Here is a 72,089-nt window from a genome sequence, read left to right on the forward strand (position 1 = left end):
TGAAAATGACAAATGAAAATTCTTCTTATATTCAGCCCTTCCCTGTTAATTTTGCATGAGGACTAACTGATAACAGACGGACTTCGTCCAAATAATCATTTTGTTAAGTTTGCCTAGTTGAGCCCTCAGTTCACACCCTCATGGCAAAACTTGCCATGTTTGTAACTTTACCTGAAAACATAAATCGTGTTATGAATACTCTTTTATTTTTATGTTGTATGCTGTAGTTATTTACCCCCTGAAGCGAATAGTTATTGATGAGTGTAGATACCTTTGCTTTTGTACTTTTATAAGTCATTGTAGTAAAAGAGTAAACGTTGTTACCCCTTGCTGCCTTATTGTTAAAATGGACTGTAATTATACTTTTTAACAAGCACATATAGCCTATCTATACGCCATCAGTAAGGGAAACAAATATTATCATCTATACTTTTCTTGCTGTTATTTGTCTTAAAGTAGCAATGCATAACTGAACGGTTTACCTGCTAACTGCACAATAAAATCAGTGAAAATACTTAACGCTGAAGGAAAAATAGGGAACATCTTCTATTTGATGGAAACAGTAAATTTGCGTTACTTTGACAACAGTAGCTAAAGGATGATACCAAATATGTCAAAGTACATGTTCTGTATTACTATTTCTAACACGGAACCTGTGACCAGATCTCAATTTCTTGTAACAAACTGTTTTTAAGAATGTCGAAAATAATGAGGTTTCTTGCCATTGTTAATTTCAGCCATTTTAGCTCACAAGAGTTAGATTTTTGTTTTACATTTTGACATAGTTTACTATCGGATGGGATTTGTTTGAATCGTTCAGAATGTCTTAATAAACGCAACACAAACAAAATATAGATGGTTTAAAAGCTTGTCACAGACTTAGTGGATCAAACAGTAGTATACACAAGTTTGTTTACCAATGCAAATTTTAAAACAACATTTTAGATGCATTAAAATTTGCATTGAAAACTGTTATTCCTTTTCAGCTCAACTGAAAGGTGAACTACTGTCATTGCCCGCTGTTTGTCGTCTGTCGGTGTGTTTCTCAACATTTTCCGTGTGACCTCAATACAGGTCACATTTTGTATCCAATCTTCATCAAAATTGTTCACAATGTTTATATATTGATTTTCTAGGTCAATTGTTAATCTGGGTTATCTGGTGTCATAAACTAGGTCACTAGTTCAAATCAAAGAAAAACAAAGAGAACACTAGATGCTGTATTTTCAACTGGAACAACTTAAAAATTTATGAAAAAAATTTGTCTGGATAATCTTTAGGTCGAGTTTGAATCTGGGTCATAAGGGGTAAAAAATAGGTCAAATCAAAGAAAAATATTTTTTCAGATGGGACAACTTGTAACTTTATCATAGGTCATATATGTAGGTCAAAGTTGAAACTTGGTCTTTTGGTGTTAAAAAGTCCTTAAATTTGAACCCTTCTGGAGAACATTTCTGGTTCTGCACATGAACTACTCATACATGCTGGAAAATTTTTAGTACTGCCTACAAAGAGCTCATAAAGTTTATCTTCTATTTACCTACATACGGTTTTCTTAGATTTTTAGTAATGTTTACTTTAAGTCTGATCTAAACTTTGTCATGCAATCATCAATGAGGAATCAGAATGTTTCAAAAGAGGTCTTCTGTTTATGTTCTTTTATCATCTTTTTTTCCGTTTGATTTATGACCTAATCTAACAATAAGAAACGCAAACTCGAGATCGGTCTAGAATTAATTGAGGTAAATACTGATCAATTTCTATAAAGATCATATGGAAAATAAAGCAACAGGAGCGACCGAGTCTAGAAATTATCTTATCCTCTGGAATGGGAGAATATAAATATATCTAAATTATCTTATTAATGGTTCATAATTACAGGTTTTCATGCTAATTCATCATTTTATCTTTGATATTTTAACTAGCAGTTAAACATAAAAAAGCCTATACTTCGGAAAACCATGAACATCAATGTTTATTCATTTAAAAAGTATATATGTTATTGTCTAATGTTCAATCATCTGGATTAGTTTCATATTCCTTAAAATCGTAAACGTATATGTGAAAGTCTTTACGATTACCAGGTGTGATACGAAACCCTGTTGCAATACAGATATGATAAAAACATAAGCTACATTTTTAAATGCGAGGTAGGCATCAAAAGACTTATGTTTGGAACACTATACTTTCACTGATGTTATCATAGCAACCAAATGTTTGATTTTAGTTAAAAAAAGGAGCAAGGACTGATTTAATAGGGCAAGTAGCTTCCAATTTATCTGACATATATATTAATATCAAATTTAACAATACTTGTCAATGAATAACGTCTAAACTAATTTAAGTGAGTGAAACAATGTTGGGTATGAAAATTCAACATTTAATTTTTCATATGCACCCAATAATACTTCATACAACTAAAATGTTTTAATAGCATTACTAGGCATATGTACGTCTGGCCTTTAGAATGTAAGCCAACTCCTGGAAAGCATCGCTACCAATTTGCTAATGTATTGCGTATAGTTCTTGGCAAATTTCAATATCCTACAAGTCAAAATTAACACCATAATCAGTAGAACCTGATAGTTCTAGTATATTAATCAACATTTTTGTCTTCCAGTACAAGTGTCTACATGTTTCTGTGGTTGCACATTGTGTAAATTCCAGTGAATACAATGCGATCAAGTTTCGCTTGAAGAACATCCCTTACACAAAATTGCAAGCATGATCTGCATGAATAGGGTTTGACATATCAATCGTCCACGACCTCTCAAATCCTTCAACGTATTCATCCACCAATTTGTTCCTAGTTGCTTTAAATATCCCACCGACGTTCAATACGCTGATTTGCGGTGCTTTTACCGTACATCAAGCCATGGAATCAGTATGATCGCTCCTGAAGAACGGCTGAAGAATACTTATTTTGGAATTTTCTGTTCCACGGTACGCACGCATAATTCTTGGAATTTACCTATGACTTGCTATTGTGTCAAGGTAATGCTTTGCTATCAATTTTGGATTATTATTAGTACGTCCAACTTCTAACCACATGACTCTTCTACTGTATCCATCAATCACTCCGTGGATACACAGACCAAAGGTGTTAATTTGTCATAACCATCGGTATGCCACACATAGTTGAGGCCTTGAACAAGGTACTTTCTGCGCTTTCATTAAACACCCTCTGGCAACACCATGGCATCATGTTTTTTCACTTTGAAATGATAATATTGTTGCAGACGTTTTCACATACCGTGTTATCACAAGCCGTCTCCGCTAAACTGTAATTCTTTTCTACTGTACTTATACGATTTCTTGTGGAATATGCATGTCACAGTGACGCCCTTAAATATTACAATGAAGTATCCTATTTAACTGACGAAGACCAAGACGTACGTTTTGCCGACAAAAGAGAAGAAAGACAATTTCTGCGTACTTGAAGTCAGCATGAAAGTACTGGGTAATCATTTCTACCCTGGTGCTTCCGTTTCCAGATTGCAATGGGGATGACCCAACTGTTGATACAGGGGTCACTTTAAATAAAACGAGAAGGCAAACATCATGTCTATGTTTACGATCTTAAAAAAATAGAAATAAATGTAATATAGCGTTATAAAAACAAAGGGCTGGGCTATAAATTTGTGATATTGTTATTCCACCACCAGCAACTAAACATTATCGTTAGACAAACCTAACCCCTTGACTAGCAGGGGTTTCTGTCAGTTTTAACGCTTCAGCCAGAACAAAATATACATGTATTGATACACTTTCTCAACCGCTGCTTTTGACACCATGTAATCACTAAAATGTAAAGCTGCACTGTATCTGGCTTGCGTCTTTGATAAAACTAACATATCATAATCGTTTCAACTGTAACATAAGTAAGTAGCATCTATAATAGTTATAACAATCGAGATACGAGGGGAAGTCAGAAAATATCCGGACTTTTGACTCGTTCTCGAAAACCATTCAAGATTTTAAAAAAATCTTTCTACTCTTTTTCAAAATATTCTCCACCTACGTCTACGCACTTTTGCCATCTTCGTGGGAGCTTTTGTATTCCCGCTGTGAACCATGACGTAGACCTATGTTTTAGGTTCTGTGTGACAGCAGATATCAAAGCCGCCCTGGTCTTATATTTCTTTCCAGCAAGCATTTTTTTCAGTTCTGGAAACAAATAAAAGTCAGGGGCGAAGTCTGGGCTATAAGGAGGGTGTGACAACAATTGCTATTTGTAAGAGTTGATAACCTCCACTGTAGCTGCGGCGGTATGGGAAGGGGCGTTATCGTGAAGAAGGATGACATTTTTCTGTGCTAACCTGGGACGCATTTGCTTCAGCTTTTCTCTGAGATTTTTCAGAATTACTTCAGAATAGTACTTAGCGGTGACAGTTTGACCTTTTGGCATGAAATGAGTAAGTATCATTCCTCGTGAATCCCAAAAGGCAACAAGCATGACAGCTTAAACTTTTTAGGAGGTGGGGAACCAACTCGTTTCCACTGCTTTGACTGAGCTTTTGTCTCAGGTTCGGAATAATGAACCCACATCTCATCTCCAGTGATAATGCGGTTCAAAACTTACCTCCTTCACGATTAAAACGACTTAAATGTTCTTTTGCATTGGGTACTCTGGTTGCCTTTTGATCTGCGGACAGCTGCCTAGGCACCCACCTGGCACTTACCTTGCTCATGCCTAGGTGTTTGTGTAAAATCTTGTGTGCCGATGCCTTTCCGATGCTAAACTTGTTGGCTACCTCCTTCAAAGTTACTCGACGATTTTTGTTGACAAAAGCTTTAACATTTGCTACCATTGTTGGGGTCACCGCCTCAGCTGGCCGCCCAGTCCTAGGCCTGTCACAAATACTTGTTCTGCCTTCACGAAACTGAGAAACCCAGTTGTAGAAGGTTGAACGTAATACACATTATCAGAAAATCTTTTTTAAGCCTCTGAAAGATGTGGCAGGGCTTTTCACCTTCTGCAACCAGAAACTTTATTACAGAGCATTGTTCCTCTAACAAAGAGTCCATGATAGACGAAACACCTATCATATATCAGAGGGCAAAATACTGTGTATACACAACTATCATTGAAAATAAACTGACCACGTTATTGGCGAATGTATGCAGTTTTCACCAAATTTATAATATGTGTATATTGCTCCACGTGGAAAGAGAGGAGCATAAAAAGTCCGGATATTTTCTGACCGTCCCTCGTATAATATTTTGCGGTATGTTTACTGTATATATAAAAAATGGCAATTACCTGTAAAGAGCTACATCGAATTTGCCAGTTTTTCTCCGTGTAACAACCTTTTGCAAGACACCGTTGAAATCAAATACCCGAGTCTTATGTATTCTACTCTTGGATATTAAGAATTAAATTTTGAATATTAAGAATTAAATAATAAGTTTTAAGTTTTAGATATCAATTTTAAATGTCCCTCCAGGGCTTCCATAGATAAGAGATCGAATGTCTCACAATTAGATCAGTTTTGTTTCGGATATTTAAATATGTACATACTTGAACAGTGGCATTATCTGTATCAGGGTTATCTAGGTTGCCAAGGGTATTAAGATTATGGTTGAAATTGTTAAGACTTTGAAATAGCTTTTTTCTATATATATCAAAATTTGGGGATTCAAAAAATAGTGGAAATCAGTTTTCATTTTTCTGCACTCACATAACGGTGTAGGAGATACATGTATGTGGTAGTTTAAGTAGCTGCATTTTGTGCGTAATCTTGCGTGTAGTATTTGAAGTAACCATAAAACAATCAAAAATGACTAAGGTTAGATTGCTTGTTATAGCGTAGATAACATTCTAACATTGAACATGTTGGCAAATTTAATATTGTTAGGGGTAAATGTTATCATAGCTAAACTACCGACAAATATTAAAAAAAACACTCAATCGTAGATTCGTACAAATTGTCTTATTCATGGTACAAAGATATGTATATTCTATCAAGGAAGTGACTTTAACATACAGTAGAATCCCTACAAGGGACCACCTCAGAATTAAGACCACCCCGCTATTGAGACCAGTTTTCAAAAGAACAGAATTTTCTGTTCTTTATGTCAATGGTTACATGATCCAGAATTAAGACCAACTCGCTTATCCACATGTAATACCACAAAATTCAGTCCCAATTCTTTGTTTTGTTCTTTATTAGACCTCACTATTGAGAGCACTGATATTAAAATCAACACCTACCTAGATCTTAAATTTGTTGTTATGGTGTTATTATCTGCTTTAATGCCCCTATATGCATGGCACTTGATTTCACAAGGTGTCAAAAACTGTTGTTATTGGGTTATTGTATGAAACAATGTGAGAAAGATGATTTTAGAGTGGTTTAAATTTGCTTTAAGCGAAGAAATAATGTCATATATGATTTGTGAATCATACAATAATCAATATTGAAATTAGAACAAAGAGAATTTGATATTAAATTTCTTCAGAAATGTATATGCTTCCCATCAGATGTAACATTATAACAAACTTTTATATGCTATTTGCAGGTTAAGATACATATTGTTTGTTAAGACAAAATGACTAAAATAGACCATAAGCAATTATAAGAATATCCACAATTAAGACCACCCCCGCAATTAAGACCACTTTGGCCCAGTCCCGATGGTGGTCTTAATTGAGGGTTTTTACTGTATCACATTACATTGTGAATCGATTAAAAATCTAACATAAAGAACACACTGTAAAGGTATCTTTCGTTCGATTTGTCTAACACGTACACTAAAGTTTTAAAGCTGTCTACAATTTCTTTGTTGAGTTATTTACTTCTCAAAAGGTTAAATCGTCTTCTCTCTTTTAATTCAGTCAAAACATTCGGTATGAATATCTTCTGATTATTGAGTATAATAAGGAAATATTGAATTCAAATAAAATCAAACATTATGGATCCAATAACCACTAACTGACAAGTTACATCGTAAATCAGAAACGTTTAAATAATTAAAATGTACTACACGTACATTCATTTTTGTGATAGTATAAGGCATAGATAATGCCTGTGAATGCCTGTAAATTTGATTGGTGAGTTTAATAAACACACAAAGCTGATAAGAGGAAGAAATAAATGATTATAGTTGATACGTCTGTATTATCATGAAGTTCAATCAAATATCATTTAGTTTGAATATAAAGTATTCATAAATATATACATGTATATATATTGTATCACAATGCTGAAAAATCAAATCAACATGCTTATTGGAGTAATTAAGATGATATAAACGGAATATACATGTATGTAAGTAAATGCAAGTTTGTCGCCAAAATGCAGTTTCAAATCGAAGAAGTAAGTTACAGCATTGGAAGATTCTTTGACTTATACCAAAATAAACTCCCTGTGGTAGTTATGGTAACACAGGGTTTTTATGGAGAAATTATCGAGGACACCTTCGATCGAGAACAGGTGTGTTTTATTACTTTGTTTTAATTTTTATCCTTTAATTTATCTTTTTATCTTTTTATGTATCTTACGTTCTCGATTACTCGTTTTGAATCCGCATATTAGAAGAAAAATGGATTTTTTGATGGCAATACTATTATCCCCCGCCGAAAAGCGACGGGGGATATAGAAATAGTCTTCGTCCGTCCTTCCGTCCGTCCGTCCTTCCATCCGACATTTTTGTCCGGAGCATATCTCAAAAAGTATTTGAGGTATCAACTTGAAACTTCATAGGTAAATAGACCTCATTGAGAACTAGTGCAGTGCACAAGAATAATAACTCTACCCTGCATAATTTTTGAGTTATTGCCCCTTGTTATTTTTCAAAATTAATGTTTGTCCAGAGCATAACTCAAAACGTCTTTGAGATATCAACATGAAACTTCATAGGTGCATATATCTCACTCAGGAGGTGTGCAGTGAATAAGAATAATAACTCTACCTTTCATAATTTTTTAACTATTGCCCTTTGTTTGTTTTTTTTTTCATACTTAATTTTTCACCTGAGTGGAGCATAACTAAAAAAGTGTTTGAGATGTCAACATGAAATGTCATAGGTGGATTGATCTTATTGAGGAGGAATGCTGTGCGCAAGAATGATAACTCTTCCCTATATAATTTTTGAGTTATGGCCCTTTGTTCTTTTTCATACTATTTTTTTCAGGAGCTTATCCCAAAAAGTATTTGAAGTATCAACTTGAAATTCATAGGGGGATGGATCTCAATGAGGAGGAGTGCAGTGCACAAGAATGATAACTACCCTGCATAATTTTTGAGTTATTGCCCTTTGTTAAATTTCAAAATTAATTTTTGTCCAGAGCATTACTCAAAAGGCCGTTGAGATATCAACATGAAACTTCATAGGTGCATAGATCTCACTCAGGAGGTGTGCAGTGCACAAGAATGATAACTCTACCTTTCATAATTTTTTGAGTTATTGCCCTTTGTTATTCTTCATACTTAATTTTTTACCTGAGTGGCGGGGCGTCCGTGGCCGACTGGTTGAGGTCGTTGACTTCAAATCACTTGCTCCTCACCGCTGTGGGTTCGAATCCCGAAAGGGACTTTGGATTCTTTCATTTGAGGAAGCTATCCAGCTAGCTTACGGAACGTCGGTGGTTCTACTCAGGTGCTCGTTCGTGCCTGAAATATGCAGGGAAGGGCACCTGAGGTCTTCCTCTACCAGTAAAGCTGGAACGTCGCGATATGACCTATACTGTGTCGATGTGAAGTTAAACCCACAACAAACAAAAAAAACAAACCTGAGTGGAGCATAACTCAAAAGTGTTTGAGATGTCAACATGAAATGTCATAGGTGGATAGATCTTATTGAGGAGGAATGCTGTGCGCAAGAATGATAACTCTTCCCTATATAATTTTTGAGTTATTGCTTTTTGTTCTTTTTCATACTATTTTGTCGGGAGCTTATCTCAAAAGTATTTGAAGTATCAACTTAAAACTTCATTGGTGGATAGATTTTACTGAGGAGGGGTGCAGCACACAAGAATGATAACCTGCCCTGCATTATTTTTCAGTTATTGCCCTTTGTTATTTTCAGCCATCAGTATTCACATATGTTTCAAATCTGTAATCACTTCAGCCATCAGTTTTCATTACCAAAAGACCTCTTAAAATTGAATTATCCTGCTCTACTACATATACATTCACATATTCGGCGGGGGATGGCCATGTTGACATGGCTCTTGTTACTAGTTATAAAGACTGAATACTACTTAAGTCGATGCTAAAAAAAATCAGATTTATTACTTTATTCAGTGTCCATCATGACAAATCTCAATGGTATAAATATTGTCATGTTTTGGACATTTCATTCTAGTGATTTCAGTGTTAAGAAAAGAAAACTGCTTTAGTCTATGCATGTTGCAAATCTCGTAGTGTCATAAATAAACAGATTAAGTGAACACTCTGTCATATTCGTACTATGTGTACCATTCTTATACTAAAATATATCTTTTTATAATAACAACACGTTCAACAATGTGCTTTTTGAAGTCACAAAGTAACGATTACACAAATTAATAAACGCATAACACCGTGATTACAAGCAAGTTTATACTTATGAATGTAAAACAAAACAAAAAAACAGATGCGTGTTATTGAAAGCAAGCTATGTAAAATCATGAATATATTTTTAAGAAATGCACATTTCTATACCACGACTAACACAAAAAAGAGGAATTGCTCCTTATTTGCCATATAATTCCTGTCATTGACGGCATGACAGTCGTGTACTTTTTTGTCATTAGATATGACAATTTTATATGACATTTATCTTTTTTAAATTCATAACAAAGAAGTATGTTAGAAATCATATATAAATAAAAATTAAAGTGCATAAAGATAAAACTTTTTAAGTTTAACATTAAAGTAAAAATAAAATATATCAGATAAAGATTAAACATAGTCATAAGTTTCTAATGTTTCACATCATTGTGGGTTTCTATGATTTCCTGTTTTATTATAACATCCCGTCAGCTTTTTACCCGTGTGTCCAGTCCTTTTTGGTTTCCTGCTTAGCCCCCTCCCTTGCCGGTTGTCTTTTATTTAAGATGCATTCATTGAATGCCTCGCTTCCTTGTTGATCTATTTTATTCAAATTTTGTATTGTTTATATTAGGTAATGTTGATAAACGCGGTATCTAGACAGGAGCGTGTGGTTGCAGAATGCACATGGCAGGGTATGCAAAAATTGTTGAGTATCCCCGATGACTACACTGAAAAATTATGCGTGATTAAAAATGGGATAGGTAAAATATCAGTTTTGAAAAATAATATTTAAGTAAGATAAAGATTATGAAGACAATTTTGCTATATTGAAAATATTTATTTCGTCCTGAATACGAAAATTTCTACAGGCAACACATATTTTAATAATAAAATAATTGACTGATGGCTAAATATATTTGTTTTGTTTTTTAATGATACTATATTATGCTGTATTAAATATCTAATAAAGCATGCTGCCGTAAGCTTGCAGTTGTTATGTATTTTTGTAACACAAGGGTTAATTGTCGAATTTTATTTTGTATAAGGACGATTTCTGACTACTTATTGCCATATGATAAAAATGATATAATGTCTTTTACATATACCGTAGTATCACCTTAAAAGTGGTCTGGAATTCTAAATTTTTATCTTACTTACCAAATGCTTATGATTTATTTCATAATACCTTCAAATACTCTTTTGATAATATTTTTTTATAAAATAAACATGTATGATTGCATTTACATTTTAAATTGGAACATGCATCTTTTTTTTTAAGCTGGAGCAGAGTCTTCACTTTACAACATACTACGATCTAACAGCTTGCCATTATGGGTACAGTTCCCAGCTGACCGTGTGCTTACAGTTTGTAACAAGAGCATCAATACAAACCGTGTTCCTGCCTGGAAACTAACAAAACGTTTTGACGAAGTCTATTTACTTGCAAACACTATCATAGACGGTAGGAGTTTAACGTATTGAATATATGAATGTGTATGCATTTAGGTACAAATGTAGAAACAATGTTGAAGGGATACACAGGCAAAAGTTTCATTTCTTTCATTCATTGTTCTGTAAATGACCTCAAACTGAATTCACGAGGCAGTCACAGGAACAAAACTTTAAAAAATAATAAAATGGTTGTTTCCTAACTTGACCATCGTAGGTAAGATTTCATAATAGTTGTTACAGTGAACTCTGGAAAGGTAAAATAACATGTCAAATGAATTACTTACTAGTATACTTGTTTCGATCATACAATATCCACAATATCTGTTATTGTAACTTCCAGGTCTGTTCACGTCATGTGACTTGTTTTAATACTACTCGGTGATGCTGTCGACGCCTAAATTTTTTTCAACATATATGGATATATTTAAGCTTCAAACCAAAAATATATAGAAATACATAAATTCATGCTGGGACTTTACAAAATATCATTTTAGCGTGGGTGGTTTGAGTATATAATATCATTTTAAATTTTTTTTATTATCAATTTGCCTGAGTATCCCCTTAAGTATCTTATTGAAATGTTGTAACAGATTGCAATATTCTGACAAGGATGTTTCTATATCTTGCTAGTTGATGGATTTTCAAGATTGATTACAACATAATCGCTAAATCATATATACAATCAAAGGGCATATATGTAAAAATAAACTTAAGTTTCACTGATGAAATATTCATGATTATTTTAATATACGTTTTGTCTCTTATAACTTTTTGTTATTTTCTGTACTAGACGAAAAACTAATAAGACAGTTTTTGTTTACAGGATGAAACTGCCTTAGTCTTACCCATATATTTTCCGACAATATTGACAGAGTGAAAAGCAATTTCATTCGAGAATTAGATCAAATGTAACAAAAGTGCAAATATTTACACGACATTTTACTTCGTTTTTTATCATTACCGTATCTGATTACAAAGAGTAACTAAATTGTATATTGCAGGTCAAGTTTGTACAGATGTGACTCATGTACCTTTATACCTGTCAAAACTTAGACTCTCGTTGGTAACTGGGCTCAAAGGTCAATCTTTTGATAGATGGAGGGTGTACTTCGACAATTTGCTTTACAAATGCTCATCTATTGAATATGATCAGCATTTTGGAAATCCTAGTCCGTATTACAACTTAAAAACATACTTTTTTAAATTCACTTCAAAACTTTTCTATCAGAGTCACAGTTAACATTATGTAATGCAATTAACAGTGTATAAACATATTGAAAATTTGCAGTCAAATGAAAGGTGTGATAACGGACAACAAAACCAATCTGTTTAATTTACAAGAACGTAATTTTATTTACTTTAATTTAACCAAGTATGCCAACAATTTTATGAAATACTTATTTTATTCGCTGCAATAATTTGTAAATTATAGATATGTTATTAAAAGCGTTCAAAGACGAGGTTGATCTGTGTAGATCGGAAAGACGAGTATTTTTGTATTTTTTTTCTGTGTGATGTCTCTACATTTTTAAAAGTGCATTGTTTTCCTTGATGTAGAAATATGTTGTAGTCCTTCTGCAAACATCAGATAGTTTTACTATCCTTCTCATTTCATCGTTTTCTTTTTATTGTTAGATATTGCGGAATATGACCCGTCAACTATACATTTCACTACGAAGATGTCATACTCTGAACCTAAATCGTATTCAAGCATCATAAGCTTAGTTGAAGGGCAACCTTTAAAATCCCGTCCACATCTTTATGTTCCACTAGGAAGTGATCGAAAGCAAGATAAAGATACCAAATTTTCCACTAAAGCAAGACCTTTACCACCTTTACCGGAGGATGTACCTACATTTAATCCGAAGATAAAAAGAGATTTGGATACAACAGAATTATCCGAAAAAGTGAGCAATATGTACATTACACCTACATACAAAATACAGTCAGATTTAAACAAATCGTCTTATTTTGATGTTCCGCAAAAATCGTCTCTCGAACCACTTTATGATCGGAGAGAAGAAAAAGACGAAATTAAATCGGCCGTTGGCAAGGCACCAACGCCTGGACCAAAATTTGGTTTTCCTCAATCTGCTCAATTCACACATATTCCAACACCAGATTATCCTGATGAAAAACGAAGTGGTAGCGCACAGCATTTGTCCAGTCAGAAAACGGAGATTTATCCAAAATATAACAACGATATTCCTAGAGCAACATTAACACCAACAATTGTCAGTCACGAAACATATCCACAGGAACCACCTCAAGTTCCCACATCAGAACGAGCTAACAGAACATTGAAATACGGACATTCTAAGAATGCAGTTATGAATGTTGAAAGTCTTTCTATTCATGATGTTACTGAATATTTGAAAATTCTGAACCTCGGTCAATATGCTGAGACGTTTAGAAACAATATGATTGATGGTATGATACTGATAGGTCTCACTGAGAAAATGTTACGAGAAGACTTTGGCATGAATGGAGTAGAGGCCTTTAGACTTTTGAAGTTTGCAAGAGAAGGATATATACCCACTTGAAAAATATAAAACGAATACAATACAAGATTTGCAGTCAAATAAAAAAAGTGTATGTCAGACCCAGATTGGCAAATTTATTAAACTTGGTTTCCAAATACTGCGAAACAATTTGGAATAAAAGTTTGATTTAAAAGCCCGGATATTACCTGCGGAATCGAAAACTTCACAAAAATCTAACGTAGACAAACATACATGTATACAATTGAGCAAGGTAAAAATATGAACATCAAACCTTGTCAATAATAATAGTAGCTATTATTTCACATCGAATTATCTCTCTTTGCTTTAAGCTTTAACACTTTAAAATGAAAACTAGAATTAAATTCATTTATTAGTTAACAGATAATCTGAATTTTAGTTAATGTGAATGTTTCTTATCTACATAGAGGTAGCAGGAACTAGTCTAAAACAAGATAAAATGTAGATCTTAATAATTTTGAGCAATTGAATTTTATGAGAACAGTCAAAAATATAAAGGCAATGATGCTCGAAATATGTTTGCTTTATTTACGTTCATAGTTGTCCTGAAAATTATTTTTTTAGTTTAATAATAGCGAACGCCAACTTAAGTTCAGAGAAATTTATTACATACTTTAGTGTTATTTTTATCAATATGGAAAAAAGGTAATTGAGCCATCAAAGAATGTTTAGACTGCTACAAATACATCGTTAACACTTATTTTAGAGCAATTATTTTTATTTTACGCGTTCTTAAATTGAATCAGAATATCATTTTTATCATGATAATATATCTTTTGTTTTTTTCCAACTTTAAAGAAGTTTGATTACATTATGTCATCTATATGTTTTCTATGTTGTCTGGATTATAGGAATACAAATTACGCATATATGTGATGTATGTGTACGTCATTTTTCAAGTGACTTATATTTTGTTTCATTTTTTCTGTAAAAAAAGTATTTCATTTATCGTAAACATTTTACAAACGCATGTTGTTGTTTTTCATGAACAACGTGAAATAAATGAATACTGCTGACACCGAAGAAAATATAATTGCGACTAATAAATATAGTGACTTTATTTTTTTATTGGTTTTTTTTAGACATCAAACTAATCTCTAAAGCATATTACATGCAAATTGTTAATAAAGACCAAAACAAGTGAATGTCACTATATAGCAATTGATTCATACATATAAAATCTAATGTTTGTTGGAGTATTTGGACAAAACTTAACTGTGGAAAAGGGAATGTTGCTGCAATAACCTTTAATGTAGCATTTAAATTTCTTAGATGGAAATTGCGCTTGAACCAATCATCGTGTAAAAACGATGTTTATATTGGCAGCAGGTCGATCCGGCAGCATTTTCATGAAGAATATTCAAAGAAAGTTTTCACTGAAAAGTTTTTTGTTTTTCCCTCTATTGCAGTTCCATTAAATTTATTGCAATTACGAGCACAGTTGCACGCATAAAGAAAAGGTGAATAAAATCATTTATGAAATCAAACGGCCTAAAAATATGAAGTTTGAAAATCTTAGATCTACTGAGACACTTAAAACGGATCCACATGAAAAGGAGAAAATAGTATATACTTACAATACAATTAAAAGTCAATAATACGGTGCGGTTTGTAGCCCTATTTGAGTAAAAAGCGCCTCAACGTTTTTCATATTTTAAGCAGCACGCCTCCAGATCTATTCATGTTAATTTTCATGAAAATTTTAAAAATGTATTTGAATGTGTAATATTGTGAAGTTACCAAAAGGAAGCAATTTACACATTATCAATGGCACTTACAATAGATAAATACAGAATCCCTAAAGAAAGCCCAAAACGGCAAAATTGAAAATGTTGCAGGCTCGGTTTGATTGAGCCTGCTCATGGACGGTACTGGAAAATGCAAGTTACCGTCCACGCCCCCTAGCACCGGCTTAAGCAGAATTCAACATTTATACGTGAAATAGTAAAATTTTGAATTTATAAACATCCGCAGATGTGTTCATATGGCGGTTATCATGGAACCTTCAATGTGACACAGAAGTGCCATTCCATGATAAGCGGCTTATGGTCCCCATGTAATAAAAAGCGTGTGCCCTAAACGAGAAAACAATGGGCGGAACTAAATATAATGGAATTTTGAAAGGGGATCAGAGGTTATGAAGCCTGCGTATCACAGATAAGACGTCAAAAGACAAATTTAAAAAGCAGGCAACATATCCTAAGGGTGATTCAACATTATTCAAGAAGGAATATTGGAACCACCCAACTAGAAAATGCCGAAAGTTGCAACTAAAAATACCACAAGCACAACAATAATGTCGTGCTGAACGATCTTCAAGGATCGAAAATATAACATCATTGATTAAATGTACGGGGAGACTTTTTACAGCCGCCACACGGCACAAATAACACGGATGTGATCATATAATAGATAAATACTGAATCCCTAAAGAAAGCCCAAAACGGCAAAATTGAAAATGTTGCAGGCTCGGTTTGATTGAGCCTGTTCATGGACGGTACTGGAAAATGCAAGTTACCGTCCACGCCCCCTAGCACCGGCTTAAGCAGAATTCAACATTTATACGTGAAATAGTAAAATTTTGAATTTATAAACATCCGCAGATGTGTTCATACGGCGGTTATCATGGAACCTTCAATGTGACACAGAAGTGACATTCCATGATAAGCGAACCACGTAAATTACCAAAAAGTGGTCAAACTATGCATCAATAGCCTTTACCGCGTTAGTAACGCAGAAGAATTTTAGTAATAAATACTGAAAAATCAGTCATTAATCGCCCATTATATGTAAAATATTACATGAAACTTGAAACCTTTTACTTTTCCTTACATCTTAGTTCATTTTTCTCAAATTTGATTGTATTAAGATATTTTGATTCATCTGGCGGCATGTAGTTTTAACTCCTTTTTCACATTGAAAATCATTTTTAAAATAAACTGGAATGAGCAAATGATCTTGAATCTAGTTATCACATAAGAAAGTTCAGACCTATCAAATAAAATTAAACTCTCGGAAAATATTTCCAGCCTCGCTATGTTTAAAACCTCAGTTTGATGTGTAGATATATGTATATATATTTTTGCTGTGTTTTCCTTGGTAGTGCTTCAAGTGCATTTAATAACAACCTGCATTACCATATTCTTATCATGTATATATTCGTTTTTTTTTCTTTTTATTGAAAGAATAAACAGTTACATTTTTGTGTTTCTATGATTCACAATAGATTACATTGTTATATATATAATTCCATAATTTACGATGTCAACACTTCAGACCTTACAAGAGCTTGTCTACTAACAAAAGCGTAGAACCATATTAATGTCCCCATTTCAGTTATCTAAATATTTATATCTGACCAAGGAAGTACATAACTCACCATTTATTCACATTGATTTCAATTCTTATATCTGTAAGTGGTATGAAGTTATGGTCACCTTGTCTTCTATCCCATTGCGGATATTATGTAAACTATGAAATGCTCACACAAACATTCATAGGTTCGAAACACGATCATTTATAAAAATTATTTGACAATGTAGACTTCTTTAAAATAAAAATAAAAGTCGATTTAGTAGATTTTAAATAAAAAGTTTTAAAAAGTCAGATTTTGTTAAAAACAAAACATTTTTGTTTAAAATACCACTAGCTAACAAGTTTAAGTTAAAATCGGAAGCACATACGTATAAGATCTATTTTTAACAAATTTGAGAAGAAAGTGTATAACATAGATAAAACTTGCAAATATTTTCATCTCTGCGTAACAGAAAAAAACATGATTATATATTAAACATCAATATTGAAATAATGTCGATTGAATTTGGAAGGTATTTTTACCAATATATCGATATTGTATCACAATGTTAATTTGAGTAATTGAAATAGAATAAATGGAATATATGTAAATATCACACGCCGAAATGCAGTTTCAAACCGAAGATGTAAGTTATAGCATTGGAAGATTCTTTGACTTATACCAAAATAAACTTCCTGTGGTTGTTATGGTAACACAAGGTTTCTTTGGAAACATTATAGAGGACACTTTCGATCGAGAACAGGTATCAATAGTAAATTTATTTCTTTTCTTTTTCATCCTTTCCTTTAATTTCCCTTCTGGTTTACTCTCTGCGAAATAATAGAATAAAACTATTATTATTTGAAACAAGTATATAAACAGGTATATGTTACAATTAACAATATATACAAAATATTAAAATAATATTAAAAACAGGATAAGACTTGATAACAAAGTTTTGCAAAATTTATTCTCCCAAAGGGATTATTAATGGCAATAAATATAAAAGAATTAATACTGCTAAACTTGCTAGAGTCACATGGATGTTATTACTCTCTTTGTCCCTCTTGAAAAGTCCCAATAAAACGTGACACACTTTACTTCTTGAGTTATTTGTTTTGTTTGGTTTCACTTCGAACAACACATTTTAGGCGCCGAAACATGAAAGATAATTTTACCTTATCCCCGGGGGTTACAAACTTAAAGCCACACCTTAGATTAAAACTACTTCACCTATCCTGCTTGGACCTAATCGATGCATAGACTCAACAAATTCGAACACATTTAATCAGCTCTTAGGATCACACAAAGATAAACGATGGCTTTAATTCTGATGCTTTAACCCTAAAAGGCAACCCGCCAGACTTCCGTTTCTGTTTCTTTCCCCTCTAAAAATTTAAGTTATTTTTGTTATATTTTACTCCTTAAAACACATTACTCCTTAAAAACATAGCCTCTTCAAACATAGCCTCAGGATATTTACTCTCTATAAATATAACCGCATTGCACAGCTCTCTGTGAATATAGCCTAATGACAGTATTCTATAAACTAAGCCTCATAACATTATTCTCTATAGAAAAATAACCACATTACAGAACTCTCTTTAAATCTAGCCTCATAACATCACACTCTATAAACATAGCCTCAATAAATTACCCTCTTGAAACATAGCCTCATTAAATTTCTCTCTATAAAAATAACCACATAACATTACTATCTATAAACATAGCCTAAGGACATTACTCCCTATAAACATAACCTCGTTTCATTACTCTCAATAAACATAGCCTCATTACATTACTCTCTATATACATAGCATTAAAACATTTCTCTTTAAACATAGACTTATTACAGTGCTCTCTATAAAAATAGCCCAACTACATTATTCCCTATAAACATAACTACATTACATTACTCCCTATAAACAAATCCACATTATATACCTCTCATCCGAATTTATAATTATTTCGTTTACAACAGGTGATGATTATCAATGGAATATCAAGACAGAAGCGTGTATTGGCCAAGTGGGTGGTGCAGGGTATACCAAAATTGTTAAGTATTCCCGAAGACTACACTGAAAAAATGTGCAGGATTAAAAGTGGGATAGGTAACAACAAATTACTTTAGTTAATTTAAGTGATGATTGGGAATACAATTCTTTAATGCTTTTTTTCAAATATATTACTCTTTGCTGTAGTATTTATCAATTCTTTTAATATAGTAAGTTCCTAAATCGTGCGGAAGTGTCCAAATTTACCAATGTAATTATTCATGTGTTAATTTAAGTAAATACCTAGATCCGATTAAATTATCTATATGTATGCAAGTGTTAAAGTTGCTAAATCTCTATGTTAAACGCGTATACTGAACATGTTTAAATACTGTGCATTCCCGGAACTATACTGTATTTGCTATATAACGCTTTTAAGTGTTGTTAATGTATCGTAAGTTAAGTTAATGAATTAATGAGTGCCTTGGAGTGTGACTGTATTTTGTGTTTAATGTAGTTTGTGTTTCTAAGTGCCGTAATTTCCTTGTGATTTGTTTAAACGTGTGATTTGTAAATACGTATATCTGATGAAACAGTGCGTGTGAGATGAACAATTAAATTGGTTAAATATTACGTTGATTAATAAACTCAGTAAAGTAAGAGATATAGCTCTATGGAACAGCTCTGTGAATCTAAGTGTTTAAGAACGCTAATTATTATACTTAAGTTTACAGTGATATTAACTGACAATTTATATTAGATCTACGTAATACATGTAATGTTATATTTTGCTAAATGTTAGTTACTTGAATCTTCTTGTCTTGTATGTATTACTCTATGTGGTTAAACAGTTAAAGTTAATAAAAGTTGTTTAAGTGTTCATACGCCTCAATTGTAATTTAACCCCCAGACGAACTCGTGTGGCACTTCTTGTGTAGTAAACAGGCCAACGTTACACAAGAGGGACGTCACATGTATAATGTTACAGCTTATGACAAATTTTGTACCATAAGTTTTATGTGTTGTTTTTCTTTCTTGCTTCATAGCGTTAAGTACCGTGAACTAAGAGGATCACAATATACATTTAAGGAATATCAATGACCACCTGGGCAGGGTCAATTTTGTCCCAAGGGCTTTCATTTGAACAAACTTAATAGACACCCAGTAGAAGATGTTCTAATCTTTAGGCTGCTTTTTGGGTTTTTAATAGAATGCTCTTTAAGGTTTTACTATATACACATCAGGAAAATGGGTCAGAGACAGAAATGGCCGAGTTGCATTTGTAGACCAAATATCATGAGGCTGTGATGTTATGAAATGTTCTACCATTCGAAAATTTGTCGAATTTTTAACTAAGTTGGTAAACAGAAAGTTGATGAGCGAAAGACCTGAAATTGAAAACCACAATATGGGACCACATGTGTATGCTGTATACCAAATATCAAGAGTAGTTGCTAAAAAAAAACTTACGAAAATTTCCTACCATTGACCATTTATGTTGAAAATTTAACTAAATCAGTAAGCAGGAAGTAGATGAGCGACATACCCACTGAGAGTATAGGACCATGTAAATGCTGTTTACCAAATATCAAAATGCTTTGATAAGAAGCTGTCGAAAATTTCCTACTATTCACCATTTATGTTGAAAGTTTAACTTAAAGTCAGTAAACAGAAAGTGGATGATTTTAGGACTTTACACCTCCTGGACGTTAAGGCCATGGTCTTTACACCTCCTGGACGTTTCGGCCTTGCTCTTTACACCTCCTAGACGATTTGGCTACTTTTTATATAGTATTGTATACTGTAGGTATTAATCAACAACAACAACAACAACAACAACAATTTATTTCAGCATTAAGTAATATACATTTACTTCTAGCCTACAATAATATAATAATGTGTAGTGATAGGTCATATAAAGATTACAGTAAATGTTATTATTTAAACAAAGAAGCTTTTGATTAGTAACACGAGATTGTTGGTTCATTTTAAATAGATGATTACTACTGTTCTAATTCTGTTCTCCGTTTGTTAGCAAAATATAGATATTTTGATAAATTGATAATTTTTTTCTAAGTTTTGAGACATCATTAACTTATCAAATTTTTGCAATGTTGGCCATGTAAAATAATAAGGCTTCAAAAATGTGTGTCTTAAATCTATATATATCGGGCAAGTAAGTAGAAAATGGTATTCATTTTCAATGAGTAAAGAACGACAAAATTTGCAAGTTCTTTCTAATCTTGGAATATTATAGTATCTTCCCCTCTCAATTGCAAGATTGTGTGATGATAGACGAAATCTACTAAGAGCAATTTTGAAACGTCTTTCTAAACTGTAATAATCAAGATAAGGTTCGATCGAAAATGAATATTTTGTCCTACAATATGTTAAAAGTCTTTGAGAGTTATTTATTTCTGAAAACCAGGTTTGATGATATTGGTCTCATATTCTTTGTTTTATAAATTCAAAGACAGGAATATGTTGATATTTATGTAAATCGTTCCATATATCTGAAAGACCCAGTTTGTTTAATATTGTTTTAATTTGATATGCCCAGTTTTTGCCATTATAAGTTATATTGTTATCTGCATCTAGTTTTAGCATATTATACATTTGTTTTAATAGTTTGTTGTCTTCTAATTTTTGAATTTTTAACCAATACCGAATCATGTTTATTTGTCTTACAATTTTCATTGGTTCTCTACCAAGTTCTCCATATAGTCAGATTTGTTGATATATTAACAACTAGGATTTTTCTGCAAAATTTAGTGTGGATCTTTTCAATATCACTACCCTCAATATTTCCCCATACCTCCGAACAGTAATTAAGAATTGATGCTACTAATGAATAAAATAAGTTACATTTTTCACTAGTTTTGAATTCATATTAATGAAGAACAGCAAACAGTCTATAAAGTGCTTTCGATGCATGTTCTGCTATGCTTTTTTGTGTTCGTGACCAATTTCCATTTTTAAAAAGGTATATTCCCAAATATTTAAAAGACGTTACTATTTCAAGTTTTTTGCCATAAAGATGAAAATCAAAGTGTGTAGGTCTGCCCCTTTCGAAAATCATAACTTTGGTTTTAACTATGTTTATTTTAAGTCCAAAGGTATTACAGTATATTTCGATGTCCTTAAGCATGCTTTGTAAGGTGTCGGGATTTGTAGCAAATAATACTTGGTCATCAGCATATAAAATCAAAAATAGACTAAGCTCATTTAATCAAGGTCTGCATTTATATTACTCATTAGATCATTTACGAACATCATGAACAATACAGAAGAACTGGGGTCTCCCTGCTTTACGCCTTGATGAGAGTTTATAACATCATTATGTACTACCCCATTATATTTAATAGATGCTCGTACTACAGTGTACATTGCTTTTATAGCTTTTACCATTTTAGTACTTACATTTTCTGTTATAAGTTTTTGCCAAAGAAAAGAACGATTAATTTTGTCGAAACATTTTTCATAATCAATAAATATGGAGTACAGTTTTTTATCCGAATATATGACTTTTGAAATAATTGAGTGTAAAAGGAATATACAATCAACTGTGCTCTTACACTTTGGAAGCCAAATTGACTATTTACAAGTTTTTCGTTTTTTTTCAGTCCATATTGCTAGCCGATTAAGTAGAACCTGAGAATAAATCTTAGATAAAATATTGTTAAGTGTTATACCACGGTAATTGTTTGCTAGTTTTGGGTCACCCCCTTTAAATATTGGAAAAATATATCCTTCTCCCCAGATTTCCGGGTATTGTCCATTTTCAAATATTTATACACTGTATGAAGATTTAATAAGCTTTAAAATTATTTGTTTAATACAGCTTTATAAATTTCATTTTCAGATATCGGTGAATCTAAATCTTCATCCTGTATATTTTCAAATGTTTCATCATTAACAAAGTATGTTTCCTCAACATTTTCATCAAACTATGTAGGAAAATGTTCATGAAGATTTTCTATTCCTATATCATTATTTTTGGTGTTCTTTTTCAAACATTTTTTGATAGATTTCCAAAATTTTCGGGGATCGGTACATGCAATATTTTCAAGCTTTTTACCTTCTTGTAATGTATGCTTATATTTTGCCTTTGATTTAATCTTATTGTATTTAGTGCGCATTTTTACAAAATTATGTCTGTTTTCTTGATTATTGTTTTTAACAAATAAATTTCTAGCTTTTTTGAACTCCTTTTTTATGGAATAGAATTCGTCATCAAACCATTTTTGTTTATTTAAATGATGTCTTATATTTACATTTGAAAAAGATATAATTTTACCGAATATTTCCATGGCATTTTTATATAAAATGTCAGTTAGACAAATAACCCGGATATTTACAGACATTGAACGACTATTATCAGTCTTTAACTTATTTACATCAGTCAAAATCGCGTTTTTAAAAACGCTAACCTTTTCCTCATCCCATATTATCTTTCTTTCATTATGCGTACATGAATCATTTGAAATCAAATAATTATCATTTATATATCTTTTACAATTGAAACTAAAACAAAGTGCAGCATGATCAGATAAATTTGACCATTCATCAACATAAAAACTGCTTAAAGTGTGTAAACTGTTATTATCTACAAGTAAATAATCCGTAACGCTAAGGCCACGGGACGAAGAACAAGAGGGCCATGATGGCCCTGAGGTCGCTCACCTGTATAAAGGAACCCGGAGCGGGGCCAGTTTAAACCCCAGGGCTTTTATTTGAACAAACTTGGAAGACACCCATTAGAAGATGTTTCACGATGTTAAGTTTTTACTACACACATATAATGAAAACAACGATCTACCCCCCCCCCTCCCCCCGGCACTGCCAATTTTAACCCAAGGGCTTTTATTTGAACAAACTTGGTAGACACCCATAAGAAGATGTTTCATGCTAAACATCTAAGCTCTAGCTCATTGGGTTTTTTTAAAAGAAGATTTTTTAAGTTTTTACTATACACATATAGTTAAAACCAATGACCCCCCTGGGGCGGGGCCAGTTTTGACCCCAGGGCTTTTATTTGAACAAACTTTGTAGACACTTACTAGAAGATGTTTCATGCTTAATATCTAAACTCTAGCTATTTGGGTTTTTTCAAAGAAGATTTTTAAGTTTTTGCTACGAACAAATAAGGAAAATCAATAAGACCCGGGGCGGGGCCAATTTTGACTCCAGGGCTTTTATTTGAACAAACTTTGTAGACACTCACAAGAAGATGTTTCATGCTTAATATTTAAACTCCAGCTATTTGGGTTTTTCAAAGAAGATTTTCTAAGTTTTTGCTATATACATATAAATAAATCAATGATCCCCAGGGCGGGGCCAATTTTGACCCCAGGGCTTTAATTTGAACAAATTTGGTAGACACTCATTAGAAGATGTTTCATGCTAAATATCTTAGCTTTAGCTCTTTGGGTTCTTTAAAAGAAGATTTTTTAAGTTTTTACTATATGCATACAAGGAAAATCAAAGAGCCCCTGGGGCGGGGCTAATTTTGACCACAGGGCTTTTATTTGAACAAACTTGGTAGACACTCACTAGAAGATGTTTCGTGCTTAATATCTAATCTCTAGCTGTTTGGGTTTTATCAAAGAAGATTTTTTAAGTTTTTGATATACACATATAAGGAAAATCAATGACCCGAGGGGCGGGGCCAATTTTGACCCCAGGGCTTTTATTTGAACAAACTTGGTAGACACCCATTACAACATGTTTCATGCTAAATATCTTAGCTCTAGCTCTTTGAGTTCTTTAAAAGAAGATTTTTAGGTTTTTACTATATGCATATAGGGAAATTCAATGACCCCCTGGGGCGGGGCCAATTTTGACCCCAGGGCTTTTATTTGAACAAACTTGGTAGACACTCATTAGAAGATGTTTCATGCAAAATATCTAAGCTCTAGCTCTTAGGGTTTTTTAAAAGAAGATATTTAAAGTTTTTTGAGTTCTGCATGGAATTAAATTCTTTGAACAATTTTTAAAGGTGACCACCAAAGGAACATTCCCGTGAAGTTTGGATGAAATTGGCCTAGTGGTTTATGAGGAGATGTCATTTAAAGTAAAAGTTTACGGACGGACGGACGACGGACGGACGCCGGACAAAAAGCGATCACAAAAGCTCACCCTGTCACTTTGTGACAGGTGAGCTAAAAAGTGTATCCCTGCGAATTAAATATCCGGTCGTTTGCGATTAAATGATTGGTCGATTTGCAAAGTGAAATTAGTCTCTGACCGTTTGTATCAATTGCACTGTCGGCATTATAGCGAATCGGAATATATTGGCTTGATAATAATAAATCAATATCTATGTGATCATGATCTATGTATTTGTCAAAATTTAAAATGTCAATTAAATTTCCAGTTCTGCTATTTAAATCCCCTGTTACGTATGTTTGCCAATCTGATTATATTTTTCTATCCCTTTTTCAATTTCCTCATAAAAATCAAAATCTTTATCGTAAAAAATCTTTGAACAAATAGGTGGAATGTAAACAAGACAAAAATAATCAGTAAACTTGTTTGACATACCTTAGTTGTTACGCCTGGATTGGATTATATTGAGTGATTATTGAGATAGCTCAATATCATATTTGCACGATAGACTTTGAGAGAATATTTGTTGAAAGTAGCATATTTTGAAATTCATATTTTAGAAATTATGTCAAAACCAAAAAGGCAATTTCAAATAATAATATCATTTATTAGAGCTAGCAGACACGTAAACAATAATAAGTCAGTTACACAATTGAAATTATATATCAAACACGAATGTTATGCGGGACTACACATAAACACTTAATAACATCAATGAAAGTAAATGTTATTTAACAAGTCGAAGATAGAGTGATCTATTCATGAATAACACAGAATGAATAGGAACAAAACCGCCAACTCCCGGCCAAACATAAAACAGAACAAAATTATATATAAAATAGCATGGAAATACAAGCATCGGAATTGTAAGTAAACTCAAAGCTACCATCAAGAAGATTTACAAGAAATAAAAATAACATTTTACTCTGGTATATTCCTATTCGTTCTGTGTTATTCATGAATATATATATATATATATATATATATATATATATATATAATATATATATATATATATATCAAAGCACAGAAGGCGCTGGATTTGTTTGGGTCTCAGAATAACAGAAAGGTGTTCTTTTGTATAGTGCCACCCAATGCTACTTCCAGTGTTATAACTGTAGTAAATTGGCTAGGCTAATTAGAAAACAGCCTGAAGAAAACCATATTATTCTTAATTCGGGTTTGTAATCTTTATTAATTTCGAGATATTTTGTTCACGGTAAACCTGTTGTTTAATACTAATGTAAATAATCATGATGTTTTAATATCAGAATTACACAATATTAGAAATCTTCGACCAATCGGGAACTATTTTTTCTTCCCCGAGAAGGCTTGAAAATTAATGAGCCTGTCATTTGACAAACTTTACGCAGTGATCTCCCGGTTAGTGTACTTATAAAGGGAAGTAACCGCTTCGAGGAGTTCGGACTACTTGCGGATTTTGCAAATAAACATATCAGGGTCTGTAATCCCGCTACCATTATTTGTTTTGTCTGATGACCCAAACAAATAAAAACTATTAAAAAATTAAATAACCTTGTATATTCATTTAACAAGAAAACATAATTTAAGTATTCAGAATTAATTTTACGTAATTCCTCGCAATTAAAGTGGTAATGGCGTTCCAAATTTAAAAAAAAAACTGTCAAAAACAACTTGTTATGAATACACATTTTAAGCTGTTTTCGAATGTTTTACTAAGACAGGGGGTAATCGGAGGTGTAATTTAGATTAGTTTAACTGTTTTCCGTTAATAATATTATAGTACAGACTTCCATTCTTCCTTTGTGATATTTCTAAAATGTTGCACACTTAAATTGCGTCATATAAAATCACATTGTTTAGTAAAATCTATAAAAAAATCATAATTACACATGAAAAATACGTTTCTCCAGGCTTTTAAAGAATTAAATCGCAAATGATTCTACTAGAAGTCATGAAAAAGAATTATTTACAATTCTTTACATCATTTTTGCGAATATTGAATTACATGTACTTCGTATTTCCTTTACAACTGTTTGCAATTCAGTAATCTTCGGCCAAAAAACTTTGCAAAAAGAAATCACTTTTTGTAAATTGTATCCAAACAGTTGTTCAAATAATGCATGGGCAAATGTTATTTCTCTTCGTAACATGAGCAACATCTGCCCATTCGGGTCCTTGGGAATTGCCAGGCACCTTTCATTTTGATTGCAAGTTTGTTAAAGTATTTGCTTTACATTACTTAATTGGGTATATATCCTTCTTTTGCAAACTTTAAAAGTCTAAATGCTTCTACTCCATTCATGCCAAAGTCTTCTCGTAACATCTTCTCAGAGAGACCTATCAGTATCATACCATCAATCATATTGTTTCTAAACGTCTCAGCATATTGACCAAGGTTAAGAACTTTTAGGTATTCAGTCACTTCATGAATAGAAAGACTTTCAACATTCATAACTGTATCCTTAGTGTGTCTGTACTCAAAAGGTCTAATAGTTCGACCTGGTATCGCTATTTGTGGTGCTTCCTTCGAATGTCGTACATGACTTCGGGGTTTTGGTTTTAACGTTGCTCTAGGAATATCGTTGTCGTATTGTGGGTTACTTTCTGTTTTCCGGATAGACGAATGTTTTGCGTTAAAACTCTCATTTTCATTAGAATAATCTGTTGTTTGCTTCGGTGTGTTTTGGGCGGATTTAGGAAAAATAAATCTTGGTGCTGGAGCAGGTGGTTTGGGATTAGCTGACTTACATTCTTCACTTTCTTCTCTCTGATCATAATCCGGTTCAGGTGATGATGATCTTTTAGGTAAATCAAAATAAGAAGATTTCTTTTCATCACCTTCTGTTTGGTGTTCAGGCGTGATGTACATATTGCTCACTCTTTCGGATAGTTCTGTTGTATCCGATTGGTTCGATTTATGCTGTTTGTTTTTTGGAATATCTTCAGGGAGAGGTGGTAAAGGCCTTGCTTGAATGGCAACTTTAGTATTTGTGTCTGGCTTCCTATTGCTTCTCAGCGGGACACAAGGATGTGGTGTAACTTTAAAAGGCGGACCTTCAACTAAGCGTACTATATCAGAATACAATTTAGGTTCACAGTATGGCATCTCTGTGGTAGAATGTATAGACGACTGGTCATATTCAGCAATATCTGCAAAAATAAAAATATGATGAAATTATATTTTACATTTGTATCAGATAAGAAAATATTGAAGAAACCGACATTTGCATTTACATTTAGTCTTGAACCTATATAATTTGTCTAAAGGTTAAATGATTTTATTATATACCTAAAAGATTTCTCCCTAAAATAAACGCAAATCTTGAAGCGCAAATTCAACGGATAGAAACTTCCGTATTATGTAAGTGACAAATACGGTACCATATATGGAAATGTCGGACTATTTTTGACGTTGATTCCGATCTTAGCTTTGTATAACGTTGCATTTAGAAATGGGAACCAGAATTGTTAAAGCCGTGGCCGGTTTGCAAAATTTTAGTAATCATCCGTCAGTCATGAATTTATTTCTTGACAACTACATTTCATTTGCTGCTTAAAACGAAAAGGTATATCATAAAAGAAAAATTATGGTGATGTAGCTTTCTGAGGCTATGTATTTTTCTACTCGCAGCGTTGGAAAATTGACATATCGCTCGACCTTCGGTCTTGCGAGATACGCTGCTCGTAGCAAAATACAAAGCCTCAAAAAGCTACTGCAACATAATATTCCGTATGTATTTTAGGTACTGTCACAAAAGAAAATTAATCAAACACTCTACTGCCGATATTTACAAATAAAATAATTTCTTTTGATTTTTAAAATAAAATCAATTCTATTTCAGGTAATTTCAGCCTTGATTAGATCTATATATAACTTTCTTAATAAATTCTTGAAATTGAATTGAATTGAGATGAATGAAATACATTTATCGTACCGACTAGACAAATAAACTTTGTTACAAACAGGTTGTTTTTCTGACCACATATCTTCATATCTTTCATTGGATGGCAACTATTTAACAATTATAGGTTAGAAAATTGAGGTAAAGTACAACTAAATAAACATGTTCTGAAGAAACTTATAAGTAACTAGAATACGCACTAGGATTTCCAAAGTGCTGATCATATTCAATAGCCGAGCATTTGTAAACCAAATGGTCGAAGTATACCCTCCATCTATCAACAGACTGTCCTTTGAGTCCTGTGACAACCGATAGGCTAAGCTTGGACAGGTATAAAGGCACAGGAATCACTTCTGTCCATAGTTGACCTACAAATATATTTATATATATAAACTTGAAAAAAAAATGCACATAGGTTTTTGTTTCGTTATGTATCTAATATATAACGACGCACACACACGCACTCACAGTATTGTCCGGTAGATTAATTTATTATGACTTATTCATATTCATTTGCATAGGACTTCCTAGTGGTACATATGAACAAAAAGGGGTAAATATACTAGATGCGGCGCCTGCTTTTATGGTATTTTACGAGTAAGATCAAAGTGTGTGTCTTCAAAGTGAAAGAAAATATTTAATGTCCATTGCCACATCTGTTGGTATTTTCATAGGATTCCTTGTCAAAATATTGATATCAGTTCATTTAAAACTTAAAACTCCTACCGTCTACGATAGTATTTGCAAGGAAATAGACTTCGTCAAAACGTTTTGTGAGCTGCCAAGGAGGAATGTCGTTTGTATTGATGCTCTTGTTACAAACTGTAAGCACACGGTCAGCTGGGAACTGTACCCATAATGGCAAGCTGTTAGATCGTAGTATGTTGTAAAGTGAAGACTCTTCTCCGACTAAATTAAGAATATGAATAAACTCATATATGAAACAATGCGTAAATATGATAGGGGTTGTGTTTCTCTATAGACTCGTGTTAAAGTAGTTAATACAAATGTAATGAAGTAACCTTGTTGCGAGCTAAATGATGCTCTAATGTTCCGAAAGACTTTATGAAATGACTGAAAATTAGTAAACATAACTTATATGTTGCAAGAATTCGCCTTAAACTACCGCTCTTCACCGGCAAATTATATAACCCATGTGCTATAAAAAAGGATCTAAAAGATAGCTTCGTGATGATATATTTAAAAGAATCGATAAATACTAAAACAAAGTCTGATATTGACTGCAGTGATTACCAGTTTTCAATGAAAAATTCTGTGTCCACAATTATCACTTAACTAAAGTATTTGTTTTTAATGCAGTGTTTTACCTATCCCACTTTTAATTATGCATAAATTTTCAGTGTAGTCTTCGGGGATACTCAACAATTTTGGTATACCATGCATTACACACTTTGCCAACACACGCTCCTGTCTTGATATTCCATTGATAATCATCACCTATTTTAAATGAAAAAAATATAAATTCGGATGAGAGGTATATAATGTGGCTTTATTTATAGGGAGTAATGTAATGTGGCTATGTTTATAGAGAGTTATGTAATGAGGCTAAGGTTTATAGAGAATAATGTAATTCGGTTATGTTTATAGAGAGTAATGTAATGAAGCTAAGGTTTATAGAGAGTAATGTAATGTAGCTAAGGTTTATAGAGAGTAATGTAATGAAGCTAAGGTTTATAGAGAGTAATGTAATGTACAAGTAAAACGTCATTATAAGCATCAGTATTGTAAACATTCTTTGTTTTACTCCTCAAACAAAAAAGTATATGTATATATATGTGCATGTGTTATGTAAAGATTCCATTTAACTATATCAATAAGCAAATTTAATAAATGGATTGTGAAAAGGAATATTGATTGAAAACATAATTGACCTTATTCTGTTGCAAAGTTGGTCTTTAAAGACATTAACAATAGCTTAAACTGTACTATTTTAGATACTAGGGTCAATAATGCCGAAGACACTTAGAAATTAAAATATAGCAACACGAGGAAACCAGCTATTTTTAGTATAGAAAATCTAGAATAGAAAATATCCCGAATTTTTAACGGGAAATAAAAAAGAACGGGAAGGTATAAATCACCCTTATGGCTGAGGGGGTGCTTTTTAGTGTTAAGGCATCAAAATTACAGCCACCGTTTATCTTTGCGTCACCGTAAGAGACGGCTAAATGGATTCGAATAACATGAGTTTGTACATCTCTAAGATCCAGGAGGTAAGATGAGGTGGTTTTAACCCCATGTGCGGCTTTATGTTTGTTACACCCGGGGATAAGTCTAAATAATCTTGCCTGTTTCGACACCATATGACTTAAATTGTGTTGGTTTGCCTTAAAACCAAATAATACAAACAACAGAAGGAGAAAAGTTTGACCCGGTTTTTATTTAGACTTTTCAAGAGGGACAAAGAAAAGTGTAACATCGTTATGATTCTAGCAAGTTTTAGCGGTATTTAATCTTTTACATTTATTTTATAGTCCCAAATAATCCCTTTGGAAGAAATTTTTTGCAAATAGATAAAAAATGAAATCACTAAAGAACGCCCAAAACGACAAAATTGAAAATGTTGCAGGCTCGCTTTATGATAAGTTACCCCGCGCTCCCTAGCACCGACTTAATCAAAATTCAACATTTAAACATTGTAATGATTAAAATTTAAATTTAGAAACACCAGCATATGTGTTCATACGGCGGTTATCATGGAACCTTCAATGTCACACGTTAGTAACCCTTTGTTCTCCATTCTTATCCTATTTTTAAATAATATAGAAGGAATAAATTATAAGGTGATTTAAAGTTAAGGATTAAAAAGAAATTAATTGACAAGATACCTGTTCTCGATCGAATGTGTCCTCGATAATGTTTCCACAGAAACCTTGTGTTACCATAACAACCACGGGGAGTCTGTTTTGGTACAAGTCAAAGAATCTTCCAATGCTAAAACTTACATCTTCGATTTGATACTGCATTTTGGCGTGTAATATTTACATATATTCCATTTATACTATTTCAATTACTCAAATTAACACGGTTATATATCGGTATCAATACTTTCTTAATTCAAATTCAATCTGACATTATTTCAATATAAATGTATAAGATATAATCATGTATTTCTGTCTGTTATCGTTTGTGTGTGATTAGACACTCGGCACATATTTGCAAGTTTTATCTATGTCAAAAATAGTCTGATAAAAAGGCGTTTACGAAACTTATTTCATGAAAATAGATCTAATATCTCGATGGCTGAACGCAACACTGGTCTAACTTGATTTTTACAAAATTTCAAGGAGGCTATAAAAACTTCATTAATTCTATAAATTGGACATTTTTGTTATTTTTTTTAGATTTTTATATCCATATAAGTTAAAATTTTAGTTAAAAGGAGTTTCAAAAATTAATATTGGTAAATAAAAAAGATATTTGAAAAAATATGAGTTAGATCAGTTTTCCATCTATAAATCACCAAATTTCAATGATAAATTTTCTGCAAAACTGGTCTAACTTGACTTAGCCCTATGTTGCATTTACAAAATGGGTTCAATGAGGCCAAAAGAATAATCAATAAGTGCTATGTTTGAAAAAATAGGATAATATAATGGAAAAAAGCTATAACTTTAACCATATTTTGGTATGTTTTTAAAAGAAAACAACTATTCTACGGAACCGACATTTTAATTTATACAAAATTGACAATTATTAATTTTGCATAACATACTAGAAATCTTAAAAGTCAGTTGTTTTTATCACATAAAATTATTTAAAAAAAATCTAATTATAAAGTTTCAGTTCGGAATGAAAGTTTTGTAGACAAGATAAGATTTTTTTTATATAAAGCATTATTCAATGAAACATTAAAATTGAAGCAAATGTTCATAACTGAAAAATAGAAGCATGCATATAAAACTTGCAACTCTAAAAACACAGGCAATTTGATTCAAAACTAACATTATTTTTGCCTATTGAATCTTCATTTATATTTTCAAGTTTATTTATGTAGTCAGAATTTCAAGTAAAATGTTATTTTTAGGAACAGTTTGCATAAACTAAACTCCAAGTTGCCAGAGAAAAAACTTTTGCCTCTCTTTGTAATTTAACTTGGCATGGCACTTGTATCTATTGCTTTGTCAACCTTCCTTTGTCATCATCCATTATACTCAATTTTTTGTCAGATTTTTAAACATAATTTTTTCCCATATTCCTATTACAGTAATTCATTTCATTTCTCTTTTATCTATCATTATTCTTACTTTTTTTATCTAATATTTTTCCCATTTAATAACTATTTTCTATATTACATAAGCCATCATTTTAACCATTCTCCACTTGCCAGCACTCATCACCAGCATAATGATATCAAAAACCCTAATTTCACCTTCAAAATGATTAACAGCATTTTTATCACCATCATCATCCTCCGCTCTTATATATAAGCATTGTCTCCACTAGCCCTAATTAATCAACATTGCTATTCTGAGTACTCATCTCACCACTATTATCTTCCTCACCACCCATATAAGCAGCATTGCCACCAAATTAGACCTTATTACATCAGTTTTGTCATCAATCACACTTTTATCACCAGCATTGTCATCCTCAGCACTTACATAACCAGTATAGTCCCCACTTACTATAATATTACCAATTTTGTCCCCACTACCCTTATAATACCAACATTGTCCTCGCTATAAACTATAATATCACCAGCATTGTCCCACTAACACTTATAATACCAACATTGTCCCTACTTACTATAATATCACCAGCATTGTCCCCACTAACCCTTATAATACCAACATTGTCCCCATTAACTATAATATCACCAGCATATTCCCCACTTACTATAATATTACCAATATTGTCCCCATTAACCCTCATATCACCAGCAGTGTCCTCACTATAAACTATAATATCACCAGTATTGTCCCCATTAACCCTTATAATACCAGCATTGTCCCTACTTACTATAATATCACCACCAATGTCCCCACTAACTATAATATCACTAGCATTGTCCCCACTAACTATAATATCACTAGCATTGTCCCTACTTACTATAATATCACCAGCCATCCTACTAACTATACTATTACTAACACTGTCCCAACTAACTTTAATATCACCAGCAATGTCCCCACCAACTATAATATCACTAACATTGTCCCCACTAACACCCATATTACCAGCATTGTCTCCACTAACTATAATATCACCAGCAATATCCCCACTAACTATAATATCACTAACATTGTCCCAACTAACCCTCATATCACCAGCATTGTCCCCATTTACTATGATATCACCAGCATTGTCCCCATTTACTATGATATCACCAGCATTGTCCCCATTTACTTTATCACCAGTATTGTCCCAGCATTGATTTCGCAAGCATTGTCTCCATTATGACCCTCTTTGTCAGCATTGGCCCCACTAAATATTATTTATCACCAGCATTGTCCCCCACTTCTTTCTTAAAAATTTCTTTTCTTGTTGGGTTTATAATGTCGCACTTACAGGCCAGTAGTCTCAGGTCGTATGACAATACTCCAGCTTTACCAGTGGATGAAGACCTCAAGTACCCAAGTTCTGTTGCTTCAAGTTTGTAACATCCGAGGTTAGCTTATAAGGAATTTACTTAGCCTATAAGGAATTTACACCGGCTGCTGGTACAGACAATAATATCTAACTTTAGGGTAATTTTTTATGGCAGTAAAGAGACACAAGTTACCATTACACAGTTACCTGAGAGATGGATATTCCTGTCTATGACAACAGCTTGTGTTTGATTTTGTTTCTTGCAGATTACATATCAGTGATATTTCGTAAAGAAATAACGACAACTAATACTTTCATTTAGCACTTTTCTCTTATAGTAGCATATGACATTAGGCAAAATGACGTCATCATTAGAACACAATTCATTCATAAAAGGCGCTTGAGAATGACATCATTTAAAAACATTGACTTGTCTTACATGGGAGATGTAAGACAGGTTTTTCTAGCACCGGTGAAAACAGTAGATAATCCTATCTGATATGCAAGAAAAAATCTTTCCTGTTTCAGCAAAATATGACCTCAATTGTGTTGGTGTGCCAAACCAAACCAAACCAAAAATTTTATTCAAATGATTACAAGCCTTATACATACAGATACTTAAAGAAACTTCACTGAGCTTCAAGGCATAAAAACTTAAGATTTGAATTTCTGAAATGAATCAACTCGGGCCACATAAACAAAAAGATACACAAGAGATATAAAGAAAGAAATTATACTTAACATGAAGTTGAAAATTTTATAATGGTTCTATTAGTATCTAATTTGAGTTTAAAGCTGCATTAATATGCTTTTCAATATCCGGTCATTTTTATAGTTAACATAACTGCTCTGAAAAAAAACTTAGCAAATGATCTGGAAGTTTAAGCAAAGTTATTTGCCCAGACTTTCATCAAATTGAACATAAATCTCAACTCCCATGATGCCAAGATAGGAGTCCCTTTAAGAAGAAGTAAATTGTATTAAATAATTATAAAATCTTGAAATTTTTAGAGGGTGGGAGATCTTGTTTCATAAGTATTAATAGATCACGATGATTTAAAAAAAAAAACAAGAACAACAAAAAACAACACAAATTGTATTGTAAATAATTTTCATCAACACATCAATTTTCATCAATTAAATGATTTAAATATTATAATAAATCTTTTTGAAAGGTTAAATAAATTTGCTTTTATTTTTTATTTTTTTATTTCAATCTTATATGACTATGTAGAGATAATATAGCAATTTTAAACTTATAACTGTTCCTTGAAAACAAAATAGAATTAATTAAGAGCCTTGGATTTACAATTCTGCAATTTTGGCAACAAAAATGGGTAAAATGTAGAAATAAGTATTTAAGAATATGCCAGACCTAACTTAATACCTGCAAATATAACAATACTGATTTTTATTGTATTGAAATTTAACAGCAACACTGTGCTAACTGGAGTTAGTACAGTGTTATCATCCAATAAGTAAATTTTGATTAATGCAACACAGTTCTAACTTGAGTTAGCTCTCTGTTGCATTTAAGTTATACTCACATTTGAGATAGAGCAAAATGCCAAGTGGTAAATAAAACCCATAAAATTTCACAATTATTTCTAATATTTTATTTACTGATGTATTTCATGCAATTAGGCTAAAAAATGCAAAAAAAGTCATTTTTGAAAAAAAATCAAGTTAGACCAGTATTGCGTTCAGCCATCGATCTATTTGTTGCTGATTTAAACTATAACTTGTCGGTAAGTGGTATTTTAAACAAAAAAGTTTGTGTTTAATTGAATCTGGCTTTTAAAGCTTCTTATCAAAAATCTAATAAACCGACATTCATTTATACTTTAAAGATGTCCACATTGTCAAAGTATCTTTACAAATGAATTTGACTGAAATCTATAAATGTTCGAATGAGCATTAAATTTTATAGTTTACACAATATATAATAGAAGTTGATTATGAAATAAGGTGACTTAAACTATATATTTCTTACAGATAATAGAATTTAAATCAATGTAAAATAAATTGAGAATAAAGTATCAACTTCCTTGATCAGATATGGATATAAAGATAACTTAAACTGGGACATACATATGGATCTACTCTTTCATTAGTTGATAAGCTCTTGAAATGTTTAAAATGGTTTTAAGTGCTAACATCGTAAAAACAATGTTATCTATTGTGAATCCTAGAAACACAAAAATGTAACTGATATCACATTGAATGATATTTTTTTTTTCAATAAAGAAAAAAAAGAATAGACACATGATAAGAATATGGTAATGTAGGTTGTAATACAATGCAAAAGAGTTACAAAGAAAAAACACCACATAAAACATATATGAGCCGCGTCACGACAAAACCAACATAATGGGTTTGCGACAAGCATGGATCCAAATCAGCCTGCGCGTCCGCGCAGTCTGATCAGGATCCATTTTGTTCGCTGTCAGTTTCTTTACTTGTTATAGGGTTTGTAAGCGAACATCATGGATCCTGATCAGGCTGTGCGGATGCGCAGGCTGGTCTGGATCCATGCTGGTCGTAAACGCATTACGTTGTTTTGTCGTGATCCGGCTCATATATGTAGACATCAACTGAGTTTTGTCACATGGCGGGGCTGGAAATTAAGTTCCATTTGATATAAGTCTAAACTTGTGTGGTGGCTAAATTTCAGATCATTTGCTCATTCCAGTTTTAGAACAATGATATTTATTATGCAAAATTCACAAAAGTCACTCAAAAAAAAACTAAAACTCGCATTAATTATTGACTTTCAATTGCAGTGTAAGTGTATATCTTATAATTACATTATGACACTCTTTAAATTAAATTTTACTCGTTAGATTTAATTTCATGTGCGCAAATATACCCTAGTTATTGCAATAAGCTAAATGAAGATAAACTTTCCATTTATTTAAACCATTTGTTCATGAATTTGACGATATGTCTTATTAAAATGTACACATTTTTGTAAATATATCTAAGTCGAAAGATAGGTCTATCGATTTTGTCCTAGTGGCCTTTAAATTGTTAAATAAGCATTGATGTAACTTGGTCAAAATAGCTTTACACCTCTTGTCAAAAGCAATGTGGCGCATATTTGCGTGATTCTGTAATTTCTAATATTCAATGTCGTTCATCATCTAGACAATTGAAAAAAGTTTCAGCCACCACAGAATAATGGTTGTTTAGTCTTGTGTATTCCTCAAGCTGTAAAATCTTATTATAAAAAGGAAAAAAAGCAAAAATTCTTATATGTCTATTCTTATCCAGCTAATGGGTCACAAACGTGTCAGGTTAAACGTTCATTATATTAACAATTTATTCATAACTTTTATTTGATATTACAGACAATTTTTTGCTACATATTTGTAAAAAAAAACAACAACAGAACAGTTCGTCCTCAAAATTATTCGGACATTATGCAATTCGCACCAATATTTAAATGGACGTATTCTCGGCGCAACGGAGATGTTTTTCGTTACTTCTGTCTTTGTCTTGAATTTTGTTGCGACGAAGATTGAAAAGTCTGGTCGAAGCAAAATTTATTGGATAACAAGTAAAAATGAAATGATTGGTACACTTAAAGACAAACATTTCAGAATTTCAGACATGGCATAACTTTGTACATTTGTGCATTAGGTTCTACTTTTTCACAAAAATATGCAACTTAATTATTAAACAACGAGCACATACTATGAGCATGAAGAAAATGAATGAATGCTTTGGATATTCAACTGTAATAGAGAACATGTATTTTGTACATCACCTGTGACTGTTCACATCATTTGGCGGCGTCTTTGATGTGCAGCATCGACATTTCACTTGTAGTACAGTCCCTGGGGACCTTTTGTGTGCAAAAAAGGTCCATGGGTAAATGTTATACCAATGTAAAGCTAAATGTTTGAAGTTTGCAAAAAATTTGGGTAGACATGTCAAACCATGGTACGTTTTGAGAAATCCAAGATGGCCGCCAAGAAAAATGGCTAATACGCAATTTATATGATAAAATTAGTTCTTTTTTGTATTTATTTTGGTGCAGATGATGTTAAAACTTCACATACTATTGGAACAATATGAAAAAGGGTCCTTTTTCCATTTTCTTATACATATACTCTTGTTTTCATAGAGAAATTTTGCTAAAAAGGCATGAAAAAGTATAAAAAATCGACTTTGGGCTGGCATTTTTTCCTTTCAGTCGAGGCATAGTGGTGAAAATGAGTATTTTTACCATATATTACAAAGACCTGATCAACAACTTACTAATTGTACCTTTATTTTTATTTTTATTTGGTAAGGATGTGAATTTTGACATTCCTAAAGTGGGTGGGGTACACAAAAATTGAGTCCCAAATTTTAGTGAATTTATATATAACGATTATTTAGATTAAGAATAACCAACAATATAACATTTTGAAATGTTTTTTAAGTTTTTAATTTTTTAAAGGTAGATTTACATTCTACCAACAACATTAATTGGTTCTGTTGTCATGGCAACAAAGTGGTAAAATGAGAGAAACCCGGAAACGTATGAGGCTTTCAGTTTTATCAATCCAAGCATATTGTAGAAGTTAATGTCATTATGCATTACAGAATTACAGAAACGCTTAAAGTTTTAGAGGCAAAAGATAATAATGAAATCTACTCAGAGTTATATTGAAAAATAAAATTTATGCTTGATGTTTAGCCCGATTTGTGAAAAAAGCTTTTCAACATTCTTCATTTATTGGTCATTAATAATGATAATAATAAATAACAAATAAAGCAAAAAAATCCACAAATCAAATGTGATAAGAAGGAAGAGACAATATGTCAGTATGTTATTATGAACGTCTTCAAGATAATGTGCCATGGATGCATCTGAAAACCCTCTCATCTCAATGCAATACAAGCCCAGCTGATAAATATTTTAACAGTTAGAGAAAGTTTTAAACACATTAAAACGTTGTATAGAATCTCCATTGTTTTACCTATTGAAAATCGGGTACAGTAGGGACAAACTCCAGTATACATTAAGAACAAGCTACAGAAGAATGTACACAAAACTACAACTTAAAAGTCTCAAATTAATTATACAATATAAGTAATTCCGATATGTAAACAATATGAGTTTTGTTACTGCAGCCTCATTTCGTTCTTTAGAAATATATGACTTTTTAAGTAGATGGCGGTCTATTATAAATCACGTTGAAAAGAATTTAATGGTATGTTTATATGCAAATAGTTTTACATAGTCATATCTAGATTTGTATAATTGTTGAAATTTCATTTAATGTCGAGAATGCTTTCTTAATGTTTATAACTATGATTAAACGCATTTAAACATGTTATATATATCAGAGAGGCACTTAATAAATTTGGTGTAATGATAGATTTAAATTTGCTTTTGTTTTTGACCGTTTTTACCAGTTATAAGAAAATACGTGTTTGTAAAACTTTAGGAGCGATTTTTGTACCACTCACACAAAAAGTATGTAAATTGTCGTCACGTAGTAATAAGCTATAAGTGATATATAGGTGAGCATTCAAATAAAATCTCAAAGACATTAGTAATCATATCAACTGTTACAGTTTCGTTATTTTCTCATCATCAATAAATATCAATAAATCATGTGGAATATTACCCGCGGCTGAACGTATCCAAAATTCATATAAGCTTTCTGTTTTAAATAAGTCATTATAAAAGTGCAGTCTTAAAACCATAGTTTCAATGTAATTGGAGATGAAAAAAAACAGCATTTCTCAAATTGTCCGGTAGCATGTAAGGCACGTTAGTGTGTTCCAAATTAAGATTAAGTTCAGGACGTATTTGAATTTGGAATCAGGATGAACATATGACTCTGATTTCTTTATTTTACAAACAATTTTAATGTTTTCTTTATTTGAATAAGCCAAATTTCACTTTCTTATAGACTTTGCAATTCTGATTTGCCTTAAAAGATGATCAGAAGGTGTCAATATTATGAAATAATGCACGGAGGGAAACATATTAAGGTCTTCCACAGTAAAGCAAAAAGTCGCCACAAAGCCTTTTAAAGTAAAAATAGGCTATATTTGAAAATATTTGACAGAAATTTTGTTTTTGTTGTTGTTTTTTGCACAAATCGGATTGTATATCTAAGTCACAGAAGTTAAAAAAAGAACTGACAATGCATTTGTTTTCAAATATTCCCAGAAATAAATAAAAAGATCTTGAGCTTTTATATGTATGGCTTTTTCAGATGGGACTGAACCAACATTGTTTATCACCTTTCGCGTAGCGGAAAGGGGATTATAGGAATGCCCTCTGTCTGTCAGTTCGTCCGTCCGTAACACTTTCGTGTCCGCTCCATAACTTTTTAACCCCTGAAAATTTTTTGAAATAACTTGGCACAAGTGATCACCATAATGAGACATATGCAGAGCGCAATAATTGGGTTGCTACCCCAAGGTCAATGTCACACTTTAAGGTCAAATGTTAAAAGTCTTCATTTAATAATAAAAGGTCTACATTTCGTGTCCACTCCATAACTTTTTTAACGCTGAAAAGTTTTGAAATAACTTGGCACAGCGGATCACCATTATGACACGACGTGTAGTGCGCAATAATTGGGTTGCTACCCAAAAGGTCAAGGTCACACTTTAAGGTCAAATGTTAAAAAGTCCACATTTTGTGTCCGCTCCAACATTTTAACCGCTGAATTTTTTTTAAAATATCTTGGCATAATTGATAACCAGTATAAGAACATGAGCAGAACGCAAAAGCTGGGTTGCTACACCAAAGGTCAAGGTCAAATGTATAAAAATGTACATTTTGTGTCCCCTCCAGAACTTTTAAACCTATGAAATTTTGTTTAAATATCTTGGCATAATTGATAACCAGTATAAGAACATGAGCAGAACGCAAAAGCTGGGTTGCTGCACCAAAGGTCAAGGTCAAATGTATAAAAATGTACATTTTGTGTCCCCTCCAGAACTTTTAAACCTATGAAATTTTGTTTAAATAGCTTGGCACAATTGATTGCCATTATGAGACGATATGCAGATCGCAATAATTGAATTGCTACCCAAAAGGTCAGGGTCACACTTACAGTTCATATGTTAGAAAGTCAACATTTCGTGTCTGTCTCTAACTTTTAAACCTCTGAAATTTTTTTAAGATAACTTGATCATAATGATCAACATTATGACACCATTAGCAGAGCACAATAATCAAGTCACAACCCTGAAGGTCAGGGTCATACTCAACGGTCCAATTTAAAAACATCTATTTTCATGTCCGCTCTATAACTTATTGACAATTCAAAGGTTTTAAAAATACTTAGCACAAATGATTCCCACCACGACACAATCTACAGACCTCAACATCCAGGTTGCTGCAACCAAGGTCAAGGTTATATGTTCTCCATAACTTTTTGACTTTATGCAAGATTTTAAATAACTTGGCACAAATAATCACCATCGTGAGACTATGTGCTTATGATATGCATGACACAACATCAAGGTCATAATTGGTAAAAGGTCAAGAAGTACACATTCATATTCCTTATGAAGCCCCGGAGTTAACTTTCTTTACACAGTGTAAATATAGGAAAAGCATGAAAATATTCTTCTCCATAACTGCAGGACCTAGTATAGAATACTATTAAATTTGCTTTAATTACGACCTTGTGGTCAAATTCATTTATGCCAGGGTCATTTCATTTAAAATATAGGAAAAGCTAAAAAAAAACAACTTCTCCCAAACCGATGCCTATAGCTAATTATTTATGTTGAAGCCTTGTATAGACCAGTACAAAATTAATCCAACGAAAATTTAACCCACGCCTAGGGACAACTTATTTCATATGGAGACACATAGGAAAACCTTTTGAAATCATACTTTTTTCCAAAACCAAATGCCCAGATCTTAGATTTTGGGTTAAAAGCATCAATTTTGTCAAAAAGACCAAATCTTGACAATCTGGTCAAAGTTGACCTAACCCCAGGAGTCGTTTTACTTTGTGTTATAATGAAAAGGCTTTGAAAACTTTCTTCTCCATAAATAAAATGCTTTGATATTTCAGTGTTAAGCATTCATCCTATGACCATATCAATTTATGTCACGATATAATACACAACTACTAAGCTTGGTTAAGTCATGATCCGTTTGATTATAATTACCTTTCCCAAGGGTCAATTGATTTACATAGTCTAACTTATATATATAGAAGTTTATGGTGACATAAAGTTTTTTATGTCTTTGTGCATTCATTCTATATTGTTTTACGGAATTTAGTACGACTTAAGGAACAGACTTTTATAGGAATTCTTTTAAGCCAATCAACAAACCAGGTTTTATCACGTGGTCTGATTAACCAATCAAAATTAACAAGCCATTAGTCTTTGTTTACTTTGCGTGCGTGAAACGCTCGCTAAAATTTGTCTCATAATTTTGGAAGAACAGAAGTTTTAGATAGATTCAAGGTTATCAATTTACGTCTTTTGTTACTCATTTACTTTCCTGACATTCAGGACTAAATATTATCGGGCGATGACCCCGTTTTATAACTTTAAAATGGGCGCAAAGGTGGCAGTCACTAGCAGTGTGAATTAATTTTAGTTGGATTATGTAATTCTCGTGAATGAGACTCCGAACGTGACTTCCGACGAGATCCAACATGGCGGCACCCAGTTCGCAGAAGATACAAATTTTCGGTCACTCTTTCGTACGGCGTTTGAAACGATTTATTGTGGACTCAAAATCACACAACTTTCATCTTCATTTAGATGGGTGTCCCCTGATACAGTATTCAGGTTTCCCAGGTGCAACGGTGCGGTCATTACGGGATCATTAGATGAAGTTGTTGATTTTCAGCCAAATATATTAGTTCTTGTTATCGGAACAAACGATATTTTAACTCTAAGGAATCTCCAGAAAGTGTTACAACACACATTTGTGATTTAGTGGACACGTTACTTTTCGTTATTGGAGTTTAAAAAGTCATAGTGTATCAGACTTTACATAGGTTAGATTCAATGGGAAAATCTCGTTATCAAGTCGATTCCTTGTGATTGTTCGTTCTTGGATAGTGTAGGCTTGGCTTAGTTTACACGTTATACTATTTTCTTACTTACATTCATTTATCGCCACTGCTTTATGCTACTTTTCTACTGGTTTCTTGGTAATTATAGTTATAAATTCAAATCACTTTGTTAGTGCTCTTCATTATGTACGGCAATCATCTTATTTATAATACTTTGCCTTCAATATTAAGCACGGGCCAGCAGTCAAGCTTTTCTCAGATTTAAGGGCTTTAATATTTTCAGTTAATATCAGTTTTTCATGATTATTTAGTTTTTTGCAGATGAAGCCTGGAAAAAGAAAGGCAACAAAAGCCACTTATTCATGCTGACCGCCGCCTCCAGCAAAATACAGTACAACCAAGTCAAACACTAGAGTTAAAAACAATGTTAGTGCTACAATAACCAATATAAATCAAGTGCCATCTACATCTGCCAGGCAACAATCACACGCTATTAATTTAGATCAGGCCGGTCTTGATGACAACATTTCAGCTGCTGACAATATTCAAGCTGCTATAGATAACAGAGACGATCCCACAGGACAACAGCAAGAAAAAAATGCGGAAGAAGTTATGCTACCTCTACTAAGTCCGCCTCATATCGACGATGACACTTCATCTGACGAGGAATCCATAGGGGATGATTTTCTAGATGTTGTTAATAATCATACTCATTCTATGTTGTCAGGTAATGGCACGCAATTCGTTGAACCTATTAACTCGCCTATTATTAACCAGGTCAAAAATTCCATTCGCAAAGCTATCTGGAAAAATAAATTCATCGATATGGCAGTCTTACTACCCAATACCTCTTTTTCTTATACACAGGCTCAGCAGTTTACCCTGCAAATGGACCAACATTCCAACATTTCGGTCAAGCCTGTAGTTCGCCCAAGGCGAATTACATCCATTGAAGCATGGACGTCCGCTTTCATACGATTTATAGCAGTCTATACGGCCAAATTCCCTCATGAGTCGCCTGCATTAATGAAGTATCTTGAAGTAGTTAGAGACATTGTCACTCGCCATCCTGGTCAAGGTTTCTTATTGTATGACGCGCAATTCAGAATGCTGCGTCAGTCTGTTCCCCTCCCATGGGACCATATCCATACTGAATACTGGTTGATGGCGTGCACATCAGTCCAGCAACCAACAGCTCATTCCTTTCGTTCCCCCCGCCAGTTTAACAGACAATTCACAAAGCCAAGACTCAACCTTTTCGTGGAAAACACATGCTGGAACTATAACAAGAGAACACAGTGCCATAACTCAAAATGCACATTCCCACACATCTGCGATTTCTGCAAGGGTCAACATACAGCATTTAACTGTCGGTTCACTAGTAAAGAGCAGGCAGCAAAAGCCTTTGCATCTAAACCTTCCTCCTATACCAAGAGCAATAAACCCTTCCCCTCTAGTGGTCACCCCAATTAAAGTCAAGATCCTTTCATCCTTCATTAAGAACTATCAATATAACGATTATCTGGTTCAAGGTTTTTCGTCAGGTTTTAAAATAGGTTACCTTGGCCCTCGTACAGCTTCCACTTCTTCCAATCTCAAGTCGTGTATGGAAAACCCTGACTTAGTATTACAAAAACTACAAGTGGAGTTACATGCCAATCGCATCAAGGGTCCATTCCCTTACCAACCATTTCCTAATCTGCGTATAAGTCCTATTGGTTTAGTCCCTAAAAAATCACCAGGTCAATAGAGGTTTATTCACCATCTCAGTTACCCAAAAGGTAGCTCAGTCAATGACTTTATTGACCAAGATCTAGCAACTGTAACCTACAGCTCATTTGACGATGCAGTAAACAAACTTTTGATCTTAGGTCCAGGGACATATTTCAGTAAAACAGACATAGATTCTGCTTTTCGACTTATCCCTATACATCCTAATGATCACCACCTCTTAGGTTTCAAATTTGATGATGAATTTATTATGATACATGCCTCCCAATGGGTGCTTCATCTTCTTGTGCCATATTTGAACGTTTAGCACTGCTCTTCAATTTGTTGCGCAGACACAGCTCGGTATCAAACACATAATTCATATACAAGACAATTTCCTGATCATTGGGCCCCCAAATTCACAAATCTGCCAGTCAAACTTAAATACATTTCTGGAGTTTTGTTCGGAGGTAGGAGTTCCCATTAAAGTTGAAAAAACTGAGAATGCCACTAACATCATCACTTTTATGGGTCTAGAGTTAGATTCCATCCTGATGGAAGCTCGCCTCCCTCAAGATAAGCTCGTAAACTTAAGAGCACTCTTACGCTCAGCTAGTAAATCAAGAAAAATTACATTACGAGATTTGCAATCACTTATAGGTCTGTTGAATTTCTGTTGTCAAGTAGTGCCACCAGGCCGTTGTTTTTTGCGTCGCTTGACTGACCTTACCAAAAAGGTTAACAAACCCCATCACAGAATAACTCTAACTAGAGAAGGCAGAAAAGATATTCAGGCATGGATGTTATTCGCTGATCATTTTAATGGTAGACAACTCCTGCTTGAGAAACGGTGGTTGACCACGGATGCCTTGCACTTACATACCGACGCCTCCGGGTCATTAGGTTTTGGGGCCATTTTTGAATGTAAGTGGTTTTATGGTCGCTGGCCCTCCTCTTGGCAGGCTCAACATATTACCTTCAAACAATTAGTTCCATTAGTTTTGACTGTTGAAATTTGGGGTCCCTTTCTCCAAAATCATTGTATTGTTCTTCATACAGATAATGAAGCCGTAGTCTATATCATAAAGAAGCAAACATGCAAAATCTCTGATATTATGGCTTTGGTGCGAAGGTTAATACTAGCCACTATGAAATTCAATATTCTCATACGAGCTGAACATGTACCAGGTAAATATAACATTTTGTCGGGCCGTCTTTCTCGTTTACAGATCACCAGATTCCGGTCATTAGCTCCTCAAATGGACATACAACCAACAACAGTACCTTCAGACCTTCTCGTGCTTCATTTAATAAATCAGTTTATCATTTGCTAGGCACGACACTGGCGCCTTCTACAAAAGCAAGCTACAAAAATGCTTTACAGCACTACAGCAATTTTCATAATACTTATTACCCAAATGCTCATTTATTCCCAGTCTCAACGGAACAACTGGCCCAGTTTATCACTGTTTGCCAACATCGGGGTCTAAAACATTCTACAATAACCTCATACATGTCAGCAATAGGTTACGTACATAAGTTACATGGTATGGTCAACCCTTTAGATTCTTTTCTTGTTAAAAAGCTCTTACATAGCTTGAGACGTCATTCTCAAACTGATAAACGTCGTCCTTTTACTATACAGCAAATGCATTCCATTTTGAAAGTTCTTAAACATCTGGTCTGCGACCGGTACACATATATATTAATGAGATCCATGTTTTTAGTGGCTTTCTATGGCCTTTTTCGAGTGGGTGAAATAGCCTATTCTACAAAAGGTTCATATAACATGGTGCTACGGGAGAATATATCTTTCGTATATAACCAATCCCAGGTGCATACACTACATATTACATTGAAAAGTTACAAACATTCGGCTGGTAAAACGGCTAGTGTCCCTGTTTCAAGTCAAAAAGATAGTAGGCTTTGTCCAGTCAGAGCCATGTTAAATTACTTAAGAAAAACATCTCACACGTCAGGTTTTCTTTTCATTCACCAGTCTGGGTCACCAGTTACGACTTCCTTCTTCCGCTCTATTCTAAAATCTTGTGTTACCGCTTGTAATCTCGACCCTTCACGATACACATCTCATTCATTTCGTATTGGTGGGGCAACTCTTGCTCTTGACAACAATATGTCAATTCTAAATATTCAAAAACTTGGCAGATGGAGATCATCAGCTTACAAAAAGTACTTACGCCCTGCAACTGTACCTTTATATAAAGACCCTTAAAGATATTGTTTATGATCTGTCGGTTTTTAGGCAGCAGATCTAGCTTGTATACTCGAGTAAAAAATCCGACTGTTTAAGGCGGCGGGTTTTTAACATTAATCATTACATTTCATTGACCCACTATGTTACTTTGGGAAGTCTGTATAGAATTAGTTCACATAAGTCTGACAGTTAAAGGCTGCAGATTTCTTAATAACTAATTTTGTTGATCTCTTCGGTGTGCCATTGCCTGCAATGTTACATGTTGCTATATATATGTATATAAAATTATTTTAATGCCGACGGTTTAAGGCCGCGGTCATGTGTTGTCAATTTTATGTAGATATCATTACCTTAGCCTAGTCCATCTTTTTAAGATACATGTATTTGTCTGACGGTTTAAGGCCGCAGATCTTTTATTAGGTGATTTACACAGTGTCATATTACTATGTTGTTAACTTTATATTCTAGTCTTGCAAATGTTCACATATTTTACACTGTCTAACATAGACTTTCTCAGTCTAGTCTTATGTATAATTTTTTGATACAATATTTACAAATTTATTGTTATTTTGATGCATACTATATCCTTATCAGTTGTGTTCAGTTCAGTCATGTCAGGTATAATTTTTTGATACAATATTTTATTTTCATGCATAATATATCTCATCAGTTGTGTTCAGTTCAGTCGTTGTTTATATGTAAGGCTTTGTTGTATGGTTGCCTTAATGTAATATAATGTACAACTAGGTTTTGTGTCATTAGTCCATCTTAAGCAAGTCACAGTAGGTCGTTCTGGGTGGGGTTTGTGGCGGTTTTTCCACCCAGTTATGTTTTTGTGAAAACGTTTTTTAGTTGCTGTATATTTTATGGCATTTAATAAATGCCCTATTTTCATTCAAATACTAGAGTTGTGTTTTCACTTCATCCATACAAGTGTGACCTTTTGTGACTTTCTCTAAATGGACAAAACATAAAAAATCCATTATAAAATCATCCAACCCAATTGTTTAGAGCATGTAAATAATATTTAGAAAGACTTTTACCATGTTTCTTCAAATCATAATAGGGCCGGGCCTGGGTTATACGCCAATTTCAACACTTCTTTGTTGATAGCTTGAAGGTCGGTTAAACTATCTGACTTTCATGGATAAATAACCAGAAGAGTAATGACCAATTTCTACTAAGCTACGGTACTAACTTTTTTGACAGACAAATGACCGTAAAACTCAATGTCCGAGATCAATTGTTGTCTGTGGAACAAGAGACACCTGGACTTCACATCAGACACTCTCCGGATAGTTTGCAGGCATCAAATAATGATCATGAGACTGGATTAAAACAAGAGTCGGTTGAACCGGGTGATGCTCCCCGGCTATGTTTTGGACACACGCCCGGCGACTATATGCTGCCCCGACATTTTTCTGGGAGCATAAAAAGGCCCTGTCTAGATGTCGATTTTTATATAAAAAAAATCTTTATGTCAGAAATCACAATGCAAGACCATTTGTTTGGAATAATTGTCTTGTGTTCTTCTTTGGTTGTTCAAAGCATTTGAACGAAAAACGTGCATCATCATAGAATAATGCACAAAGAATTAATATCTATTTCCATTCTAACACGTCAAGAAAAAATATAATTATTATTATAATGTTGGACTTTATGTTTGGTGGTTGAATTGTTTACGCCTCAGAATTTCCAATAGAAACGTTCTTTAAAGGATGTTCCAGTGGGTTGGAAAAAAAACTGTCATTAAATCTACCGTGTGAAGAAACATTTTGAGAATTAAGAATTTTGAAAACGTTGATAAAACTTTGTTTGTTTATTTTATTTCATTCTATAATGTTTCAAGCGAAATACAAATTATTAAAATTGAAATAAATGTAAAATTTAAATCGTTTGCGACATTAAAATAGCGTACTTGATTTGATTGTTTTGCACGTGCTGTTTGGCGCTACATTGTGACGTCACGTAAACATTTATCAGATCTTTTGAACAAAATGGCGCCTTCAATGTGAAAATACACAGGGAGATAATAAGAACGGCGAGTGCATTGTTGTAGAATAATGCACGCTTCCGGCCTTCTTTGTCTATATAGAAAAAATTCCGATAGTGTTAGAAATAGGAAATAGATATCAATTCTGAGTGCATTGTTGTAGAATAATGCACGGTTTGAGTTCAAATGCGTAGTAATATAATCACGAAGGCCGATAGGCCTGAGTGATTAATTACAAAGCATTTGAACGAAAAACGTGCATTATTATACAATAATGCACGAAAAATTGATATCTATTTCCATTCTAACACGTCAAGAAAAAATATAATTATTATTATAACGTTGGACTTTATGTTTGGTGGTTGAATTTGTTTTCACCTCAGAGTTTCCAATAGAAACGTTCTTTAAAGGCTGTTCCAGTGGGTTGAAAAAAAAATGTCGTTAAATCTAACGTGTGTAGAAACATTTTGAAATTAACGAATTTTGAAAACGTTGATACAACTTTGTTTGTTTATTTATTTCAGTTTATAATTTTCCAAGCGAAATACAAATTATTAAAAGTGAAATAAATGTAAAACTAAACTCGTTTGCGACATTAAAATAGCGTACTTGATTTGATTGTTTTGCACGTGCTGTTTGGCGCTACATTGTTACGTCACGTAAACAACACTTTAAACGTCTGTACAGCGTTAACGACTGAATTAAAGATATTGGTGTTCGGATTAATTTTCTTAGTTAGACCATTTTCTTTCATTCTAGATAGTTTTCACAACAAAATTCGACAAAAATTGTTTTAATTTATCAGATTTTTTAAACAAAATGGCGCCTTCAATGTGAAAATACACAGGGAGATAATAAGAACGGCGAGTGCATTGTTGTAGAATAATGCACGCTTCCGGCCTTCTTTGTCTATATAGAAAAAATATCGATAGTGTTAGAATGTTGATTATTCTTAATCTAAATAATCGTTATATATAAATTCACTAGAAATTGGGACTCAATTTCTGTGTACCCCACCCACTTTAGGAATGTCAGAATTCACATTTTTACACAATAAAAATAAAGGAACAATTAGTAAGTTGTTGATAAGGTCTTTGTAGTATATGGTAAAAATACTCATTTTCACCACTATGCCTCGACTGAAAGGAAAAAATGCCAGCCAAAAGTCGATTTTTGATACTTTTTCATGCTTTTTTAGCAAAATTTCTCTATGAAAACAAGAGTATATGTATAAGAAAATGGAAAAAGGACCCTTTTTCATATTGTTCCAATAGGATGTGAAGTTTTAACATCACCTGTACCAAAATAAATACAAAAAAGAACTAATTTTATCATATAAATTGCGTATTAGCCATTTTTCTATAATTTGGCGGCCATCTTGGCGGCCATCTTGGATTTCTAAAAACGTACCATGATTAGACATGTCTACCCAAATTTTTTGTAAACTTCAAACATTTAGCTTTACATTGGTTTAACATTTATCAATGGATCTTTTTTGCACACAAAAGGTCCCTCGGGACTGTACTACTGATAATTGGCGTATCTTTTCTAATACTAGTAAACGAGTTGGTGGTGGTGGAAGTGTTGGTAGTTTTCATTTCGGATCACGACAGTAAGCCACATTAAATTTACCAGAGCACAGTTCAGCCATTGCTTCATTCCTGGGCAGGCTCTCAATCAGTTTACCCGTACTAGTTGCCTACAATTTAGCAAGGAACTGATTATTTCTGTACCTGCAAGAGCAGAGGAACAGTTCGAATGGCCGTAGAAATTATTTCATGATCAATCACGACGAAAGTGACCTGCGCCGTCCGGAATCGAAACCGGGTCGCCCGATTCACAGTCCAACGCCCTACCTTTTGAGCTTTTGAAACTAAAAAGTGAGCAGTTATGGCATAACTTTTAAAGCGTTTGCTCTCTACCCAGTGATCATGGGTTCGAGTCCTAATCGGGCCACGACTATGCATCCTAATATGACACCAGTTGGTTGGTTCCAGGGAGTGGACTCGAAATTGATTAATATAATTATGCTGTCAGAACTTTATTCGCAATCGAGCTTAAATAAATATTATTAGCGTTTGTGACCACTATAGAGCCGGGCTAGCCTTCATTACGTCAGTTAATCTTACCAGACGGCAGCTGTATTTTGACATTTAAATCACTTAAATGAACTGTTTGAAATTGAATCATTAGAAAATCCATTTTACAAATTAAGCAGCTTATGGGATAAAGTGAAAATGTGGCTATTTATCATAATGTACGTGTTGGTTAAAACATATTGTTTAAGCTCGATTGCGAAACAAATTCTTGCAACTTATATTAATCACTTTCGAGTCCGCTTCATGGACCCAACCAGTACTGGTGTCATAGGAAAATGCATGGTCTTGCCCCGATCAGGGCTCGAATCAACGATTCCATGGTTGGTTGAAAGGCGGACATATTACCCACTAGGCCACCGCTTACCTCATAATTTGACATTAAATGTTGATTATTGAACTGTTGCAGAGTCCTGCATTAAGCTTTAAGTGTGAGTGCTTTTCTACAGAATATTAAGGGAAAGAAAAATTATGTCAACACCATTTAAAGACGTTTTCGGTAGTTTTCATACAGACATATAGGCAAAATTAAAACTGTTCGATAGAATTTATCAAAACTTATCATTTTTTAGACTATGACAATATTAACATTTTAAGCGGGGAAAAATTGTGCAGATGGCAGTTCCATTCCAGCCTTTATTGATGACACGAGTTAGTCACTTACAGTTCAACAGGTTAACTTACGATTCAATGTTAATGGTTAATAAGACAAAGATAAATACGGACTGCGATCATTTGAGCATTAATGTACATGTGAACGTCGCTATTTTGGCAATGGCCTCACTTAAACACCATACATATTTGATTGAACACACAAATACACACGCGCGCGAAATCGTTGTCACGTTTGTGACATCATTTTGTAAAACAATATTTAAACACCACCTTAATAATCGTCGTGCATAGAAATCATATTCGATAAATAGTTGTCGGTCCTTGCACTCGAAATCTAGTGCATTTGACCATGGCAACTGTTCATATTTTTGGTCAAATAACTTCTATTTTTTCTATATATAGCAATCAGCAGAATCGCTCGATATTAGAGTTCGGGTACCTGAATAGTGTTGACTAAAAAAAAATGAATAAGATAGGACAAAGAAATCTTTCAATTATTTCACATATCAAACAGACTCTTTAATTAGTTCCAGTGGCTTTTCTTGAACACCATACATCGTTTCAATTAGTGAACGAGATTTACGAAATTCTCGTGCTGAAATTGTATACACAAATGAGTAAGGCAAAGGCTATTTTTTTCTTTGTTTTTGGTCAGAATAATGAACAGTGAAGTATATGTTAGTGCATCAATACATTGTATCTTATTTAAATATGCAACTGTATTAACAGGCAGAACGGCATATACAAATGAACAGAAATAATTGAAAATAATGTATTTAATCTGGCCTTAATACTAAAGATAGATTGTAAAATCGTGTCCGGAAACATATGATCTACATTACCTGGCCTGAATTTTGATATTCCACTCATTTAGTGTGTGTTCAGTTGATACGAAAAGATGACTGATTTAAAATCTTGTCTGATTTTAATATTGTTGACGAAGTTTGTTGAAACAAAGATATCTCCAGATGTAAGATGTGCTGTGAATGGGGACGTGTATCTCCGAAAAAGCTCGCAACGATCGAACTTGACGTCCAGGAGTTCGGAATATATATTTGCCAGCTCAGAGACAACGGTCTGTGACCATCAAGTAGCAGGAGATGTTTTAAAGATACATGGATGTGTACAGGTATATTTTTTTTCCAAATTGTTTTACAATTTTTTTTGGACTTTCAAAAGATTTAAGGTCTCAAATATGAGTTGTATCAGTCGTGCTGGTTTTAATAGCAGCTGTTCATTTATTCTGCTGAATGTCGTGTTAGTTTTTATATTAACTGTTCGTTTATTCTGTAACGAATGTCGTGCTGAATGTCGTGCTAGTTTTGAGCATAAAGTCGGCGCCTTGTCTGTCTGTCCGTCTGTCCGTCCGTCCGTCTGTCCGTCCGTTTTCTTGTCCGGAGCATAACTTGAAAACCCTTGGAGATAATTTGTTTAAACTTCATACAGTGGTAGAGGGCATTGAGGGGGAGTGCAGTGTCAAAGAACCATAACTCTATTTTGCCCCGTTTTTGAATTATCTCCCCTTATAGAAAAATCTTGTCCGGGGCATAACTCTAAAACTATAAGAGATATCAACATGAAACTTTGTAGGTGAATAGATCTCAATTGGTAGATGTGCAGTGCATAAGAATAATAACTCTTTTTGTCCTAATTTTGGAGTTATTACCCTTTGTTAATTTCAACACTTTGAACTTTGTCCGGAACATAACTCTAAATTATAAGAGATATCAAGATGAAACAATGTAGGTGGATTGATCTCATTGAGTAGAAGTGCAGTGCAAAAGAACCATAACTCTGTTAAGCCTCATTTTTGCATTATCTCCCCTTATAGAAAAATCTTGTCCGGGGCATAACTCTAAAACTATAAGAGATATCAACATGAAACTTTGTAGGTGAATATATCTCAGTGGGTAGATGTGCAGTGCATTAGAATAAAAGCTCTTTTTGTCCTAATTTTGGAGTTATTGCCCTTTGTTAATTTCAATACTTTGAACTTTGTCCGGAACATAACTCTAAAACTATAAGAGATATCAAGATGAAACATTGTAGGTAGATAGATCTAATTCAGTAGAAGTGCAGTGCAAAAGAACCATAACTCTGTTGAGCCTCATTTTTGAATTATCTCCCCTTATAGAAAAATCTTGTCCAGGGCATAACTCTAAAACTATAAGAGATATCAACATGAAACTTTGTGATGAATAGATCTCAATGGGTAGATGTGCAGTGCATAAAAACAAACACTCTTTTTGTCCTAATTTTGGAGTTCTTGTCCTTTGTTAATTTTAACACTGAACTTTGTCCGGAACATAACTCTAAAATTATAAGAGATATTAAGATGAAACATTGTAGGTAGATAAATCTCATTGAGTAGAAGTGCAGTGCAAAAAAAACCCATAACTCTGTTAAGCCTTATTTTTGAATTATCTCCCCTTTTAGAAAAATCTTGTACTGGACATAGCTATAAAACTATAAGAGATATCAACATGAAACTTTGTAGGTAGATGTATCTCAATGGGTATATGTGCAGTGCCATTTGTTTATTTTAACTTTTTGAAGTTGTCCGGAACATAACTCGGGAACCATAAAAGATATCAACAAGAAATTTTGTAAGTTGATAGATAACAGTGATTAGAGGTGCAGTGCAAAGAACAGTAACTCTGCCTTTCCTAATTTTGGAATTGCACTTTGAACTTTTTCCAGGCACATAACTCTGAAACTACAAGAGGTGTACTTTCCTGTGTCCAAAACCTATTCAGGGAGCATCACCCGGCTCAAACCGGGCTCTTATTTTTTTTATTCTGTAACGAATGTGGTGCTTAATGTCGTGCCAGTTTCTATATTCATTGTCCAATTATCCTGTTACGAATGTCGTGCTGAATGTCGTGCTAGTTCACGTATCAAGTGGTCAATTATACTGTTACGGATGTCGTGCTGAACGTGAACGCCACCAGGCTTTACACGTCAGTTCAACAGTCAATAACCTTACTGTTGTGCCAGCAAAACAATCTAGGTCGACATTGAGAAAAAGAATGTCGTGTAATTCACGGAATTGTATTAAAAAGATATGCGAAGCAAAACCATTATATTTATTATTAAGTAACTGTTTTAGTCAGAAAATAGTCCATTAATAAGAAACTTAACTCAGGAACATAAAAGTTTGCATTTATAAAAGTACTCCGTCATGTATAAAATACAGAAAAAACATTTTTATTGTCCACGAAAATGTCGCAGATACTATTATAACTATATACTTTTTACTTTACTTTAGAAAAGGTGAATTCTATTCGAAATCGTGTTGATCACTGAAGTGCAATGTCTGTTTGCCATGCTACATGTTTTCTCTGCTTTATTTATGTATATGTGCAAGTTTATAAGTTTTGAAACTAAACGAAACCCGAATTGGTAAGGGAGAAAACTGGTATAATATGACATTCTGGCATGCTAGCGTTGTCTCCCTTCTAATAAACAGATAAACGGCATTAATTAATGAATACAATATTTCGTATAATGCGTATTATATCAACCAACTAAACACTTGTTGCATAATTGCTTAGTTTCATATGTGGAATTGACGGAGGTGAATCTGCTAGCCAATGAGAACATTTTTTCTCACGAGCAATGTTTGATATTTTAACAGAAATGTCATGTGTCCTAAGTTTTCTGTACACCAGCATCTAAGTGGCCACATAAGCTATCGGTAAATGGTTTTGTTGTTTCTATTTCTTGATATATTTTTTTTTTATTCCGCCTTGATCATGCACAGCTTAATTACCCCCCCCCCCCCATTTCTTTTCTTTCTTTCTTTCTTTCTTTCTTTCTTTCTTTCTTTCTTTCTTTCATTTTTTCTTTCTTTCTTTCTTTCCCTTTCTTTCTTTCTTTTTTTCTTTCTTTCTTTTTTTCTTTCTTTCCTTCTTCTGCTCTTTCTTTTTTTCTTTCTTTTTTTCTTTCTATATTTGACTTTTATCTGTTGACGTAAATACAAGTTTTTTTAATGAAATTACAATTACCTAATAATTGTAGAAAGTATGAAAAGTATATAAAAATGAAATCATTATGTCTGTGCAAAATAACGATAGGTCCAATAGTACAAGTTAAAATTGATTTTTTGTACAAGTTTTAATTTTTATTTTTCAGCCCGGTGTTTCTTCACGCGTGGACGTTTTCCTGCATGGCGGCTCAGATTCTAGCTTACATATTTACAGAATAAATTGCTTACCTTTAGTGAGTACTCGTCACCATGAAACTTACCAAGCTGCTGATCTAAGCGGGAAAGATAGAGAATATCTTACTTACCAAGAACCTATTGTTGGCCAACGTCGACGTAAAGATGTCTCGGGTGATGTTAACGCGGGGAATGACGACGACGACGGTATAAAGAACCTCCAGACGTCGGTCTCGTTTGAAGTGAAGCTCAACTTCAGCAGTAACGGTATGGGCAATCTTTAACCTTTCTAAATCTGTGACATGTTCAGCTTGAATTTGGACTATTTTATTGATAGTAATTTCATGGTTGTCTTTTTAAGGAATTTTTATATTAACATGTACAATTAAAGCTTTGAGGATTCGAGTGTTGTAATAAGCTTATAACTTCCACACAATCGAACCAAAATAAAAAAGTATAAACTAACTACTTAAATAAAAGCTCAATTTGAGTAGACTGTTAATACAAGGAAACCCCCCTAAATTTTTCTTGGTATGTTCCTTATTTAAAGCTGGACGAATCCATACATGAATGTAGTATGTATCGCTTGATTATTGAACTATTGAGCAAGTCGTTCCATTCAGAAAATAAGATACATGTTTTTACAAATGCCGTATGATTATTGTGAACCTTGAAACGTCAAGCGACTAAGTCCAGCCCCTCTTCTCGAACAAGGCTGTGAACTGGACAAAAAATCAATGTGCATTACAAGTGGATTAACTGATGTTTGAAAAAGTTAGTTTTCTATGTGACCAGGTAAAAGAGAGAAATAGTAAAATATTGGGTTAGACAGAGTACTGAGAAATCCCATGCCTTGTTCCCGACCTGGGTGATATGTTAGACATATGTAACTCAACCTGGTCACACTGCATAGATATTATGATGACAAAGCATTATCACTTAAAGGATAAGCATCGAGGACCAGACAATAATATAATCATTTGAGCCATGTCACGACAAAACCTACATAATGGGTTTGCGACCAGCTTGGATCGAAACCAGCCTGCGCATCCGCGCAGTCTGATCAGGACCCATGCTGTTCGCTATCATTTTCTTTACTTGTAATAGGGTTTGTAAGCGAACAGCATGGATCTTGATCAGACGGCGCGGATGCGCAGGCTGGTCTGGATCCAAGCTGGTCGCAAACCAATTATGTTGGTTTTGTCTTGACACGGCTCATTTTAAGTTGATAATCGATTGATTTTATATCTACATGTATATGATTTTTGGCGGGTAAAAAATATTCAATGATTTCTTTTCTTTCTTTTCAGATGAAATTTCCATCGCCTGCAATCCAGACAACCTTGGTATTTTGTACGTCAGTAACCCTGACCCAGATCAACTGATTTACGTTGTATCATTTTCCGAATTGACAAAACAAAAAATGCAATTCTGAGTTCCTGGAAGGTAGACGTTTTGTTGCCGTCGGCGGATGTAGTTTGGTAAGCTGTTTAACCCATTACCCTGCTGAATTATTAAAATAGACTCATCCAGCGTCCATTCTGGAACAGTCCATATCAATTGCGGGGATATCAAGAGATGAGTTCGATTTCAAATTCTATTCGTTTATTCATTGAAATCACATTTCATATGAATATAAACAGCTAACAAAACAACAATATCTTCACCAAACATAGGTAATAAGATATTACGTGAACAATTACAAGATTGATACAATTTCAATACTTAATGAGTTACGCTATATGCCATTGTTGTTATAACTGCCTGTAAAGAAGAAAATAACGAAATGAGAGAATGATGTCAAAATGTGACGTTTGTCTGGAAAATGTATAGAGTGCCTAAAATAATGCAAGAGAAGTGCGGGTGGATTAGGGTCACCTAATTTCTTTCACCTCCAGTTAAGCTGAAAACTCCTTATGACATTGTGTCTGTGAGATGCGATTTATTGTGCAAGTGTATGTTGAACAACACTTTGCAGATCCGAATTTTAATGCTTCCCGGACAAAATATAATTTAATTGTCCGTCCGTATGAGGTTAACCTTAACCGACATGTTGGATATATCCTAAGTTCTAAAAATACCATTTGCTTTATAATACATGATTTGGCAAAATACATAAATATGGCTTTCACCTCCCTTCCCTCCCCCCACCCGCGCCCCAAATTATTTCCCTTTATCACATTCTGGTATGACAAACCTATTAAGGTTAGTCGGATCTGTCTTAAGTTTCTCCTATTGACCGATATCTTCCATATTTTTTATGAAAATCAATAGATCACTGAGGTCAAGGTCACTGGTGCTAAAATATATATTTTACTCTATTTCCTTTACAGACTTTTTATTCACTTACACGTCCTGTAGGGACATATAGCTTTGGGTGAAGTTTATGGTCACCGAGTTCAAGGTCACCGATGCTTGTAATATTTTTTTACAATATTGCTTCTATAGCATTTATTTATTGACTCGTGTCTCTTATATACTCGGTTCCAAAAGAAAGTGTTCACTTTTAAATATTAAATATTTAGAAAATTAGCAGACGTTTCTTTTGCAAATTTGGCATTGTTAGTCCTAAGTACACAATACATCAATCCAATGTAAAACCTATCCGTGCTGGCACGGAATTTTCGCTTTATATGGCAATGCATAATATAGCATAATTTGCACGTGCAGTCCGAGGCGAAGGTACATGTCATAGGAACTGTGTATAGAAATAATCCTTATACCCACTACATAGGGAAAAAACACATTTGATTTCACAGCGCTTGCCACTGAACATGCCTAGACTGAATCAAAATCAGGGAATTCAAGCATTAACGATGCTTGCTCGTGGCGACAACGTCTCCAACGTCAGTAGAGCGTTCGGTTGTCACAGAAACACAATTTTTCGGTTGCGCCAGCGTTTCCAGCAAACAGACGGGATAGCAGATCGCCCTAGACCCGGTAGACCGAGGGTTACAAACCCTTGAACGGACAGGTTCATTACGTTGACGCACCCTCGACGTCGTTTTCAAACGGCGACAAGTTCTGCAAGGCAGTGTGGTATCAGGAAACAGACAGTGTTGCGCCGCCTCAGGCAAGCCCGGCAACCAATTCGGCCGAGGAGGCCCTGTGTGGGACAAGTGCTTACAGCACGTCATCGAGCTGCCCGTTTGCAGTGGGCACAACGTCATTTCCGTTGGGGGTGACCTAGTACATTCTCGAGACAAAATTGTATCCTAATGACACCGGAATTTAAAGTTTATGTTATACTATGTTGGTTTTGTCATGACACGGCTCATTTCATGAATGTCTTGGAGGTCTGAAACTGTTCAAGGCTAACATCTCTTTTTGTTTAATCCTACATCATCCAGACTCTTGTGTAATGTTAAGCGGTGTGTTGTTCTACTGACAGTCCTTGTTAATGAATGTATGCTTATACAAATCAAAAACTTATAAACTTTACAAGTCGTCAACAAATTGAATCAATTTTTATTCACAAAGTAAGGATATCGTGTTTTCCTTTGGTGTAAGTTACAATTTTTTTTCTTTTTCAGAATTTTCCAATCACCATTTCATTCAATAGCAATGATCTTTCATCGGTCATTGGAGGCGCTTATTTCAAGGTTTATAACGTCACGTGCTCGGATAAGGCTTCCGTAGCACGTGGTAATGTCTTCCCAGACAGATATAACACACCGGGAAGCCACGGTACTGATCAATGTAGATATTCATTCTTTGTTACCATGGTGATGTTGGCAATAATGTTGATGAACCAACTTATTTAAACAGGAAACAGACGAACCGGAAATTCTCTCACACGGCGCATATGTAAAAAAATCATCTTTTGAATTAATAGCTCATATGCAATATTTTGAATAAAGACAAATGTATAAGACATTCGTTGTAATTTGAACAGTTTGATTTATAAATGTGCGTTTTTGTACACTTGTACCTATACAAAATTTTGGGGAGTTACAATTGAATTTGATAGTGCTTTATTCATGTTATCAATACTTGATGACACTAGTTAGATAAGCTTTCTATCTAAATACACGTATTAAAATATCGCGAGCAATATACATGTCTTTTTTATTCATTCCTTGAAGGTATTTTTAAAAGAACAAAAAATGTACTGTTTACTCAGTGTTATGTTTACAAATAAAGAAATTTGTAAGAATATTATGAATGTACTTGTATTACATTGAGATAGATTTTGCTCGACAAGTATCGTAAGAGCCCGCGAGATGTTCCGAGTGTGATGTTTTCATCGTGTTAAGGATCAAGACAATGACTATATATAATCTTTATTGTATATCTTCAACCGTAATGAATTGTAATGTAATTTAGTCAGCAACGTCATTCCGTCTGTACAACATGTATTCTTTCCGCTGTTGGTTCGAATTCCTACTAGGTCTTTGGATTCATCCATATGAGGAAGCTATCCAGGTAGCTTTTGAAACGTAGGTGGTTCTTTTTAACAGAGACCTGAAATGATACACGGATTGACAGCCAAAGTCTTCCTCCACCAGTAAAACTGTAAAGTCGCCATATGACTTATACTGTGTTGGCGCGAGGTAAAACACAATAGAAATTTTCATTGGTATAGCAAAGAAAACTATGTACCGATATTTAAAAATAAAATGATCAAGAGCTACATTTATGATATATGTGATGTATTTGACTTTCATTTACCTATAGCGTTCTATCCGCAAAAATATTTGAGACATGAATTCATCTGTATCAACTTCCGCTTGTGACCAATTTGTCGTAGACGTTTTTGGAATACAAGGTAATTATAATGGAGAACGTGCATGATTATCATTGGTATATGAGCCACGTCACGACAACACCAACAGAATGGGTTTGCGACCGGCATTGATCCAGACCAGCCTGCGCATACGCGCAGTCTGATCAGGATCAATGCTGTTCGCTATCAGTTTCTCTACTTGTTATAGGGTTTGTAAGCGAACAGCATGGATCCTGATCAGACTGCACGGATGCGCAGGCTGGTCTGGATCCATGCTGTTCGCAAACGCACTATGTTGGTTTTGTCATGACGCGACTCATCAATAATAGAGGCTAAAGTTTATTGCGATTTAGACTGCCTTTATATGAGAAAAAATGCTTTTACAAATGGCTTATTGACTGTATCATATTTAGCAAAAGTTGATCAGTCATCTATATAATGACAGTGATCCATTTGTATGAATTGTATGAATTATAGCTTCATCAAAGTTTTTTAAATGTCGTTCATGAAAACTTAACATTCAGAAATTAATACTTATCGTAAATCGGAACAAGGTGGGGGCTGAAAAAATACAACTTTTGCCGAGCATAAAATGTAATTAGTCTAAATATTCCAAAATATATATAAAAATAATAAGGTCGCTAATCCATATAAAGTAGTCGTAATACAACCTACAATTATGGATATATATATAAAAAGTAGAAGAAGGACGTTTATTTATCACCTAAACTATAAGTATCTGGTAATTTTACAGCAAAACTTGATATTTTTATCAGACATTTAGAATTCTTTTTTCCATGTTTAAATACACTTCATTTTTGTGCTATTTAGTATCAAAATTTACATGCATTACCATTAAACCAGCAATTGAAAGAAGTCCTGTTATAGTATACCTCCTTTGATGTGTATCTTCACAATCCGCAGTCGATTGTTTATGTTTTACCGCATAAACTTGGAAAATTGCACCTAATATGTACATTGAAAAAGGGAAAAAGCAGCATTGTACCCATACAGTGAACAAAATCTTTGTTTCGCTCACTAGCGGAAGTACAATAATGTAGACTTAGATACAGTTTGATGCAAAAATATTCCACGAGGAACCGTATGGGAATGGTTTTAAAATCATGCAACGACCGCATTTATCGCACATTGACCAGTGGTTGAACAGGTACAAATAAGCATTTTAATCCGATAAATAAATGCAATAAAATAGTACGTGTGCATCTTGTTATATTTTATCAAGGGGCCTAGATTTTAACTGAACTACCTCGGTTAAAATACAGGCCTATAAATATGAGTTTAAGAATGATATTTGTTTATCTTAAAAGGCGAATAGTTTTATAAACAATGTTTAATAGTCCTTTATTTTCAATGTCATGTCCTTTCTGACGTTTTTTTCTGTCATTAGAAAATATATCTTTACATAAAAATAAATGCAAATTAATTCTCGAACGAAACTGTTATTATTAAACCCACAATATATATTTGTATCAATAAATACATAGATCCTGATTTTCAAAATAAAATTTTAAATAAATTGTCTGGCCTAAATGGGACTAGATGACAAATATATATAGGGAAGTGAATTAGTTAATGTGTATCAGTCGTTGGGTGTTATTATACTGTAAGAGTAGTCGGATAATAAAAATTTGTCAAGATGGCGGTAAATCCGGATCTACAAAAGGAAAGAGCAGCCGCAACCTTTGACACAGAGAAGCTTACTGAAGTTCTTTATGGTGGGAAGAAAATGGTGCAACGTCGAAGATATTTACGTGAGTTTTATCATGAACTTATTATTTATGTAAATGGACGCTTTGTTTCTCTCGTGCAATATTAACAGCCAATCAGAATCACAATACCGCTAATAATAGCGTTATTTGATTTGATATAACTTATATTATTTCACACTTAAATATGCAATTTAATCAATGCATTTTCAGCATTTGCATCACGTGATGTTCAATTGGATCCATTTTGATCAATTTAGTCTCGTTTTTAGAATCCAAAAAGTCGATATCAAATCCATAATGCACGCTATATAGGCCACGTTTTGATTTTTATGAGTCCAAAACATCTATTGAATTCATATCATAGTCCATCTAAGAATTTTTAATCTTAAATATTTCTCAAGGGCAATAATAGTATGAGGAAAATATCATTTTGTTGACAATGTTGATAATAAAAAAATAAATATGTGATTCTGATTGCAATAAATTCGGAGTGGCTTCACATTCTGGATCGACTTTGAGTCATGACAAAAAACAACAGAAGTGTGTTTGAGAGCTAAATTCAATATAAATTGATAGAAATAAAAATTAATGATCTTCCACCGGAAAATGCGTCATATATACAGCGTGGTATGCTACCACATAAAAATTATGACGGCAATCAACCTGCAAATGTCACAAAAGTTAGATGGAAATGTAATCTTATTTTTTTTTCTTATTTTTAATGCACTTTCTATCTATTTTTCCTCAAGACAATAGTTTTCGTCTTGTCAGTTTTAGATAAAGCACTGATAGGCCAGCATAGCACAGTAAAACCGCTCTAAACCGGAAATGCGGATTCTCATTTGGCAATGAAATTTACTATACGTATAATTTGTATAGCATGACAATGTAGTAAAACCATATCTTTTTGGATATCAGTATACATTTATGTGCGAGTCCATAATGTGGTCTATGATGCTGAGGAGCGGACGACAACCCATTCAGCAGCTAGCCGTAATTAATTCATTATTTTATGTATTGTATAATTATTTGTTTCAGTACAAACAATGGTATTTAACATTTTTCATATCTGATTGTAGAAAATGTTATTTTCGACGACAAATACATGAACTCGTTCAAGCCATGGTGGAATCGATCCCGTATTGAACAATACGAAACCGCTATCAAGAAAGGGGCGTACATGAACAAACTGATCAAGGATCTGAACATAACTGAATTCTTGGAGCAAAGTTACCTCAAAGAGTAAGTGTGTGATTGCCTCAAAGAGCGGGTGTATAATTGTTATTTAGCTACGTCAAAGTGTGTATACTATAATGCAAGAAATATCTATTTCCATTCTATCATTTTTCACTTCAATGTTCATATATCGTGTAATAATGCACTTGTTCGACCTATTTCTTTGGTTTATACAGAATATATTTTAGTTCGATTGTGTAGGAAGCTATAAGCTTATAGACACACTTTCGAATCCGTTCCTGGAACCAACCAGTACTGAGCAATGTGTGTAACGTTTCTTGCTCAAGTAAACAACGACTTGCCCCTGACGGGGTTTGAACCCATACGGCTAGCGATCATTAGATTTCTAGTCCGACACATTGACCACTCGGTCATGCCGCCATTTATATACATATTATTAGGTTGTGACTAAAATCTCATTTTAAGGTCACCATCAAGCATATTTACCATTCAAACACCGTGTTGGCCCCCTGTGGCCACACCTTTTTCTTTGATAGGGAAATAAGGTGAAGCGTGTTAGAATGTTAATTATTACCTAATAATGTGTGTGTATAATTCGTATTTAGTATCAAAAATGTCAAAGTTTTATTGTTATATTTTTACATTGACGTGTGAATGTGTTATCTCAAATAGTTCGTGTTTTATTTTCATTATATTACTTTTATAAAAACGATTGTGTTTACTGTGTGTATAATTAATCACACTTTGGCATATTAGTTCTAATTTCTTTTCTTATATATTAACAAACATTGTGTCATATCAGGGCTGGTTCCAATCACGAGGGACAACCAATGGGTGTACATCAGTCTATGTTTATCCCTACAATCGAGAAGCTGGGAACCAACGAGCAAAAAGCAAAATATTTGGAACCAGCCAAACAATTCAAGATCATAGGAACCTATGCTCAGACTGAGATCGGTCATGGTGAGTGCCGACAGCTGTTCCGTTAGGGCCATCACTTTTTCTTGAAAACGGAAAGTGCGAAAACTGACAGTTCGATGGTGACAGTACGACAGTTTGATGGTGACAGTACGATGATCACAATACGACAGTACGGACTTGCGCCATCTTCCTGTCCTGCTCCGCAATCTTTCTGTCGTATTGTCACCATCGTAATGTCGCACTGTCAACATCGTTTTTTTCAGGTTTAGCGCGAAAACGCGGAACACCGTAAATAATTAATGAACAGAATATTTCAATCATTCATTGTTCATTGATCGAGTTATATCATGACAACTCTAGATATCTTTATCAGCCAGGTTTTATTCATAACGTTTAGCTAAGACTTTTTGCCCTTAAAGCATCTATAATTAGATAAAACACGTATCTGTTCTTTTGCAACCTACCTTTAGGAACTTGTTTTCGTAATGTTTTGTAGGGTTTATTTTATTATGTAATCAATTTGATTTTAGTTTGTTTGTTACAGTTTTTTTTTTGCTTTATTGGCTAACATTTTCTTATTTAAATTTGACATGTTCTTTTACACACGCGTTGTTTTTGCTCTTGTATACTGTAACAATGAGAGAAATTTCACTTTTATAAATGTATATAAATGTTTTATTTTCAGGAACATATATTCGTGGTTTGGAAACAACGGCTACATATGACCCGCTGACAGAAGAGTTCGTTATCAACAGCCCAACAGTGTCATCTATAAAATACTGGCCGGCTGCATGTATGTGACTTTGTATGCTTTTCATTCATTGGTGTTGATTGTTTTTTTTGTTTTTCCTTTTTTTGTCGGTGGTTGTGTTGGTGTTTTATTTTTGTTTATTTTCTTTGTTTCCTCCTCCTCTTTTCTTCCTCTCCTCCCTCTCCTCGTCTCCTCCTCCTCCTCTCCTCCTTCTCTTCCTCTCCTCCTCTTCCTCGTCCTCATCCTCCTGTCGTCCTCCTCCTCGTCCTCCTCTCCTCCTACTCTTCCTTTCCTTCTACTCTTCCTCTGCCTTTCCTCTTCCTCCTCGTCCTCCTCTCCTCCTACTCTTCCTCTCCTCCTACTCGTCCTCCTACTCTTCCTCTCCTCCTACTCTTCCTCTCTTCCTCTCCTCTCCTCCTCCTTCTCTTCTCCTCCTCCTCCTTCTTCTACTTCTTCATTATCTTCTTCTTCTTCCAATGGTCAAGAAAAATCTCCATATTCTTCTGACATACTTTTGTAACTTTGGGACAAGCTTTTCGTAAGAATATTCCTTCAATATTTCATTTTAAATTGACATTGTCATCTATGAATCCCGTTTAAATGGACATGTGTTATCACATTATTGTTCAGTCTGTAATTGACTGTATTTTTATTTTAAAAGATAGGAATATTATTTTCAAAGCTTACTCATAACAAAAGTGGATACATTACCTTTTTTGCAAGGTGATAACAGCTGCTAGAAATGAAAGTTGTAAGACTGAGTTTGAAATCGCGAAAATTGATGACTTATTTTAAAATTGTTGTCACATTTACAGTGGGAAGCACGTGTAATCACGTGGTATTGATGGCTCAGCTGTACAGCCAGGGTGTGTGCCACGGTATGCACGCTTTCATCTTGCAGATACGAAGTATGAAAGACCACAGAACGTTGCCAGGTATGTCTTTATTATCATATTTAAATCTAGAAACGAAACTATATTTTGGTGGTATGTAATTTGTAAATCATTTGTCAGTATCATGATGAAAATCGTACCAAAAATGAAAGAGTAATCATGCTTAATTAAGTTCGCTAAAGCGGAAGGATTTCATGCAAAATAGTCGCTAAACGTAACCCAAAAATATTTTGATTGTTATTTTTTATCTGCTTTCAAATATAATCCTTGTCTGTTAAATGAATCTTATCTGGATATGACAATCAGAATACAATGTGAATGAACAATTTCCTTTTTGTTAATCAACGTTCAACACCTAAATACATAACACTGATCCTGTGTCTAGTACATGTATTGTGAAATTTTATATAAAAAATAACTCAGTAATAGGAAACGAGTATTTTTACAGAAACTAAAAGCATTGCAACGTTCCTGTCGCGCTTTACAACGTTTTAGCCGTTTTTTCCGACGTTTTAGCCACGCTTTGCAAAGTTTTGCAATGTTTAAGTCGCGCTTTGCAACATACGCTTTAACAGTTACACTAAACACGTTTTTCTCTAAATATAAATTTGAAGAAACACTGAAGACATCTAGAGCGTTTGTAAAAAACTTCTTCTAATAAAATCTGTTTTTCTTTTAGGAATTTCTGCTGGAGATATAGGTAACAAAATTGGATTCAACGCAGTAGACAATGGCTTTTTGAAATTTGACAACGTCAGGGTTCCCAGAAATAGTTTGTTATCAAGATATGCTAAGGTATGGAGGTGAAGTTATAAACACCTTATTAATTTCACTTATGATCACCACACACTATTTCGTTGTTATTATTATTATCATTATTATTATTATTGTTGTTATAATCGTTGTTGTTATTATTGTTATTATTATTACTATGATTATAATTATAATTATAATTATTATTATTATTATTATTATTATTATTATTTTATTATTATTATTATTATCATTATAATTATTACTATTATAATTATTATTATTATTATGTTGTTGTTGTTGTTGTTATTATTGTTGTTATTATAATTATCATTATTATTATTATTATTATTATTATTATTATTATTATTATTATTCGACTGACATATTTTCTTTATATTAAGATATCCAAATAAGAAAATGCTGTTAGACAATAAACTTATGAACTTTTTCATTTTTTTTGAAATTATTGTTTTGTTGTTGTTGTTTTGGGGGGATTTTTATCTTTGCTTATTTTTATGTTTGTTTTCTTGTTTTTCAGGTAGAACGAGACGGTACATATACACCACCAGAAAATCCAAGAATCGCCTATGGCACAATGGTGTTTATACGTTCTCTCATCGTCGGCGTGTGTGCCAAGTCTCTGTCACAAGCCCTAGTTATAGCAACCAGATACAGTGCTGTGAGAAGACAAACAGAAATAAGACCGGGGTATGTTGGAAAAAACAAGGTTTTTTTTAAAGCTAAAAATAGATAAGCTTTGTGTCTTCAGAGATTTATAGTACAGAAATAAAGGCTAGGTCGTGTCGTACAACTTAAAAAGAATTGTTTTGGAAAATAATCAATGGGCATCGTAACGATAATCCTTCAAACATTTTGATTTCCTTTAACTTTTTTAAAGAAAAAAAATGTTATTAAGAAACCATTTTAACTATAAGAAATAATACAAGACTTGTAAATATTTAAGACCCATAGTTTTAAAATTTCGGATTAGCCGGTCTGAGTAGTTTTAGGCCCATCAATTAACCAAAGTCCCATTTTTGCTAAATAAACATGTCAGTGTTTTATTTTGTTGTTGTTGATATTGTTGTTGCCGCTGCTGCTACTGCTGCTTGTTTCTAACAAAATGACGTGATTAAACTAATTACATAAATAATTGTTTCCTTTCATCAAGTGGCGAGGAACCGCAAGTTATAGACTACCAAACACAGCAGGAGAAGTTGTTCCCGTTGTTATCGTCTGCCTACGCCTTCCTTTTTAGCGGGACTGTGATGCTGAAGGAATACTTCAGAATAAATGCCGACATTGACAAAGGAATCCTTGATGAAATGGCCGCGGTAACAATTCAACTTAAATTTTCATTTTAGTATATTTTCCTTTTATTTATATTTTTGTTGTTGTTGCGCTGAGAGTGGTTGTTTTGTGATTATTATAATGATTATCATTATTTCATGAAATATTCATTTTCATACCACTCGGTGAAACAAATCGTGTATTCATAGAAAACCCTATTTTTCTGGTCATTCGATCATTGATGCCAGCAATATTTAAGTGTTGAGAAATGAGTACCGTTCAAGCCAGTGGTAGCGGGGCGTGAGGAATGTTACTCTTTTTCATTATACTCAATCAAACCGTTTATTTTTCTTTTAAATATAAGTATATTTTTTTCAAGTTTGAGTTTTTTTGTGTTTTTGTTTTCTTAAAGAACTGGATATGTAAAATTAGAAATAAATGCCAGTAATGAAGTTATGAAAACATTGACCTGTAATGTTTATTGTTACAATAGCTGCATGGGTTGGCCGCGGGGTTAAAGGCGTTTTCTGCAGAGGTTGCTAGCAACGGTGTAGACAAACTACGTATGGCGTGTGGCGGCCATGGATACACTCACGCCAGCGGAATCCCTAAAATCTGGACATATATGACACCAGCATGTACTTATGAAGGCGAAAATACGGTCATGTATCTACAGTGTGCAAGGTTTGTACTTAATTCTCAGCTCCATTTTTCGAAGGAAAGGGTTGATGTATTGCCATGACTTCTTGTCAGCTTCGGCATTGGCTAACCTCATTGGTTTAGCTTTCGTTTATGGTCCCCTATACATAAAAATTCACTTTGACCTTAAGTAGGTTAAATACTTTAGTTTATTTTCTCAGAAACTACTAAAGCTGGTTTACTTGTTTTTAATCATCATGTGACATAATATTGGTTTACACCATGTGATGCAATATACAAAGGAAGATATTCCAAACGTTTATTTTACATTTGTTAAGGATTTTCCCCAGTTTACCTTTTTCATTTCTCAAAAAGCTATCAAAGTTTTCACTTTCAATTGAATACTAGTACTTGTTCACTGCAAAATTTGGAATGCATTTCTCAGAGAAGATAATCTACGTTCTCTCTCTTGTTTATTTTTTAATTTCCATTATATTCTCACAGATATTCACTTCGGATTTGAATAAATTGTTGAAGATCACAGGCAAAACATTTTACGATTTTTACCAAAGTATTTATCAGAATTTTTTCTACTTTGCTTCTATCCGAGGAAAAGAGTAGCTAGCTGCTACTTGGACATCTCAAATTAAAGATATTTAACATTCATAAACTTGTATTAACTTGTTTTCCTTGAAGCGCGAAAAAGACCACTTTTACAATTACTATACCCCTGAAGATTTTGCATTACATGTATACATGAACAACATTCCCACAAGACACTGAAATAGTTTGTTATAGTTTAATAAAGTTACCGGATAAAACAATGTGCACTATATATAACTAGACTGCTTCTAATGTCGTAAATGTACCGCAATACCGCGCACTGATAAAACTGAAGCGATTTGTTGGTGAAATACTAATCTGACTAAAGTTTAGATCCACTTAAGTAAATTGTGCATTCAAAATGCTTAAAATTATTTTTAAAATATATATCTTAGGTATTTAGTAAAACAATATGCCCAGGCGGCCAGTGGACAGACACTTGTAGGATTTATGTCTTACCTCAACAATCCAGTCAAACAGAGAAGTTCCCTCAATGATGCCCTCAACATGGCTGATTTAATTGAAGCATATGAACACACGGCAGTCAGGTGAGCTATTACTCTCCTAAGTTTGCTTTGTATAAATCATATACTTGTATCCATAGAAGAACAGAAAGGAACATAATTTTATTTTTGATTTGTACTTATACATCATCACCACGATAAAAAAGAGCCGCGTCACGACAAAACCAACATAAAATGTTTGCGACCAGCATGGATCCAGCAGGCTAGTCTGGATCCATGCTGGTCGCAATCACATTAAGTTGTTTTTGTCGTGGCACGGCTCAAATACACAAACTTTAAAAATGTTATAGAAAAGAAGGCAGCTAGGTAAGTGTATTAACTGCTGAGAGGACAAGGAATGATGACCTTGGTCATTTCTCTCGTCGTTGGTAAAAGTTCAAATCGCAAAGAGGTCTTATTATGTTACAGTATTAACGTACAGTATTGTAAAGTTGTTTATAATACTGCACGTTTGTAACGTCATTTTACAATGGATAACTTATATAGTTTTATATATATACGGCTGCCGTCGATTCATTTTTATGCCCCCCACAATGTGGGAGCATATAGCGTTGCACTTGTCAGTCCGTCAGTCCGTCCGTCCGTCAGTCCGTCCGTCCGTCAGTCCGTACGTCCCGAAATCTTGTGAACGCAACTCCTCTTAAACCAGATGGCAGATTTTGCTTAAACTTTCAGGGATCAACAACCTTAATGTGTAGATGGAAGTACAGGAAGGAATTTTCGCTGCCACGAAATTTAACAGAATTATGGCCCTTTGTTGATTTTTTCACTAGATACTATGTAGAAATTTTGTGAACGCAACTCCTCTTAAACCGGGTGGCAGATTTTGCTTAAACTTACAGGGATGAACAACCTTAATGTGTAGATGGTAGTAAAGGAAGGAAATTTTGCTGCGACCAAATTTAACAGAATTATGGCCCTTTGTTGATTTTTTCACAAGATACTATGTAAAATTTGGGAACGCAGCTCCTCTTAAACCGGATGGCAGATTTTGCTTAAACCTCCAGGGATGAACAATCTTAATGTGTAGATTGTAGTAAAGGAAGGGATTTTTGCTGCATTCAAATTTAACAGAATAATGCCCTTTGTTGATTTTTTTCACAAGATACTACGTAGAAATTTTGTGAACGCAACTCCTCTTAAACCGGATGGCAGATTTTGCTTAAACTTACGTGATGAACAACCTTTATGTGTAGATGGCAGTAAAGGAAGGAATTTTTGCTGCAATCAAATATAATAGAATAATGGCCCTTTGATGATTTTTGCACTATATACTATGTAGAAATTTTGTGAACGCAACTCTTCTTAAACCAGATGGCAGATTTTGCTTTAACTTACAGGGATGACAACCTTAATGTGTAGATGGCAGTAAAGGAAGGAATTTTTGCTGCGACCAAATTTAACAGAATTATGGCCCTATGTTGATTTTTTCATTATATACTATGTGAAATTTTGTGAACGCAACTCCTCTTAACCGGATGGAAGATTTTGCTTAAACTTCCAGGGATGAACAACCTTAATGTGTAGATGGTGATAAAGGAAGGGATTTTTTGCTGCGACTAAATTTAACAAAATTATGGCCCTTTGTTGATTTTTAGTTTTCAACTTGTGGAACATGTAGTCCAAAAAATATTTGACCTAGAGTCATAAGATTGACAGAACAGTGGCGTGTGGGGGGATCCGTGTCCTATGGACACTTTTATAGTTTCTCTTAAAATGATGTTTGCTGTATTATAAATTCGTTATAAAGATTGTTGACAGATATATGGCCGTATATAAAAATCTGTTTGCAATAAAACCATCGCCTTACGGCCCGGGTTATATTTACAAAAAGCCGTATACATAGGGCCATTTAACCTGTCAACGATCTTTGTAACTAATAATATACACGGTTGCTGTCAATTTATGAACAAAACTCACTTTTTTCTCAGAATCCTTGCTTCTTATCATATGCCTGTCACTTCTGCTGGTTA

At 33.7% G+C, this 72,089-nt stretch overlaps 4 protein-coding genes and 1 long non-coding RNA gene across 5 annotated transcripts in view; 4 read left to right on the forward strand and 1 right to left on the reverse strand.

The window, feature by feature from the left end:
• The first annotated feature begins 7,058 nt into the window (after positions 1-7,058).
• On the forward strand, positions 7,059-14,501 carry LOC132756803 (uncharacterized). The gene is made up of 5 exons (XM_060747941.1): positions 7,059-7,436; positions 10,111-10,240; positions 10,759-10,941; positions 11,933-12,100; positions 12,567-14,501. The coding sequence occupies exons 1-5, from the start codon at positions 7,266-7,268 to the stop codon at positions 13,472-13,474; spliced, it is 1,560 nt and encodes a 519-aa protein (XP_060603924.1). The 5' UTR covers positions 7,059-7,265; the 3' UTR covers positions 13,475-14,501.
• Positions 14,502-17,273: 2,772 nt separating this feature from the next.
• Positions 17,274-19,622, forward strand: LOC132756804 (uncharacterized). Its single transcript, XR_009629377.1, has 2 exons — positions 17,274-17,511; positions 18,730-19,622. It is a non-coding gene; the product is annotated as an uncharacterized LOC132756804 (long non-coding RNA).
• Positions 19,623-25,858: 6,236 nt separating this feature from the next.
• LOC132756806 (uncharacterized) lies at positions 25,859-31,895 on the reverse strand. Its single transcript, XM_060747942.1, has 5 exons — positions 31,587-31,895; positions 30,066-30,195; positions 29,464-29,646; positions 28,938-29,105; positions 25,859-27,985 (listed from the first exon to the last, which is right to left on the reverse strand). Exons 1-5 carry the CDS (start codon positions 31,722-31,724, stop codon positions 27,075-27,077), a joined length of 1,530 nt encoding a protein of 509 aa, XP_060603925.1. The 5' UTR covers positions 31,725-31,895; the 3' UTR covers positions 25,859-27,074.
• A 20,893-nt stretch (positions 31,896-52,788) lies between these two features.
• On the forward strand, positions 52,789-60,142 carry LOC132756807 (uncharacterized). Its single transcript, XM_060747943.1, has 4 exons — positions 52,789-53,053; positions 56,059-56,353; positions 57,397-57,567; positions 59,620-60,142. Exons 1-3 carry the CDS (start codon positions 52,823-52,825, stop codon positions 57,519-57,521), a joined length of 651 nt encoding a protein of 216 aa, XP_060603926.1. The 5' UTR covers positions 52,789-52,822; the 3' UTR covers positions 57,522-57,567; positions 59,620-60,142.
• A 2,165-nt stretch (positions 60,143-62,307) lies between these two features.
• The window catches only part of LOC132756802 (peroxisomal acyl-coenzyme A oxidase 1-like), a gene marked incomplete at its 3' end in the record, with an annotated part of 10,068 nt that continues 286 nt past the window's right edge, over positions 62,308-72,089 (forward strand). The window contains exons 1-10 of the mRNA XM_060747940.1: positions 62,308-62,584; positions 63,622-63,784; positions 64,542-64,702; positions 65,346-65,453; positions 66,227-66,346; positions 66,984-67,099; positions 67,599-67,768; positions 68,232-68,394; positions 68,844-69,034; positions 69,988-70,140. Of these exons, the coding sequence (XP_060603923.1) occupies positions 62,470-62,584; positions 63,622-63,784; positions 64,542-64,702; positions 65,346-65,453; positions 66,227-66,346; positions 66,984-67,099; positions 67,599-67,768; positions 68,232-68,394; positions 68,844-69,034; positions 69,988-70,140 (1,460 nt within the window). The remainder of the gene's footprint in view (positions 62,585-63,621; positions 63,785-64,541; positions 64,703-65,345; positions 65,454-66,226; positions 66,347-66,983; positions 67,100-67,598; positions 67,769-68,231; positions 68,395-68,843; positions 69,035-69,987; positions 70,141-72,089) is intronic.

This window comes from Ruditapes philippinarum, unplaced genomic scaffold (genome assembly GCF_026571515.1).
Source record: "Ruditapes philippinarum isolate M1 unplaced genomic scaffold, ASM2657151v2 ctg7984_1_1_1_1, whole genome shotgun sequence".
Taxonomy (NCBI): domain Eukaryota; kingdom Metazoa; phylum Mollusca; class Bivalvia; order Venerida; family Veneridae; genus Ruditapes; species Ruditapes philippinarum.

Bases quoted from the DNA above. Each gene is read 5' to 3' on its own strand.
- LOC132756803 (XM_060747941.1), top strand. From the start codon at position 7,266: ATGTATGTAAGTAAATGCAAGTTTGTCGCCAAAATGCAGTTTCAAATC. The intron at 10,241-10,758 runs GTAAAATATCAG...TTTTTTTTTAAG, and splicing joins CGTGATTAAAAATGGGATAG to CTGGAGCAGAGTCTTCACTT. The intron at 10,942-11,932 runs GTAGGAGTTTAA...TGTATATTGCAG, and splicing joins TGCAAACACTATCATAGACG to GTCAAGTTTGTACAGATGTG.
- LOC132756806 (XM_060747942.1), bottom strand. From the start codon at position 31,724: ATGCAGTATCAAATCGAAGATGTAAGTTTTAGCATTGGAAGATTCTTT. The intron at 29,647-30,065 runs GTAAAACACTGC...TTCTTAATTTAG, and splicing joins CATAATTAAAAGTGGGATAG to TCGGAGAAGAGTCTTCACTT. The intron at 29,106-29,463 runs GTAGGAGTTTTA...ATATATTTGTAG, and splicing joins TGCAAATACTATCGTAGACG to GTCAACTATGGACAGAAGTG.
- LOC132756807 (XM_060747943.1), top strand. From the start codon at position 52,823: ATGACTGATTTAAAATCTTGTCTGATTTTAATATTGTTGACGAAGTTT. The intron at 53,054-56,058 runs GTATATTTTTTT...TTTATTTTTCAG, and splicing joins AGATACATGGATGTGTACAG to CCCGGTGTTTCTTCACGCGT. The intron at 56,354-57,396 runs GTATGGGCAATC...CTTTCTTTTCAG, and splicing joins GCTCAACTTCAGCAGTAACG to ATGAAATTTCCATCGCCTGC.